Here is a 68774-nt window from a genome sequence, read left to right as displayed (position 1 = left end):
GACCATCACACCTCTCCCTCCTTCTGGTGGTGAACCCAGAGCCCACCCTGTGACCATCACACCTCTCCCATCCTTCAGGTGGTGAACCCAGAGCCCTCCCTCTGAGCACTGCACCTCTCCATCCTTCTGTGGAGCCCTGGGTTCTGGTGGTGAACCCAGAGCCCTCCCACTGACTACCATGGAGCCCCCAGCTCACAACCAGGAGACCTCCACCCTTCCCAGAACGAAGACAGCAGAAGTCCTTAACTCAGAGCTAAATGATGCTGTGTACAGCAAGAACAAAGCAGCTGTGCTGGAGCTGCTGGAGCGAGGGGCAGATGTGAATTCCAAGGTGGGCAGTGGCTGGACACCCCTGCAGACCGCAGTGAGGATCGATGAGGAGGAGCTGGTCCGGCTTCTGCTGGCCAGGGGAGCCTCTGTGCATGCCAGGAAGGACAATGGGGGCACTGCCTTTACTGAGGCAGGGATTGCAGGGAACGTGGAGGTCCTGGAGCTCCTCCTGGAGCATGGCTCAGATATCCACGAGCAGGACATCAACGGCTTCACAGCCTTCATGGAGGCTGCGTGGTACGGGAGGGAGGAAGCCTTGAGGTTCCTCTACAGCAGAGGGGCAAAGGTGAATTTGAGGAGGGAGCCCAGCCAGGAGAAAGCCAAGCTGCACAAAGGAGGGGCCACAGCGCTGATGGACGCTTGCAGGGAGCGCCACTTCTCAGCTGTGAAAATCCTGGTCCAGGAGATGGGGGCTGACGTGAACATCCGTGACAACAGAGACAGGAATGCCCTGATCCATGCCCTAAAGGAGGGTTCAGGCAAAAGAAAGCACGTGTCACCTGTGCCCATAGTTCATTTCCTGCTGGAGCACGGTGTGGATGTGAAGAGCAAAGATGAATGTGGGAAAACTGCCCTCATCCTGGCTGTTGAAATGGAGAGCCCGGAGCTGGTGACAGCTTTGCTGGAGAAGGATGAGATAGATATTGATGATGCAGATGAGGAAGGCAACACAGCCCTGATGGTGGCTGTGGAGAAAGATGATCGCAGAATAGCAAAGTTGTTGTGTGAAAAGGGAGCGAGGACGGATCGTGGGAACCTGATTGCAGTTGCCAGGAGGAATCGTTCTCCCAGCATGGAAAATCTTCTTCGTGAGCACAAGGTCAGGTTTGTTCCAGAAACCCCCAGAGCATGGGAGCCACACAGCAAACGCTGGAGGGATCAGCTGAAAAGCCTCGATCAAATGTATCGCCCCATGATTGGCAAACTGAAGACATTTCCATACATCCAGCAGAAAATTCAGGATGGCATCTACCTCGGGCTCCATGGGGGGACAGAGGTGGCAGTGCAAATAACTCGCAGTGCAGAGGGCGACAGAGAGAAAGAGTTTCTTGAAAAATGTTCTCACAGCGAACGTCTACTGAAGCTCTTCCAGTCTGAGAAGGAAAAAGGCTGCATGTACTTGTGCTTCCCACTCTGGGAGAAAAACCTCCAGGAGCACCTGCAGGACCCTGAGGGCCAGAAGGATTACAAAGCTGCTCTGAAGACCATCTTCCAGGCACTGAGAGAGCTACACTCCCTTGGGTTTGCTCACCAGGATCTACAACCCGGGAACTTCGTAATAGGTTACGTTTTGATTTCCTTATACTTTCATTTTGCTTTCTTTACGTTTTCATTTTGCTCTCCCTGAAGTTTAGAGAAGAAGGTGCCTCACAGCTGTCTGTAAAAGTAGAGATGTCTTTGTGCTGAATGGGATGGCTTTAGATCTCTGTGGTGCTGTTCACAGGGGTCCCAGGACGAGGGAAGAGAGGAGAATCTTGACTCCATGTTTCAGAAGGCTGATTTATTATTTTATGATGTATATTATATTAAAATATACTAAAAGGATAGAAGAAAGGATTTCATCAGAAGGCTTGAAAGGAAAGGAATGGAATGATAATAAAATCTTGTGACTGACCAGAGTCTGAGCCAGCTGGACTGTGATTTGCCATGAATTAAAAACAACCACATGAGACCAATCACAGATCCATCTGTTGTATTCCACAGCAGCAGATAACCATTGTTTACATTTTGTTTCCGAGGCCTCTCAGCTTCTCAGGAGAAAAGATCCTAATGAGAGGATTTTTCATAAAATATGTCTGTGACAGATCTGCTCTTTAAATAAGTACAGATAGGTTCACAGAGAGAACAAGCTTACACATCCCATTAGCTCTGCCCACCGCTCCAGGGCTCTGCAGGCAGACCAACCCATCACAGGTGCCTCCAGAGAACTGTGTTTTAAAGAAGGGGCCATCCAGAAGTCAGCAATGGACCATATGAAGTTTGCCACCTTTATTTGCTAACAATTTCTCTTATTTCCCCAGATTTAGGTGGCAAAATTTACTTGGCGGACTTTGGTAATAGAAGAAGGTCGATTGAAGGCCAAGAAGAACTTGTAAAGTCAGATCTACAGGTAAGTTCTCTGTGGACCAACCTGTGGCTTAAAATGTTGGGTGCTCTGTAGCTGTGGGTCCTAGGGAAAGGCTTTTTGAATTTCCAGCTAGAAAATGTTTTTGATTTGTGGGGAAATTGGTGTAGTGACAGATGTTGCATAAGAGGGATGTTGGTTTGGATGCCCATCTCCTCTGTCCTGGTGCACACAGCTTCGAGGTTTGTGTTGGGTGTGTTGAGTCTTAACTTCTTTTTGCCAGGGTCAGGATTAAATGCATATAGATGGTATTTCTTGTTGGGACTCAGATGTTCAGTAGTTCTTATCTATATTGCAGTCTCACAAACCCTGAGTTCTAGAGCACTTCACTCTAACAAACTAAAAATGGAGCCACGTCTCTCTCGGCCTACAAGGCCTTTTAAGGATAAACTGTACAATTGAGAAATAACACCTAAATTATTTTTACTTTTAACCCAATGACCCAACCCATTTTAATTATTTTTACTTTTACCCCAACCACCTGTAGCCCACAACATGGACTTTTTTATACAATTACACAAAACCACCCAAACCCATGGAGAAGAAGGTGAAGAAGAAGGACCAGCCTCTGCCCTAAAACCTCCACCTTCCTTTATATTTATTACTATAGTCTAAACCCTTAAACTCTAAGTTTTCCACCATGTGATATTACACACTTTTAATCAAACTACACACCCATAATCTCAGTTTTATCATTCAATTTTGGAAGCCTTCTCCATGGCTTCAGGTGAAACGCAGTGTTCTTTTGGGGCTCAGTGCCTTTCAGCACAGAAAGGGTAATGAGATGGGATAAAAGTCTAAAATTCTCAGTGACCAGGGTTCCAACAGGTGTGTATTTTATACTTCTGAGCCCCTGCAGGGTTTGGGGATATGAGTCCTCTTCCATAGGGCTGGAGGCTGGGTGCCAGTGGCACGGGAGCAGTGATGTCTCTTTGCAGGCCCTGGGCAGGCTCGTGCTCTACATTTTAACAGGGGGTAGGAAAACCCTCCAGCAAGTTGGAATTGAGGATTTGGCTCCCAATTCCCCAGATTACACAGAGGCTCTGGACCTGGTACAAAGCCTGTCCTCTCCTGATGAACGAGGCTTGGAAGGGTTGAGCAAACATCCCTATTTCTGGAGCATTCAGAGGTAAGGCCTGGGAGTACAAAGGAGGTGGAATTTTGCTGTGGGAATTGCCTGTAGTGCTGGGAAATCCCACTGGGAGATCCCACTGCAGCTAATGAAGCTTCTCATCCCACAGCAGGTTCAACTTCCTGAAGAGTATATGGAATAAAATCAAAGATGACCAAAACAAAAAAAGTATTTTTCAAGATCCTAATGTCACTAAGAAAGCTTTTCCTTATCCACAGTGGACCAAAACGGTAATTCTCTTGAATTTGGGTTGGTATCAGGCTTGAGCTGGACATTCAGGCAGAAGATTTTCTGAGTGTTTAAAAATGGAACTGGAAAAAGTAGCCCCACACAAAATACAGACAACTGGAAATAACAATTCAGTCGAATTGTTTTGCATGTAGTCAGAGGATGTTGATACTAAAGGGAGCTCTGCTAACTGGGGTGATAAAAGGGGTTGGATCATTCTCAAATTGGCTGGCAAATCTTCGAAGTCTATTGGGTTTTGTGGGGTGTGAAAGGCAGGGAATAATCTGTGTGCTTTCTTTCAGATTGACAAAGATATTTTACATGCCATGGAAAAACCCAGGAATGCAAAACCTACCAAATACAGAAATAATGTCACCCAACTGCTGAGGCTCATGAGAAACATGGATGAACATAAAGATGAAAAGTAAGTGTTCTCATCCTTGCCCCTGCCATAGAGTCAGAGAATATCCTGAGTTGGAGAGGACCCTCAAGGATCACCAAGTCCTGTCTTTGCCCAGGACAAGCCCAAGTATCCCCACCACGTGCTTGAGAGATCTACCCAAGATGAAAGACAGGTGGAGGTGTTGGAGCATTAGCCAAAAAAAAAAAAAAAAAAAAAAAAGAAAAGAGAAAAGGATTGAGGAGTAGAAAAGTTGCAGCTCTGGGATTTCTTTCTAGGAAACCTCTCCAAGTTATCAGAAAGCCTCTCTGGAATGGCTTTTTTTCTGCAAGGGCATCCTCCCCTTGGACAGGCTTTAAAAATCCTGTTTGCTTTTGTTCTCTTTCAGGATCACCAACAAAATAGGAGACTATGCTGAGTATTTCCTGGAGGTTTTCCCAGAACTCACCATGTATGTGTACAACAGCTTACGGCAGAACCCCAGGTACAGCCACCTCGCAGACTTCCAGGAGCCTTCTCTATAGCATGGCTCTGCCTCCTGCCCCATGTCTGATCCACCATCACTCCTTTTATTTCTTATTTATTCACCTCAAAAAGAGCTGAAGAGGTGTGTAAGGAGATGGAATAAAGCACATCCAGGGACAGAGTATGGAGGACTTGAATTAGGAAAAATTCCAAAGAGTCTGGTCTAACAACCACGAGCTTTGGATGCTGTGATTTGCACTGTGATTGTATGTTGCTTATGGAAATATTTTTCAGGTGTTCAAAAGGTTGGTTTTTGTGGGGGTTATTTGTGTTTCTTTTTTTTTTTTTTTTTTAGTGTTTTTTTTGTTGGTTTTTTGTTTTGGTTTTTTTACGGTGTGGTTTTGTTTGTTTGTTTGTGGTTTTTTTGTTTGGTGGTTTGTTCATTTTTGGGCAGGCTTTTTGTTTTTTGTTTTTTTTCTTTGTTGGTTTGGTTTCTTTGTTTTTTGGGGCATGGGCTGGGTTCCTCCAGCCTCCTGTAAAATGCCACATTTCTTCCTTTCTGTGACCTTTGCAACTTCTACCATCACTGTGCTGTTCCAGTGAAGGGCTGGGTCAGGATAAGCATATGAGCCTGCAATGTGGCTGAGGCACTTACCTTAATGGTGAGAAATTAGTGAGTTTTCTATTATGACTTCTTTTTGTCATTCTCATCTACAAAATATGCAGTGTTTAAAAGAGGTCCATACAAATATTTCAATGACATGCTTTAAACATCACTGCTTATTGTCCCATTGTGAAGAAATAATGTCAGGGCTCTGTTTTGATCAGCATTTTCCCTTGTGGGAAAATCTACTTTTTATTTTGGTCCTACGTAGAATCCATCCCAACTGAAACCCTTCAAGAACAGCACCTGAGCTATATTTTAAGGGATATGGTGATTCCATTGCTGTCCCCATGTCATTGAGGGGAGAATTCTGCTGTGGCAGGTGCAAAAGGGCACCCTGGCTGGGGAGGCACTAGGAGCTGGCACAAGATTTTGTTGTTCTGCTGTTACGCAACAGGCAGCCTCAAAACAGAGCAGTGACTAAACCCAGCCAGGCTGTGATTTATCTCTCTGGGGTGATCTGGCTGCTGGGAAGAATTTCCAGGGATTGCTCCTGTGCTCTGTTCTGGTGTCAGAGAAGAGAGCTGATCCATGCACAGCATCTGCAGAGCAGACTGCTCCTGGAGCATCAGTGACACAGCTTTCCTGAAGAAGCTTCTTGAAAAACACACCTCGGTGGCACAGACACATCTGTGCTCACACTGGATCATTTCAGCTCTTCCTGTAGGGTTCCAAAGAGAGCTTTATTGAGCTTTTTCATCATAAGAGTCCAGAAATGAAGAGCCACTCAAAAGATGGAAAGCAGGAGTTTATATTGGGATTTTGAGGGGCGGGGCAGAACACCAGGGCCAATGGGATGAGGGCGCAGGATTGGAAGGGCCAATGGGATACATTAAATCTGCATATCATAGCAAGGCATGCTGGGAGAAGCCTTTTTCCTCACCCTGACAAAGTGGTTGTAGTTTGAAGGATTTTTGGTCCAGGGGTGGCGGTGGACTTTTTTCACACATCAACCCATGGGAGGGATGGACGCAGGACTGGGAGCGAAGCTGTTGGGCTCCTTCTCCAGGCAGCTCTGACAGAACCACAGCACACAGCCTCAAGCTGCACCAAGGGAAATACAGGCTGGATATTGCAGAAAGGGTGATAAAGTTCTGGAATGGCTGCCCAGGGAGGTGGTGGAATCCCCATCCCTGGGTGTGTTTAACAAAGCCTGGATGTGGCACTGGGTGCAGGGTTTAGTTGAGGTGCTGGGGCTGGGTTGGACTCGATGCCCTTGGAGGTTTTTTCCAGCTCATTAATTCTGTGAATTCTGTGAAAAACACCAGGCTGCCTCTCCCAGGAGGATGGGCCAGTGAGACACCAGGAAGGATGGAAACTGCTGGGCAGTGCTGCAACTGGTGGCAATGTCTGGGGCACAGCCCAAGGATGGAGGTGTCCGGAGGAGCTGGGGGCAGAACCAGCTGCCAAAATTAGTGCTGTGGTCTGTCCCACCATCAGTGGCCATCTGAGAGGTGCTGCCTTTGCCTCAGGGGTGTGATTTGACCCCACACACTCCATTGCCCTGCCGTCCTGCCTGCATTTGCTGTGCCTCTGCCTTTCTCCTCTGCTGGGGCTCCCCAGGACAGCTGGCTGAGCCCAGTGAGGGGCTCAGGTGCTGCCTTTCCTGGCTCTGGCATGCTGAGGATGCACATGCTTGTGTGCACAGGGATGCTCCCAGCTCCCCGTGGCTCATCTGCTGCTCTGAGAAGCAAACCCACAAAACAGCCTGCAGAACAGAGGCAGCGCAGTGAAGGCTGCTCTTAGGATTTGGTTTTGCTGTGCTGAGCTTCAGGCACATCTGTGAGGCCTTAGAGAGCCTGGGCTCAGCTGAGCTTGGTGAAAAGCTCACAAAAACACAGCAAGGTTTTGGGGCTGGAAGCTTTCAGGGCAAAATCAACTTCCAGCACAGCAGTTCTTAGAGTTGGTCACATTTTGTGTTGTAGGAATGGTATCAGCTTCCCAGGCCCTTCAGTTAAATAAATGTTCTTGGGTTTGGGTATTTTTGATCCTCCAGAGGCAAAGTGTTGATAATCAGAACTGATAAATATGAAACATGTTGTCCTCTGCCTTCAAATGCACCTGGTGTTATTCCCAGGATGGATTCTTCTAGGATCTGGGATTAAAAAGTGGATAAAAATAGCTCAAAATGACAAAGCTGAGAGCTTGCCTCTGACAAACTGGTAAAGGTTGTGGTCTTTTCTTCCCGAGGTCCAAAGAATATGTGTGGTTTCCGCAGCTTCCTGGTGACTTGGCAAAGTCACTTTGACTCAGTTTCAGCTGGGTAGAATTAAGGCCTTTGCTATGATTTGGGTAGTGCTTTGTAAACACACACTGGCTTAAAAAAACCCCAAAAAACCCCAAAAAACCCCACCCCAAAACCCCAAACCTCACCAAAAAAAGCATGCTGAAGCCCCGGTCAGACAGGAGCTGATTTTTGCTGGAAATTCAGAAAGGCTTTTGCAAAGCAGGCCCCATCTCAGCACCCAGCTAAGTGAACCAAATGGGCTCTCTCAGCCTTGCTACCCACAGGAAGTATTTCACTTGTGTGGGAAGGTGAGGAGCTGAGGTGCATTTCCCAGATCCACGTGAGGAGGGAGATTTGTGTGGTGTTTCAGCTGCAAACATGTGTCATAGCACCTCCCTGCCAGGGCTGTGAGCTGTGAGCTGCTGTGCTGCCACCAGGTTAGCTGGAGGATGCTGTCAGTTGCTTTATTTTTAGGTTTCTTCTTGCTGGGTGCAAACAATTCCCTGTGTCCAGGCTGCTCAGCTTCCTTGGATCACACCTGTGTGGGTGTTGTTTTGGGAGGGCTGAGCTTCCCTTAGGGCCTGCAGGGAAGGGAGAGGTGCTGCATCAGTGGCTGCTGGTGCTGAAGGCAGGTGAGGGTGATCAGGGAGCAGCACAGGGCCCTGTGTGTGTCCAGGAAGAGTTCTGGGGATGGAGAGGGATCAGGAAAGTTCCCAGGATGGAGTTTTGGTCATGGAGAGGCATCAGGGTTGCTCCCAGGGAGGAATTCTGGGCATGGAGAGGGAATAGGGATGTTCCCAGGGAGGAGTTCTGGGCATAGGGAAGCATCAGGGAGGCTCCCAAAGAGGAGTTCTGGCCATGGAGAAGGACCAGGGATGCTCCCAGGGAGGAGTTCTGGGCATGGAAAGGGACCAAGGATGCTCCCAAGGAGGGGTTCTGGGCATGGAGAAAGATCAGGAAGGTTCCCAGGGAAGAATTATGGGCGTGGAGAGGGATCAGGGATGTTCCTAAGGAGGAGTTTTGGCATGGAGAAGGATCATTGGTGCTCCCAGGGAGGAGTTCTGGGCATGGTAAGGGACCAAGGATGCTCCCAGGGAGGAGTTCTGGGCATGGAGAGGGATCAGGGAGGCTCTCAAGGAGAATTCTGGGCATGGAGAAGGATCAGGAAGGTTCCCAGGGTGGAGTTCTGGCCATGGAGAGGGACCAGGGATGTTCCCAGGGAGGAGTTCTGGCCATGGAGAAGGATCAGGGATGTTCCTAAGGAGGAGTTTTGGCATGGAGAAGGATCATGGGTGCTCCCAGGGTGGAGTTCTGGGCATGGAGAGGGATCAGGAAGGTTCCCAGGGAGGAGTTCTGGGCATGGAAAGGGACCAAGGATGCTCCTAAGGAGGAGTTCTGGGCATGGAGAAGGATCAGGGATGTTCCCAGGGAGGAGTTCTGGGCATGGAGAGGGATCAGGGATGTTCCCAGGGAGGAGTTCTGGGCATGGAGAGGGATCAGGGATGCTCCCAGGGAGGAGTTCTGGGCATGGAGAAGGATCGGGGATGTTCCCAGGGAGGAGTTCTGGGCATGGAGAGGGATCAGGGATGCTCCCAGGGAGGAGTTCTGGGCACAGAGACTCTGTGCAGCATCTGGGAGTTTCAGAGGCTGTTTCTCGAGCTGGTGGGGCTGCCCAGCATCCTGCACCATCCCCTGTGATTCAAGGGAACCACAGGCTGTGCTGCTGGGCTCTGGAGGAGGAGAGCACCCCTGGGAGCACCTACCCAGCCTGCAGGGCGGGCTCAGTGAGCGAGGGCCTCTTCTCCCCACTGGCATCTGCAGCTGAGGGAAAGAACAGCACAGAGTTCCCACCAGGGCTGCTGCAGGGAGCCCTCCAGCCCAGCTCCCATCCCCACAGCCCTCAGGAGCAGGAGGGCTCCATTCAGTGCTACATTCAGTGCTCCATTCAGTGCTCCATTCAGTGCTTCCTCACCTTTTTGCTCCTCTGGAGGCTCAGTTTTCTTTGGGGGCCGTGGTAGCAGGAGCCCAAGGCCATCTGACATGTTGTAGGAAAGGAGAGCCTTTTTACCTGGTGAGGGGAGAAACATGCAGTGCTCTGGTGGCAAAAGAGGGGGGACAGCACTGGTGTCCCCCTCAAATTATTTGAGGTTACCCAGAGCACAACGAAGGATGGCTGAGCAAGAACTTGACATCGAAACAATTTGGGGGTGACGTGTCCCACCCTGGCTCTGTGGCAAGGCTGGGTGGCAGAAATGGGAGATTTTAAATTATTTTAAAAATATTATTTAAAAAATAATATTTTTAATTTTTTTTTTAATACAGGCTCATTAGGAGGTTTATCCTCAAATTTTCTTTGGACACTGTTTACTAATTCAGCTTATGCATTTCTCAGCTGCCAAGCTGAAGCATTCTGAACCACATCCGTGGATGACTGAGAAAACAAAGTGGAAAAAGAATTTTTCTACAAATAGAAAGGTGTGCCAGGCTTTGTGCCTGCCTGGGAAGCTTGTCCCAGGAGTGCCCTGAGGACAGTGATGGTGACGGCAGATGGGTCCCTGCCTGTCACCACCCAGCCCTGCTCAAACCACGTCTGCACAACCCTCAAAATAAAAGGAGAGGAGGTTTTTTCTGCATTTACAGGTGTTTTCCCCAGCAATTTCAGTGCTTTTTAAAAGGCAACAAAGGCAATTTTAATTTTTTTTAATGACAGCTCTAAAGCAAGTTTTTACCTAAAGGTAATGTTTCTACCTAAAGGTTAGAAAACCAAGACCCTTAAAGAAAGGTCATTGTTGGAAGCCTAATGTGCAGAAAAGTGGCTGGACATCAGCACAGTCAGACACAGCAGCTATTTTGGGTCACACATCTTGTCCCCCACATGCCAGGCAAGCTGAGGGGTTTTTTCCTGCCTGGCTGCTGTTAAAAATATTCCTGTTTTTTCTGACCCCAAGTCTCACTCATCCCTGTGAGATGCAGCAAGGAGAGGTGGCTTGGGGAGTGTTGTCCCTGTGGGATTAATGTCCATCCTGGAGAGATCAGAGTCTTTTCTGTGTGTCCAGTGCAGTCACTCTGTGGCTGTGGTTAAACATGGGCTGTGCTGCTTGGCACTGCCCCAAGCCTTGCACTGATTTAAACACAGAATTATTTGTGTTGGAAGGGACCTTTCAAGGCCATCTTGTGCAGCCCCCAGCACCTCCCACTAGATCAGGTTGCTCAGAGCCCCATCCAAACTGATCCTGAATATTCCCAGGGATGGGGCTGCCACGGCTTCTCTGGACAACCTAAACCAGTGTTTTACCACCCTCTAGTGTAAAAAACAACTCCCTATCTCTGATCTGAATCGGTTTGAATATCACTCTCTCTGCTCCCTGGAGAACCTGGCAAACACTGGATAACTGCACTGTAACACAAGGTTTCTGCCTTGGAATACATCTGTGATACATGAGGTTTTTCTGGAGGGTTTTTTTTGGTGACTTTTGCATTAAAACAACGACTTTTGAGAAGGTCCTGGAAGACCTCTGTAACAAGGTGGAGACCCAAGCTGAAGAGTGGATGTTTTCCATGGGAATAGCCAGGGGGCGAGGTGGTGGGAGCTATGGACATGGCCTGGCATTCCTGGGGCACAGGGCTGTGTCACCTCAGCCCTGTTGGGGAGCAGGAGCTCAGACACCTGCCTGGAGCCATACAAATCCTCGAACTCTGCTGCTTTTTAGCCAGAACTCGACAGTGATAAATGACAGGGGAGCAGAGCAGCAGCTTGCTGACGCCCACTCATCCGTCAAAGCAAGATTAGTATGTGCCTATTTTGGTTTCCCCTTTAATCAAAAATCAATTAGACAATTTCCAAATGAATATTCAAGCCAAGGAGCGGGCTGTCAGGCAGACTGACAGCGCTCAGCATCACTTTGTGTTTTCCAGTTTAGAGTTATTCAGTGTATCAAAACTAAACAAGGGGATGAGGAAGGAAAAAACATTTCTTTCCCTGGAGATGTCACCTGAAACCCTGATGGAGCTTATTCTCCACTCCAGATATACCAAGCACCCTCCATGGAATGCCTGGTGTTTGGCTGCACAGTTGTTCTCCTTTTCCTGCTCCCTGCATTTGACTTGCAGCCCAAAAAGACTGGGGGTTTTTATTTCTGTTGCAGGGGATGTGCCTGACTATTTTTAACTTGGCTATTGAAATAAATAGGAATTATGCAACAGCTCTTTGCACAGGAAGTCTCTGTGCTCACTTCCCTATTCACCAAAGAAAATTTCTAAAATCCCATTGGACACTTTTGACTAATTTTGACAGGGAAAAAAAAATAAAATATTCCATTCCATTTCCCCAGCAGGCCTGCAGCACATACACCCTCAAAGCTGTGTGAAGGAGGGGGTCAACCTAAAAGATGTCAGGTCTGGGTGTTTCTGCACTGGAAGAACAAACCTGGAGCATGTTGTGTAGTAGAGGCAATGGCCTCCAGCTTCTTGGGACCAGGGCTCTTGGCTGCTTTGGAGGGGCTTTTTGCAGGTGAAGAGGCTGGAACCTTGCCCTCCTTGTGGCCACGGGAGCTCCTGCCTCCCTTGGGCTCCTGAGAGCCCTTCTCCTGTTGGACCTTGGAGCTCCTGCCTCCCTTGGGCTCCTGAGAGCTCCTCTCCTGCTGCCGGGCCTTGGAGCTCCTCTCCTGCTGCTGGGCCTTGGAGCTCCTGCCTCCCTTGGCCTCCTGAGAGCTCCTGTCCCCCTCATCAGGGAGCTCAGAGTTCTCCTCCTCCTCCTCCTCAGCGGTCCCAAACCTGCTGAGCTCCTGGTAGGCCTGAAAGGTCCTCATCACCTTCCAGGTGCAGAACCTGTGTGAGAAACAGCGGGGGCAGTGAAGCTCCAAGGAGACAATTCCAGCTGAGCTCCCGGGGAGGTTCTTGTCTTCATTTTCAGCTCACCCTTGGTCACCCTTTCCATGCCCATAATTCTTCCCTGGGAGCATCCCTGATTCTTCTCCAAGCCCAGAACTTCCCCTTGGGAGCATCCCTGGTCCCTCTCCATGGCCAGAACTCCTCCCTGGGAGCCTCTCTGATCCCTTTCCATGCCCAGAACTCTTCCCTGGGAGCATCCCAAGTCCTTCTCCATGCCCAGAATTACTCCCTGGGAGTATCCCTGATTCTTCTCCATGCCCAGAACGCCTCCCTGGAAACCTCCCTGATCCCTCTCCATGGCCAAAACTCCACCTTGGGAACCTCCCTGATCCCTCTCCGTAGCCAGAACTCCTCCCTGGGAACATCCCTGGTTCTTCTCCATGCCCAGAACTGTTCCTTGGGAGCCTCCCTGATCCCTCTCCGTGCCCAGAACTCCTCCCTCATCCCTTTCCATGCCCAGAACTCCCCCCTGGTCCCTTTCCATACCCAGAATACCTCCCTGGGAGCATCCCATGTCCCTCTCCCTGCCCAGAACTCCTCCCTGATCCCTCTCCATGCCCAAAACTCCTCCCTGGGAACCTCCCTGATGGCAGAGGAAGAAGTGGCTGGAGATACAGGGTGGCATGCCCAGAGCCTCCTCCCCCTGGGCAGAGAGGGGATGGACGGGTACCTTCTCCAGAAGAACATCAGGATGGGGAAGAGGGTGACCTTGGCGTTGTGGTAGATGGCCCGGGTCAGCGGCCCCTTGGAGGATGAACGCCAGATGAAATCCCTCTCTTTCTGAGAGATGTTCACCTGGGCACAGAGGGGAGCAAAGCACTTTGCAGCACTCCTGATGTGATTTATTAAAAAATATGGATATTGATCTAGTACCAATGTCCGATTGTGACAGAAAAAAACTCTCTGACAGTTTAAAGTTGGAAAGTGGATGTTTGTTGTGGGGTAGGTCCCAAATACACACCTCAGTTTACAGGTCATTACAGAGTCCTTTTATCTATACAAGTATTGAATACCCAAAATACAAATACATGTTCATTACTTTGGTACATCCCATTCCCCACTCCGTATGGTAATTAGTTCAAAAGCTATTAAGCATGAGTAGTTTGTTCCTTGAAATGGGTTGGTGGGCCCTTTCATGGGGAGGGGTCCCAAAATGAGGAAGTAAATGAAGTCTTCCTCATTCTGACCTTTCCACCTTTTCAATGCAAATGTGACAAATGGACCCTTGGTAGAACTCCTATTCCCCATCTTCAATTGGTTTCAGAACAGAGGAGGCCACAATTGTCTTATGTTCCTAAAAACAATCGTCTTATGTTCCTAAAAGCTATTTATCAGTTTCTGTATTCTTCATTATAAACCCAGCTAACCAAACATTATGCTGACAAGCAATCAATTATTAGTTAACTACTCGCTCTTAACTTCATCAAGACCTACCCATTGATTTTGATTAACTCCAGTAAAGCTTCTCTCTAATTAAAACCTCAGCTCCTATAAAATCCCTAAATTCTTTGAAGTTTATGTCTCAGTTGGGGCCAGGTTTCTCTGCCTGACCCCACCTCAGCAGTCTCTAAGCACAGACCCAAATTCCATCCTGGAATGCCAGCACAAGGACAGGATCCCACCTGGATTTCTGTGGGAACCATTGTGCCTTCCAAAGGGGAGATGGCAGAGCTACTGGGGTGGGTGCAGCGGGAGGGGATGGTGGTGACAGTGGCCTCTGAGGAGTGAAAGGACTGGACTGGTGGTGTGCAGCACCATCCTGGCACTCCAGGCCTGGCATTTCTCCAGCAGGTAATGCTGGAGAACCATCCCCATCTTCCCCATCCTTATCCACATGCCTGTTTTCAATTTATCAGGGCCTGCTGGGGGACTGCTTCCCACCCCTGCCAGCCCATGTGGAAGCCCCAAGCTCCAGAGCACGCCCCAAATTCCCCCCCCAGCAGATCCAGACCCTCTTCCTCTTTCCCCACCACTATTCCTAGCTGTGCTGCCATGGCCTTGAGCAATGAGCAGCCTTCCTGGGCAGGTCCTGATGTCTCACCCTCAGCTTGGGGGGGATGTCAGAGTTCAGGAAAAGTTTGCTGATGATCTCAAGTTTCTTTTTGAGAAAGGAACTGTAGTTTCCTGACTCCGTGTTCTGGGGTTCTGCATCTTCCATGCCATCAGCCAGCTTGGAAAACCTGCAAAGGCACGTGGGGTCTTGCACTGAGACAAGAGCTGCTTAACTGCTAGGCTAGACACTCCTGTTCTTGCTTAATTTGGTGTGGGAAGTGGATTTGTAGAAAATTCTTAAATTCCTTTGGCTTTGCAAAAAATACTAAGTACTTTAGAGAAATAGAACTATGAAAGATGCATTGTAGTGGGACCCACAAGGGGTAATTTTAGATGATTGGCTTTAAGGCATTTACAGCATGGTGTGGCTAAAGCTGATAGGCCAAGAAATTCTTAAATAATTGGCTTCTGATTGTGATAGCATGAATTATAACATCTGTATGGTCTTCCCTTCACTTGAGACTGAAGATGTAATAACAGTTTTTTAAAATGCCTCTCAGTTGCCCCATCTCTGGGTCAGAAAAGTGCTTAATCTGACAATTTGGTATTTGCTTGGCCAGGAAAAGCAATCCTCAACCCTCAATGCTCAATCCGCAAAGCAATCCCATGGAGCTGTGACACAGGAGGTATGGAAAGCCACCTCCCTCTTCTGCTACCCTCGTGGTCACAGGGTTCACCTGGGGCAGGTGATGTTCTCCCTTTTTGGGAAAAGAGGAGGACTAAAAGATGGGGATTTGCCTGTTGTGGGGGTATTGGCTGCCTAGAGGTTTGCAGGGCCATGGATTGGGCTGAGAGGTTTGTTGGGAATGTGGACAAAGTCAAGGAAGAAATGCCACCACAGCTGGGACATCCAGAATGGTGTAGCCCAATGCTGAATCGCTTGGGACTTCCGAAGCAAAAGGATTTCAAACAGGAACCCTGAGCCAGGGGATGGCTGCAGGCTGAAATGGGGGCTTTGGACGTCTCCATCAGAGAGGGGTTTGGGCCAGAGCCAAGGCAGGCTGGTGCCAAGGCCAAGTTGGATGGAACTCTGAGCAACCTTGTCCAGAGGGACACATCCCTGCCCAAGGCAGGGAGCTGGAACGGGATGACCTTTAAGCTCCCTTCCAACCCAAACCATTCTGGGATTCTGTACCACCAGGTGCCCAAGCACCTAGAAGAAAGTGGAAGCAGAACTTACCTGTCCATCTCCAGGTAAAAGCGGAGGTCATCCACGAGGAAGTTGACGACGATGATCTGTTTGTCCAAAATGCGGCGTTTGATCAGCGTCACCTGCTGCTGCTGGCCCTTGCCCTTGCCCTTGCCCTTGCGGGGGCTCTTGGCAGGACTCTTGGCAGGACTTTTGCTCTTCTTCTCCTTGACAGGCAAGTCTGTGTCAGGGGAAGAGATGCTGTGTGCTGCTGCCCAGCACTGGGTTTGCTCCTTCACCCCATCTGGGCTTCCCTTAGCTACATGCAATTTGTTGGGGGCATTTCTACCCCTGTGAGCTACACCTTCCCTCTGGCCTGGTGATCTCCTTCCCTCCTCCTCTTTGCACCCACAGAGTGTTTATGTTCACTGTTTCCATAGGGAATGGCCTGTTGGTAAAGCCTGCTGGTCTGTCTAGCTGTTAGCCCTGGCAGAGCCCACAAGCAGATAATGAGTGAGGATGAAAGGGAAAAAATCTGTTTCCCCCATATACAAAATTCTCTTGATCTAAATAGGGTTTCTGTGTGTTTAGTAGATTACTTTTCCAGTTGCTTTTCCTGCCTCCTATCAAACCTGTGTGTAAACTTTCTGTTCAGGCCAGCTCCCTATTGCCCAGAAAACAATTTCCTTTTGTTTGTTTTTCTGGCCTGTCTCACCTTAGCTCCATTTACTGTTTCGTGATTCGGTTTGTTTTTAAGGCAGGGATGCAAACTTGCATATACAACATTGCTTGAGAGAGATGCAACAGCATAACAGGGCACTAAATAATGGTGGTGGGAGGTAAGGGACAGGTTTCCTGGTTTTCTCCATTTTCTTCTCTACCTAAACCCAGGGGAGGAAGGAGCAGGGGTGGAGGGACACTGGACATACTTTCCCTCTTGTTTCTTCGCTCCTGACGGAGAAAATCCTGAAATTCTGCACAGCGTGTTTGATTCTTCATGTCCCTCCTGAACTTGCAGAAGCTCCTGACAAGCTCCTGGATGGCATCCCAGGCCCATGCCTGTGGGGACACAGCACAGGTGGCATCAGCCAGTGTCACTGTCATATTTTCTGGAAAAATCCCCTTTGCCCAGGATTTCTTCTCCTGGGAAGCTGAGAAGCCTCAGAGAAAAATGAAAACAATAATTATCTGATTCGCTTCTCCTGTGTTTTGCTGCTTTGGAATGTGGTTTGGACATTGTTTACCAACTGGTCATAGTTTGATTGGTTTCATGTGAATTGTTTTAACTTAATGACAAATCACAGCCAGCTGTGTCAAGGCTCTGCAGAGAGTCACAAGTTTTCCATTAGTATCTTGTTAAGCCTTCTGTCTTATCCTTTCTCTATTCTTCGGTATAGTTTTAGTATAGAGTCTTTAATATAATAAACATAATATAATAAATACAATACAATAATCAATTAGCCTTCTAAGAACATGGAGTCAAATTTAAGGATGGCCAATTGGACAGGAGCCAAAAAGTCCCACCTGAGCAATTTACTAGAAAAAGAAGAGAAAAAAGAAGCCAATGGCTTTTGTGGGGTGTTTTACCAGAAGCAAGAACCTCTGGAATCTGGCTCGCTTTTTCTCTGTAAAAAGTCTTGTTATTTTACCTTTTTAAATTTTTTTTTTGTTTGTTTCCAACACTACCACAGAAGCCATCCTGCTGATTTTATGCCTCAAAAGGTAGCTGAGCTATCTTGGGTGGGAAATGGATTTCCAAGAGCTCATGAGACCTGGCTCGAGGAGAGCCCTATTTCAGGGAGCCTTTCCCTGCTGCCCTTCTGCAGCTCTCCAAGTCTGATCCCCTCACCCCATTTATGTGGCAACCCTTGTCTCCCAGCACCTCCTCTCTGCCTTGCCTGGCAAACACCCTCAGCCTGGAGCACACAGGAATGTCTTTCCTCACCATCCTCGGTGTCTTGAGGTCCCCTGTCCCATCCTGCACAAACCGAGGACGCCTCGACCTGGGCTTTTTGTTCCAGGGCAACAAATCCTGCTGCAGCTCCTGCTGCTGTTCCTTCCTCCTCTTCCTCTGTTTTTTCTCCTTCTCTGTCTTTTTCTCCTTCTCTGTCCTTTTCTCCTTCCCTGTCTTTTCCTGCTTCTCTGTCTTTTTCTGCTTCCCTGACTTTTTCTGCTTCTCCATCTGTTTCTGCTTCTTCTTTTTCTGATAGTAGGGTCCTTCCTTCTCTTCTTCATCCTCATCCTCATCTTCCTCGTCCTCGTCATACTCCTCACCCTCCTCCTCCAGCCTGCCAGATAGGAGAGCAGAGAGAGCGTCAAGGGCAGCCAGAGGCATGAGGAAGGCACTGGATTGATGGAAGGGGGGCTAAGGTGGGGAGCAGCTGATAGGGGATGGCCATGGGGTTGGGGTCCCACTGGATTTCTGGTCCTGGAGGAGGTTGGACAATGGTAGAGGGCACTAGGTACCCTCCCCTGCACTCTCTTCTTGCACATGGGAGTGTCTGTCCTGCTTATCTGCAGTGTTTCCTCCTCCAGTCCAGCAGCCTGCAGGCCCAGGAGTGATTTGGTAGGTTTGGGGTGAGGGTCTGGATGGAATATCAATGCTGATGGGCCATAGAAAAATTAATTTATAGCAGTTGTTGTCTGGCCCCTTGGGGTGGGATGGATTTTGGGTGCATTTGCATAACTGGGCTGAAGAAATCAGCTCAGCCCAGGTGCTCAGCATCATTTTTCCATTTGCTTTATATCCTAGTGCTGGAGTAGTCCCAGGAGGTGAAATGCGAGTACGAGATTTAAGTATGATTTAAGCATGGCCACAGTGTGGTTTTAAGTGATTTTTCTGGGAATCTAAGCACTGCTCAGGTGGCATTCTGGGGGTTGATTGAGGATGAAGTGCACAAGATTTGCACAAGGTGTGAAGAGTAAATCTGAGCTGGGGGTGGGGAGTATTATTTTTTCTCCTTTCCCTGCTAATTCTGCAGTTTAAAACCACAGGCCACCCTACATCTGAGAGATCCAAATGAGCAAACAGAGAGCAGTGGCACTACAGGGGAGCACTGGGAAACACCTGAAAGAGTGGGAGGAGCAAAGCTGTGTGCTGAGAGGTGCCAGACCTGCGTTTTCTAGCTTCCCTCTTCCTTGCAGCAGCAGCAGCATTCTCTCGAGCAATCCTCTCAGATGCAACAGCTGTGGGGACAGAAACAGGGCTGGCCTCTTCCCCAGGGGACAGCCAGAGGTGACACCTGGACCCTGGAGCCTCCACGGGGTGTCTCTCTGGTGACTCTGGCCCAGGAGACACCAAGGGAGCTCTTCACCGCTGGGATACTGGGACACAAGACAGATGAAGGACTTTGGACCTGGCTAGCTTAAAAGATTTGATAACAGGATGCTTTGGCAAGAGCAAACAGAACTTTGAGGATTAAATCAAGATTGCAGGAAGATTTAATCAGACATGTTTACTGGAAAAAGAAATTACATCAGACTTCTGCAGGCAAGAGAGGTTTAAAATGTATAAGTTTGTTTATATGATTTTTAACCCAATCATTGCAGTAAAACATTATAAGCCTTCCTAAAACAGTCTATAAGCATTTGTAGTCCACAATAAAATTGGATTCTTTGATCACTTTACAGTCTCCCCATCTCTCACATCATCACTGATACTTCACCTCTCATGGTCTGGCCTCCTCAGCATCTGCTTCAAAGAAATCCCCCAGTGCCACCCTCCCTGGCTAGGTTAATGCCCCAGAGCACAGCCTGTGGTGGCTGGAGAGGCCTTTCCTTCTGGAGAAGCTCCCCAAAGGTGCTGGATGTGTGGGAGCCCACCTGGGCTCTTGCCTGGACTCACCGAGTGCTGCCTTCGTGAGCTGCAGGAGCTCCTCTTCCCTGCTGGGGCTGCTCACAGCCTGCTCATCTGCTATCATCCTCTGGGATTCTGCAGCAGAGAGGGGAGAGGGGACAGAGCCCATGAACATTACCTCTGGTTACAACAGCCCTTCAGCACTGGCTCTGAGGAATGGGTTTTGTCTCTTTTCCTGTCCCCTTGTGTGTCCTGCTCAATGATCTACCTGTAACACTGCATTTCCTGGGTAAAACTGAGGGCTCACAGGCTACAGGGGTGATACAGGTGACTGCTGCACCCTCAGTGCAGCTCAGAAAATCGGTGTCATTCCCAAAGGATTGCATGACAGAACAAAGCTGAAGGGTTACACCAGTGGCACCAGCATGGGCAGTCCCAGCATCCTCAGAAGGCCAAAATGTGGAGCTGAGGTGACAGGAGCCACTGCTGGCTTTGGGCTTCAGCCACTTTGCTGCAGCTTTCATTTGCTCTGGTGATCCAGAACAATACAGGGATTTGGTGCCCCTGGTACTGGCAGGAGGGAATCTGGCCCTTGTCTAAAATCCCAGTGGACAGTTTTGACTGATTTTGACAGGAAATAAAAAGCTGCCAAAGCTTTTCTTACAAATGAAGGCTCCCAGACCCACTGTACCAACCCACCCCTTGATGTCCATCACCTGTTTAGGGCTACCACCAGAGCATAAACCATGTTTCACCGGCTTTAGCCAACATGAGCCCCACCAGGGATGGAGAGCCCCCTCTTACCATGGCTGCCCAGGAGCAGCTCCATCTCTGCCTGGATGGAGCCCCCTTTCTGCAGGTCCCGAGCAGCAAGCAATTGCCAGTGCTTGGAGGAGACCCCCTCCAAGCTCCTCGTGCCATGCAGGGCCTGGCTCAGCTGCAGGGCCTGGTTCATCCTCTGGGACAGGTGGAAATGTCCCCATCTGCCAGCAGCACGGCCTGGCACCTTGGCCATGGGGACATCCATGCCTGGAGCCTGTGGTGAGAACAGGGCAGGGTGACAGCACAGAGCACCTTCCCCATCTCCATCACTGGGCCCAGAATGCCTCAGGTTTGAACTTTTGTGTTTTTCAGATTCTGGGCTGCTTTAGTGTGTGAGTCTGGGCTTCATATGAGAGGATGGTGAGCTCTGTGCACAGAGCAGGGAGACAAAAAAATTCCTGCTCTAGCTGGGAACCAAGGACAAAGGATCCAAATCTCAGGCCCAAGAGTATAAACAATGTGGAATGAAGAGAGAAAAACAAGCAGGATGGGACTGCATGGGCTAAAGCTGGAATTGGACAATTAACTCCAATATGCAAATGGAACAGAACTTATAAAAGTGAGAGACCCCATGACCCGTTGTCCATTTTTGTGACCATTTTGGTTCATCTGGGGTGTAGCCCTGGCTGGGCTCTTGTGCTGCCCAAAGTGGATCCATTGAGGCCTTCAATAAATCCTTGCTTTATTCATTAGCTCTGTCCAGTGTCTGTTCCAGCTCAGCCTTCACAAGACATCACCCACATGTTTTACTGCACCTCAGACTCCAGACCTGCCTGGTTCAGACCTCTGCTTGAGCTTTAAGCAGTCTGGAAGGAATCTGTGAGAGCACAAAGCTCAGCTCAAGCTGGCTGGGACGTACAGGCAGCCAGAGTTAGGCCAGACACAGCCTTGCAGCTTTCCTGAAGGGCTCAACTTCCCCTCAGGAGTGCTGGAAACAACCCTGAAGGTGTCCCCAGCAGCCTGGCAGCCTCGTGTGCTGTTTTCTTGGCTGTTGTCACCAGCTGCTGCCCTGGGATGCCTCCCTCATTCCCCCAAACCCTCCTGCAGGTTTTGCCTCTCCCCAAAGACAAACAGTTTGCACAGCTCGCCAAGCCTAAGGGGTAGAGTGGCTGATTTCTGGCTGGGAGCTGAGAGCAGGCACCAAAAATAACCCTGCTAAGCTGGCAGCAGCTCCCCTGACAGAGCAGCAGCAGCGCCGGGAGGGGTTTGGCTCAGGGGATGGTGCCCACAGAGAGCAGGGCCCGACCCTGCTGAAGTGCTAATTGCGCTCCCAGAGCAGCTCCGGCCTCACAGGGGAGATTTCCTCCACAAGAGGTGCTTAAAAAAACCTGGGCAGATAATTAACTCCCCACTAAGAGCAGTTGGGAGCTGCCAGCTGACTTTACTGACTTTTCCAAAATGCTCAGCTCTCCCTGGCTGAAGCTCTGGGAGCCAGGTCTTTGATGACACCAAGCCCTGACAGCCTCTCCTTAACCTGCCCAGGGATCAGCTGCTGATTTTATATTTCAGTTTGGGAAAACAGTTGGTCTGAATAACACCATCTGCAGTGAGAAGAATTGCATGCACAGGTACCAGTGCAGGTGGGATGCTCAGGGGGTTCTGCCTGCAAGGAGGTTTCTGGGTGTAATGCTGGAATTTGGAGAGGTTTTATGGGATTTCTGATGCCAGGAGGAATAATAGTCTGGGAAGAGGGCTTGTGTGACTCTGATTTTGTATATAATTCTTTTTGGTGGAAAAAAAAAAAAAAGTGGAAAATTTGAGGGTGGTTGAGTCATAGGCTAAAAGGCTGCATGGCCTCTTCCCCCCTGTGCTGACCAGGCACTGGTGCTGGGGCAGGGTCATCCCATGTGTGTCATGCACATGAGTCACATTAATAGCAGGAATAATTACACATTAATAGTGTGGGCAAGGAAAAAAAAGGGCATATCAATTCCCAGAAGTGCTGGGCTCACCCATGCCTACACTAAAAGCCTGTAATTACATTTCTCCCAGCTTTTAGGCAGGGTCACAGCTTGTCCCAGGGGAGCTCTCACAGGTTGTGACAGCAGTGCTGCCAGCTGAAGGGGATGCTGTGCTGGAAGAGCTGAGGATCATTGCTGTGGCAGCTGGAGCAGGGTAGGATCTGCTGTGTCACCCTGTGGCAGCACTGGCTGGGGAGATTGTGGGATGCCAGACCACTGCAGCTAATGCTGGGCTTCTCCTCCCTCTGTCCCTCACTCCCTCTCCACCTTTTCACATCCCCAATGGAGCCTGCACACCCCCCAAGGATGCCCCTGTGCATCCCCCTTACCATAAAGTGGAGGAATGTTCTGTCGTCAGCAGCCAGAAATTCCTCATAGAGGCCACAGAGCACCTGAGGAGGAGCAAAGGGGGATTGTCCTCAGGCAGGGTGACAGTGCTGGTGCCACGGGTGGCTCACACCTTGCTGACATGCCCAGGACATGCCTGCACATCCAGCTTGGTCCATGGGGATGCCCAGAAGGGCTGGGGTTCTAAATGGGTTTTACTGGGGTTGTGCTGGAACCATGATGGGTGCAGAAGGATGGTCCTGGAATGTGCACCTAGCCAGGGTCACCAGAGATGTTCAGTGATTGCTCAGCCCAACCAGTGAGGAAGCTCCTCTCCACTGGCCTGGTTCATTGCAAGGTGACTGCAACTTATTCCCTTCCTAATCCCTTTTCCTCTTCATTTTCCAACTGCTTCACTTCCTAAACACCCCCAGAGCCCTCAGACCACCACAGGGGTGCCAATGCCAGCCGTACCTCCCAGCCTGACCCTGTGTACCTTGCAAATCTCCTTCTGGGCTCTGAATATCCAGGGGGAGAATTCTCCATATGTCAGACGGTTCCACAAACTCACGAGGGTCCTGGTCTCCAAGGGCAGCTTCTCAATGCTGCTGTCCTCCAGGTAGGTCTTGCAGATCTTCTCCCCAATCAGATGGCGCAGGGAGAAGCTGTTTTCTCTGCTGGAGTCCAGCACCACGGGCAGAAACTCCTCCAGGTCATGCCACAGGTCCAGGAGAAGAATCTCCATGGGCCTGTTCTGGTGCTGCAGGAAATCTCTGAAGGGTCTTCCAGCACAAGCCTCGGCACTCAGGGCCCAGGGAAGGAAATCCAGAGTCTTGATTGGCTTTTTCAGGGATGGCAGCCGGACAAGGGATGCAGAGGGAAGCAGGTCAGGGAGCATTTTCACCTTACAGAGGTTTTGTAGATCCTGCTTTGCACTGGACTGAGGTCTGCCAGGAAATGCTGCTCTTCCTCTGCCTCCAAAGGCAGGATGCTGTGACTGCTGGGGAGTTGATCCCACAGCATTCTTATCCAGCCACAATTCCTCCCTGCTCCCAGCTGGCCCTGGCTGCTTCTCTGCTTTCACCTGAAAAGTGGCCATTTTCAATTCTTGGCTGTCTCTCCCTTCCTTGACCATAGCCCAGACCTCTGCTTTGGCCTTCTGGCTGCAGTAGGGCCCTGGCACAGCCTGGCTCCTTTTGATGTGCATGGTGGGGAGGGGCTCTGCAAGGCCTGGGGGCTGCCAGCCAGCCTGTGATAAACGTTCCTGATATTCCTGGAGCAAAGGCCAGCACAATTCCTCTTCCTCCATCCCCATCTTGCAGTGCACGAGGAATTTAGGGAGCCAGTAACTTTGAATCATGAACAGGACCTGTTCCTGCATCTTGCTTAGGATCTCCCTCCTGGTGCTGATGGACTGGATGTGCTTGGCTTTTGGAAGAGATCCTGAGATGGATGCAGGGAATTACAACAGGGAGATGGCTCCATGCAGGCTGTTCCCCAGGGAGAGGATGGCATCCCATCCCCCTGGGAGCAGCCAGGAAAGATCCACTCTCTGGAAGGGTGGTGCTCATCCCAACTCCCATGTCTCTTACCCACGATGGTGGTGCAGAAGGTGAGGACGCTGGAGCCTTCACGCAGATGAGTGGCTCTCAGCCTGTGCTCCAGGGACAAGAACAGCTCCCTCTGACTCCCATCCGACTCATCCAGACCCAGGAGCCTCTCAGTGATGAGCCAGAAGTCCATCAGTTCTTCCCCTACAGATCAGACAAGAGATGGGAGATGTGACCGTGTTCACAGGGGTCTGAGGATGAGGGAAGAGATGAGGATCTGACTCCATGTTTCAGAAGGCTTGATTTATTATTTTATCATATATATTACATTAAAACTATACTAAAAGAAAAAATTTCATCAGAAAGCTAGCTAAAAATAGAAAACAAAAAGTTGTGGCTCGGACCCTTTGTCCAAGCCAGCTGACTGTGATTGGCCATTAATTAAAAACAACTACATGAAACCAATCACAGATCCACCAGTTGCATTCCACAGCAACAGATAATCATTGTTTACATTTTGTCCCTAAAACCTCTCAGCTTCTCAAGAAGAAAAATCTTAAAGAAAAGATTTTTCATAAAAAATGTCTGTAACAGGGAGGAGCCCCTGGAAAGCCCCGAGGGTGGATGAAGAAGAACCGGGGGGAACAGAGCACAGCAAAGCCACGGTTGTGCATCTCCCTCCCATCTCCGCTGCTGGCCCACCTTCCAAAGCTTTCTCTGGCATCTTACCCATGCCCCCAGCTCTGTGCCAGCCTCCTGGCAGGCAGGTGGACCTGGCTGGAAGGGAGGGGCTGTGGAGCATCCCGTGCCCACCTGCAGTTCCTCGGAGGAAGGCACAGAGGTGCCGCATGCCCTGGCTCCCGCTGATGCACCTCTCCAGCAGCCACTGGTCAGCACTGTGCCAGTTCAGCAGCTCTGCTGTGGGACACACAGCACAGATGGCATCAGGGCCTGCCTGCCAGATCCCAAGGAAACTCTCCAGCTCCCACCCTGGAAGAGGCTGCTGGAGGGAGACCAGCAAATCACCCTGAAGTGGGAGTTTCAGGCAGGTTGCAGGATGCACACGGGGTGTTTGCAAGGATAACTTGCTCCTGTCAGGGACAGCTTGTCCTGCTCTTGTGGCTTTCTTCCTTGCAAACGTCCATCTTTTCTGTCCTGAGTTGGGGGCTCACCCTCAGTTTCCTCCAGCTTTGAGTTTCAACCCGACTGGAGAAGCAGCAGCAATATATTCAGGAAAAGCCTTAGTGAACTGCTTATTTTTCTGAAATGAGAATCAGTACTCCTGCTGCCACAGCTTTCTTTTCAGTAGCAGTTGACATGCAGGCTGAGGAGCTGGACTGAGAAGGCTCATTTTAGGGGCAAAGTGAGCAAAATCCCGAGTTGTGGCCAGTAAGAGAGATCATAGCCTGTCTTCCCAAAACATCCCTGCTCAGCAGCAAACCCAGGATGCTCTCCACCCCTGAACCTCTCAGTAAACCCTGCTAGGCAGGTACTTATAACAGCGTGGCGGGGTAAATCCCTGCAAAATGGGATGTAAATCCTAAAAATGGGATGTGCGATGCCTTCCCAGCCCGGAGCAGAGGCACGACCCAGTGGGCAGGCACTGGCAGCGCCAGCCCCGCAGCGAGAGGAGCAGCGGCTCCGGTTTCCTCCGTGCCGCGATGACTCACCTGCTTCCCCCGAGCGAATGAAAGCCAGCAGCCTCTGGCAGAGGACGAGGTGCAGGCACAGGCTGGATTTGCAGAAGTGAGGCAGACGCTGCTTTTCCAACCAAGCCAGCAAAGCTGCGGGGCTGGCATCCTGCGCTGCCCAAGGAGAGGATTAGCTGCGAGCAAGGAGCCGGATCCTGCCTGGCTTTTAGGGTGAGTAACAGGTCCCTGCTACGGGGAAAGGAGGTGGGGAAGGAGCCCTGTTGCTTTATGGCGATGGTGGTGCTGAGGCACAAGGGGGATACGCGAGTTTCAGCCTGCCCGTGCCCAAAACGAGCTCCTGCAGGGCTCCCTTCCTCCTCCTCACAGAGCCCAGGCATGGCAGCTCCCCGGGGGCTTCCAGAGGAGCGGGGGTTCCTGTTTGCTTTGGGATCTGAGCGCTGCAAGGGCTGTGGGGAACGGGCACGAGTGGGGAGGGAGGGCTGAGCCACCCCGGCTCCTGGTTGAATTCAGGAGGAATCCGAGATTCAGGAGGAATACGGGGTTCAGGAGGAAACCGGGACAAGGGGATGATGTTTGTGTCCTTCTGTGCCGCCACACATGCTCTCGGTGTTTATGGCTAGACCCCATAAACTGCAGCAGGACTTTAAATGGATCGTGCTCCGCCCAGGGCTTTACAGCGAAACGACGGCCGGGGTTGAAATGATCGCTCACAGCTGCGCGAAGAGAGAGCCAGAGAGGGGCCCTGGCAGTGCCAAAGCGGCTCCTTCCCGCCCCTGCCCTGTGCCCTTCTCCCGCTCCTCCCTTCTAACAAGTTCTCACCAGGTGGCTCGGCAGCTCTGGCCACAGGCACCACCGGCCCATGCCGCTGATGTAAAGGGGTGTCTGCCCAAAAATCTGCATTAAAACAGAAAGGGAAAGCTGAAAGAGATGGCAGAGGAGCCCAGCGTTCTAGTTAGTTCCCACTACACACAAGGGCATCAAATTCCCTTTTAGACCCTTTATCTCCAAGCTGAGATCCTCAGGTTTCCCTCATTTTCCAGTTTGAATGTGGTGAACCCCCAGTTTTCCTTCAGCCTCTAAAATGCCACACAAAGTTCACCTGAGGAGAGCTCTGAATGGTTTGATGGTGCAGGGTGGACTTACAGGAAGGCTCAGAAAGATGTTGAAAAAGTCAACAAAAACATCATCTTGCAGCAGCAGCCCCATGTCCATGGAGGCTATGGATGCTACAGGGGGAGAAGAGAGAGTTACCTGGGCTTTGTGTGGCCAGCTGTGAGCCAGAGGTGGAGTTTTGGGGGGAATCAGCTTTGGGAGATGTGTGGTGCAAGCTTGTCCTGTGCTCATGCAGGGGGAGGATTTGGAGCTGGGACAGTGTGTGAAATGTGATTTGGGATAAGTGGCACAGGCTGTTTGCAAAGCACCAGGTTCAGGAGCATGCAGGAGCTGGGGAGTGTGAATGGCAGCCTCCCAACCAGCAGAGGCTGGGCACAAATGTGGTGGCATCCACAGGGCAGGAGAAGGGAGGTGGCTGCAGGGCACAAGCTGTGTTCCTCTGCCTTACCCTAACACTGGGCATAACACAGCTCATCCACCCAGGACTCAGTGCAAGTGTCAGTGGCCAACACCTCCCACCACCCTGTGAAGTTTTATTCATTTCTGGAAGATGTGGATGCAGGAAGGTGTGCTGGCATCATCCTGCTGGTGGGTGGGTGCCCCTGGAAATGCCCTCCTCCATCAAGGCACAGAAGTGTTACAGGGAGGACCTATATTTCAAAACTTAATTGCTTTTTCCCCCCATTTTTCCACTTTTTGGCGTGTGTTTAGAGGGGCTGAAGCCCCCAGCAAAGGGGAACTCACCAGGAGTCATCGTGATGGTGCAGTGTTCCGGTGCTGGGTTCCGAAGTGCCACCCTGATTGTGACACACTCCTTTGGGTGACTCCTGGGGGGCTGCAGCTCCCTCCAGGCCTGCTTATCCTGCAGAGGAGAGCACTGAGAGAGGATCTGAGCAGTGTCTGTATGGGCCTGCAGAGGGGATGTGCAGAGGGTGGAAGCCAGGCTGCTCTCGGTGGTGTTGTGAAAAGGGATGAGCAGAAATTGGAACAGAGGAATTCCCACCTGAACATGAAGAAAAACTTATTCACTGTGATGGTAACTGAGCACTGCAATAGGTTGCTCTGAGAGGTTGTGGAGCCTCCCTTAGTGGAGATATTTGGGAACCATCTGGGCACAATCCTCAGTACTGGGCTCAGGGGACCCTCCTTGAGCTGAGGTGTTGGACCAGGTGGTCCCTTGTGACCTTACCCCTCCTCTGATGCTGTGAAATGTCACTTTTTAAATCTCCAGCCCTGCAGAGACACTCGGGCAGTCCTGAAATGAAACTGCCTTGGATTTGTTGGGAAACTGCTCCAACAAAGGCAGGAATTATGCATTTTATTCTATCTTTTCAGAAGGTTAATTTATTACTTTATGATACTATATTATATTAAAGAATACTATACTAAAACTAAAGAATATAGAAAAGATACTGAAGGCTAAAAAGATAATAATGAAAATTCGTGACTCTTTTTAGAGTTTTGACACAACTTGGCCCTGATTGCCTAATGAATTAAAACAACTCACACTGGAGACAAAAGAAATAATCACTTGTGACTAAACAATTTTCAAACATATGAGCAGAACACAGGAGAAGCAAATGAGATAAGAATTATTTTTTTTTAAAGCTTCTTAGCTTCTCAAGAGAAAAATCTTAAACAAATGATTTTTTTCAGAGAATATAAATGCCACAAAACCTTTTCCTCTCCCTGCTGGGGCAAATTTCTTGCCTTCAGAGGAGGTTCCTGGTGGCACGTCAGTGCTGGGTGTCACTGTCGGTTCATCTGCTCAGTTCGGGATGGGAATTTCACAGGAAACCCCTTTGTGTTTGCCCCAGACAGACCAAGCCCACATTTCTTATCTGCTTTCTTCACCAGATCTGGGGCTCAGACCCACCCGTGGAGACCCTGCAGCTGGAAGAGGAGAAGGAGGAGAAAAAGAGGAAGCCCCGTCCTGCAGCAGGAGGGAGTTGTTCCCCTGGCAGGAGGAGGAATCTGCTCCCCAGGTGGGTGTTTGATGCTGCTCTGGTCTTTGTGCCAGACCTGGGGGCAGGACAGTGTCCCACAGTGTCCCCAGCAGCGGGGCCACCTCACGAGGTGGCGCTGTCAAACCAGGAATGCGGAGCTGCTTCCAGCAGCAGCAGCAGCAGCAGGGCTCTGCATCTCAGACAGAGCACAGCTCCGAGCTGATTGTGGGGCTGGTCACTGTGCCAAAACCCACAGTGATGTGGGGAAGGGGCAGCTGTGGGCCACAGAACACCTGCTCCTCCCAGCGGTGCCAGGCAGAGCTGTGGGAAGGAGTTATGGGGAGGAGCAGCAGCTCCCATCATGGATCCGTAAAGATTTCTGCAGCTGAGCCCTAGAGATGAGAGGGGGGATAGGAATGAACCGGAGTGGTGGCTGTCTCACACCTAAAAAACTCAAAAATCCTCAGAGAAAAGTCAAAACTTAAAAAAAAATAACACATTTTCCAGCTGGACACTGAGCAGATGCCCAGTAGGATTCTCAGAGGATGGGGTGGCTCCTTGGGTGCTCATCCAGCTCTGGGACTGTGATGGCTTCTGCCAGGAAAAAAATAAGGCTGTGAGCAGGAATTGTCCAACATGATCACTTTGGGAGGGCACAGGGCCATTTCCATGGAGTTTCTCCCCAAGAGGTCTGGCAGGATGGAGCTCTCCTCTCCTGGCTTCCCAGGGCACATGGTGTCCTCACAAGAGGAGCACACGTGAGCTGGGTGGCTATCTAGGAGGAAAAAAAAAACAAACCAAAAAAAGTTTGAAAAAAAGAGGTGGACACAGGAGCAGAGCCCAGATTTAGAAGGAAGCTCGCAGTGGCTGGGCTCCATAAAAAGATAAGGGCAGGGTTGCAACATCAAACACATCAGGAGGGCTTTGCTGCCCCTCTGCCCCAGCCCAAATCACCCACCCTGACGTGGGGAGCAGCCCTGGGGTGATGAGGGGCAGAGCCTCACGTTCCCAGAGGGGATGGGCTGGGGTTTTTCTCCTTGCTCAACATCAGCTGGCACTGCTCCCCAGCGTGGCAAAGTCCAAGGCTGCCCAAACACAATGTCAGCCTCACTGCCTGGGGTCACTGGGCACTCACAGCCCCCCCAGCAGCCCAGCCTGGCCCTTTTGGTGCCATCAGGAGGGTAGGGGGTGTTTCCCACACACCCCAAATGTCTCAGCATTGCCCTGGCTCTGGGTGATGGTCTGCAGAGCCAGAAATCTGGGGAGCTCCAGCCTGAGTGCACAGACCTGCTCTCCCCCTTAGCATAAGTATTAAATATAAGTATATAAGTATGTCCCCACCACAAGCTTTTGGGGGAAAATTTGGACTTTCCCCCCCCTGTACAGCCTCATGCTCTTTTCATATAAATAGTTTATAGGACATTAGGCCCGCAGAGCCTTAAAAGTGGAGTTTCTCTAGGCTGAGGAATTCCAGCTCAGCCTTAAATATGAATTCTTTCCTTGAACACACTACAATGATTTTTACAATGAATTCCAGCTCACCCTTAAATATGATTTTCTTTCTTGAACACCCTACAGTGATTTTTCTCATGTGATTTCCCTGCTCAGTCTCCTGAGTGCATGAGATCTGTTTGCTCAGCAAGCACCCCACTGGTGTTTCCTTGGGGAGTATTTTTGAGCCTGTTGCCATTTGTCTGTGGTTTCCTTGCTTGGGACTGTTCCCTTACAGCTGACAGCCCTTGTTGCAGGCTCTGCCTTCACTTGTCTCCCCTCCAGCTGAAGCAGAACCACTGGTGTAACCTTACCCCAGCCTCTGGGGCTGTTGACTTCAGCAGCCTGGGTTAAATATGTGTTGTGGCAGGACAGGGACCTAATTCAGCCATGAGGGAGGGACATGGGCAGTGGCACCTTGCTGTTATAATTAATAATTTTTATAATTAATATTATTTTTATAATGTTTTTTTGTTTTATAATTTACAATGTCAGGCCCAAATTCACCCCTTCATCCACTCAGGCAGCAGTTTGAGGATTTCTGCACGTATGGAGATGTGAGGTGTGTTCGGCTGAGATTAACAGCTAACACAGCCCCCAACCTGGCTGGGAGTGCTTTTTTGAGTGTGAACTCAAAATAGGGGGGAAAAATATCCCAGCAAAAACAACCCTGACCAATTTGCAGCAGCGGGGAAAGGCATGTGCTGAGAGCTCTCCCTGGGCTATTCTCCACCCTTGTACAGAACGAACTGAGCCAAGCAATTCCTGGGTCTCAAATCCCGCCTGTCCCTGACGTTCTCATCTTCCAGCTTCCCCCCTGGCTGCTGCTGGAGGCAAACACGTGCTCGGGGAAGGTGCTGGCCCCCGGGCAAGCTCTGCAAGCACAGCAGGTAGGGGCTGGCAGCCGGCAGTGCCCCTGGATCTGGGCAGGGGGCTGCTGGGGCATGGGGCAGTGCCAGGGGCTCCTGGGAGGGGTGCCAAGCCGAGCGGTGCTGTCAGAAACGCCAATCACTTGCTTTTAAAAGTTTAATACTAATAAAATGGTTATAAAAATAGCAATACAATTAGAGGAATAAAAATTTTGGACAATTTGGATTAGACGTCCTGTGGCTGCTATCTCGCTGTGAGTCCTTTCTTTAAAAAATTATCTTACATAGCATAGCTTCTATTTTAACATTATGTTATAACCTAAAACTATATTTAACACGCTACTTAAGAAAATTAATACATAATTTATATATATAGAAAATAATACATAACTTTCTAACATAACACATATAAAATTCATTTTAATATTTGCAAAAACCCCATCATAAAGTATGCATTTTTGACAGGTGGGCATGGGGACAGGTGGCTCAGAGAGGGGTGGGGAGGGAAGTGGCTGTAGGAATTTGCTTCTTGTTACTATTTTTTGTCTTTTTAAAAAGGAAAAAAAGCTTAGAAGTTTTTTTGTTTGTTTGTTGGTTTTTGGTTTTTTTTTAGTGTTGGAAGCAGAAAAGTCTTAATAAAAGGCAAAATAACAAAACTCCTTACAGAGAAAACCTGAGCCAGGTGCAAGAGGTTCTTGCTCCTGGTAAAACACTCCACAAAAGCAATTAGTTCCTTTGCTCTCTTCTTTTTCTAGTAAATTGCTTAGGCAAGACTTTTTGGCTCCTGTCCAATTGGCTATCCTCAAGTTTGAGGTGAAGTCCCCAAAGTCCTATGAGGTGGCTTTTTGCCTAATTGAAGAGAGAAACTGGTGCCATCACCTGGGCTGTCCTGGGGACCATGCCCCAAGGCTCCTCTTCCCTTTGTGCATAGTCCAGGGAGCTGAAAGAGGAGGGAAGGGTTTTTTTCTCTCACTCTGTGTCTCTGCAAGTTTGCACTGACTAATTTGCTTTCCTAAACTGCCCTTTAGGGCAGCCCAGGTGATCTGCTCTGGAAAGGCTGGAAGCCCAAGGTCCCTCTTCTTTCTGTGCGTGGTCCAGGGAGCTGAATGAAGAGGAAGGGTTCTTTTTATTTTCATTCTGCATGTGCCTCTGCAAGTTTGCACTGATTAATTTGCTTTCCTAAACTGGCCCAGGTGATCTGCTCTGGAAAGGCTGAAAGCCCAAGGTTCCTCTTCCCCCTGTGCACGGTCCAGGGAGCTGAATGAGGAGGGAGGGGTTCTTTTCTTTCACTCTGAGTGTGCCTCTGTAAGTTTGCACTGATTCATTTGCTTTCCTAAACTGGCCCAGGTGATCTGCACTGGAAAGGCTGAAAGCCCTCTGGCCACCAGCCCACGGCCACCCCTGACCCTGGCAGCACCTTCAAAGGGAGCATGGGGCTGCTGCGGAGCGTGCAATGTTTGCTCACGGCCAGGGCCAGCAGCTGCTGCCTGCCAGCCCTGGGGGGTTTCGTCAGCGTCCTGCAGCGCTCCGGGGGACACTGCTCGGCCACTGCTGCTTGCACAAGGTCAGTGTCCCCAGGGCCCTCATCCCCCACACCCCACAGGGGCTAGGTCACTTCTGAGCTAAGCGCTGGCTCGGGTGCTGCGTTGGATTTTCCAGCCCTGGGTGAAACGTGCTGCATGTCCAGGTGTGCCAGGCTGGGAGCACCTCAGGAGCTGCTGGTGTGGGTCCAGGCAGAGGCAGCTGTGCCCAGGGGTGGGCAGGGGTGGAGGTGATGCAATATCAGGACAGGCAGCCCGTGGCTGAGGTCACTTGGGTGCAGTTCAGTTGCTCATGCAGGGCCTCCCAGCACAAAGCACTTCCCTGGATGCATCTGGAAGTGGTATAGCTCACAGAATTCACAGAATAACAGAATTACTGGAAAAGACCTTGGAGATCGTCAAGTCCAACCCAGCCCTAACCCCTCAACTAAACCCTGGCACCCAGTGCCACATCCAGGCTTTGTTAAACACACCCAGGGATGGGGACTGCACCACCTCCCTGGGCAGCCATTCCAGAGCTTTATCACCCTTTCTGTGAAAAACTTTATCCTGATATCCAACCTGTATTTCCCTTGATGCAGCTTGAGGCTGTGTGCTCTGGTTCGTCAGTGCTGCCAGGGGAGAGACCAACCTGAGCACAGCCACTTTATTTAGCTCAGTTTAGGAGCGTGTTGAGTGTGGGGAGAGGAGAGATGCTGAAGATGTTCCTGCTCATTGCAAGGGGTTTGACTTGATGACCTCCAGGTCCCTTCCACACCAAACCAAAGCATTCTGTGATTCCATGATGCTATGCCCATCCCTCCTCCCTCCCAGCTGTGCCACTGCTGGAGGCTGGGGCATTTTGGGTGTGTTCAGCCTCCTCCTGGGACTTGGCATCACAACAAAATGGGCAATTCCTCCTCCCTGTGTGACATCTCTGTTGGAAAAAAAAAAAAACCAAAAAAACAAAAACAAAATAACAACATTTCCTTTCTAATTCAGAATTTTTCTTTAGTGCTGGTGAAAGACCAGTGGGTACCTGGGCTTAGCAGTCTGGGTCTGCAATCTGTTGGGCTTGAGATCCCAGGGTCTGGGGTGAGGATCACAGTGCTGGCAAAGTCCCCAAAAGCCATCAGACACTGCCCCAGGGTCTGAGCCACATGGAAATTTCATATCCTGTCTATTTAACCCTCAAGTTGCCACCCCCCAATGGCGTGACATTTCTGCAGTTTAAGGCATTCCCAGATGGAAGACAGGGATGGAGGGGGACACACAGACAAGGGATGAGTCACAGCAGCCCCAGCAAGGCACAGTGCAGAGGGAAGCCTTGATCCTTTACTGCCTGGCCGCTGGCTGGAGCTGGAAAAGGGGAGGAATTCCTCATGCTAGCTGAGAGAAACTCATCCTGCTCCCCTGGAGGGTGCAGGGACACGGCTGTTCCCTGTCCCTGAGGGCTTGCCTTGGAGGCAGGAGGCTGCAAAGTCCAGCCTGCCCAACCCTCCTAACTCAGCAGCCACTTCCCAACCTTGGCACTTGTCTCAGGATATCAAACTGTGCCGGCGGGAAGCGCCGGGCTGGGCCAATAAAGGCCAATAAAGGCAATAAAGGTGTTCCCACGAATTAACAGCAGGAAGAAGGAAAAACCTGAGCCAGTTGGGACTCACCCTGGCAGGGGACATTGTCTCACTCTCTGGCTGTGCCTGTGGCCCTTTGAAGGTGGATTTCAATCCACTGCTGGGTGGTGTCACCGTGGGCACCGAGCCCTCCCCAGCTGCCTCCCGGGAGGGTTTTGTTGGTGACACCGGGGGTCACTGGAGCACGCAGCTGGGCCAAAGCACAGCCCCAACAGCCTTTCTCCAAAAAATAATTTAAAAAATTAAAAAAAAAGAAACTGAATTAATTTTTTAAAAAGCACAGCCTGAGCAGGCTTTCCCCAAAATATAATTTAAAAAAAAGGAAAAAATTAAAAAGAAAGAAACTAAATTAAATTTTTAAAAAGCACAGCCTGAGCAGGCTTTCCCCCCCAAAAAAATTTAAAAATTATTTAGCAACACCGGGGGTCACTGGAGCACGCAGCTGGGCCAAAGCACAGCCCGAGCAGGCTTTCCCCAAAAAATAATTTTAAAAATTTAAAAAAATAAAAAAACAGAAAAAAAAGAAACTAAATTAAATTTTTTAAAAGCCCGAGAAGGCTTTCCCCCCCCCAAAAAAAAAATTTAAAAAGAAAAAAAAATTAAAAGAAACGAAATTAAATTTTAAAAAATATATAATTTTTAGAAAGAAAATGAATTAAAAAAAAATTTTAAAAAGGCGGTCTGGAAGGGGAGGAGGGGAAGGAAGGCAGGCGGTAAACAAGCCGGGTGAGTCCATTGAGGAGGCCCGGGAACGCTTCCCGGGAGAGGGCGCTGGGTCCGCGGCTGCCGCTTCTCTCCGGCTCCCAAACTCGTGCAGGGCGAGCACAGGGCCTTGGGCATGAGCCTGCCAGCAAACCCTCCGGGGCTGGCAACATCCTGCCACCCCCGCCACCACAGCCCTGCCCACCCTGGGGGGCTCTGCCAGGCTGGGGGTTGCGGCCCGGTGTGGATTTTTGGGATGGGGAGACGATGTTTGCATTGTGCGGCTGCCTTTGCTCCCCCCCTTGCCTTCAGGGTTGGCTGGAGCTGCCCAGCCCCGAGGCTTGCAGGGCACGGGGGTCACCCCCCTGCTCAGGGGCCTCCTCTTGTAAACATCTGGGTGTGTTCGAAGCCAAAGGTGGACAGAGTTACTGGGAAATGTGCATGTAGAACGGTAATTCCAAGAATTTGGAGCTGTCAGAGCACTCAGATTAAAGAAACTCTCCACAAACCTAGGGAAGAGGGCTGGACACTGCTTTACATTGCCTGTGGCTTGACAGCTCCCCTTTATGGGAGCTATTTTGGGCTCCTGCTCCTGCTCTGCTTCCTTTTACTCCAGCTGAGCTGTTAGATTTGGGTGACCACAGCTGAACTTGGGCTGAACGTGAGTTGCTGAGCTCATTTCCCAGGGTAAAACACCACGTTCGTTGGTTTGTTTGTGCGTTGGAGCCATTTCTGTGTGCTCAGGGTGCAGGAGCAGGGGTGGTGCTGGCAGGAAGCACTTTCTGGAGTGCTCAGGGCAGGCTGTTGCAATGCTCGGTGGCTCTGCCTTGCTCAAGCAATTCCAGGAGGAGAGAAGCACCCGAATTTCACCTCGTTCTGGACAGCCCCGGGGGATTGCCACACACCCATGGCTGCTCCAAGGTGCTGCTGAGGGCTGAGCCAAGTTGTCCCCGCAGGGAGGGTGGGGATCTGGCTCTTGAGATGGGTGATAAATCAAAGCCTGGTGTTGGCCAGCACTTCCACCTCCTCTCTCCTGAGGATCCGGCTCTCCCTGGCCACTTTCCCTCTGGATTCTGGCTGTACAGTGGCCGTGTCCGAGGCAGGGTGGCTTGGGATGGCGGGGAGGCTCCAGCTTCTCGAGGATAGGCAGTTCTGGTGCCATTTCCTGAGGCTTGCACAGGGCACAGCAGGATCCTGTGGCTCCGTGGCAGGCGTGTGGGTGGCGTGTGCTCGCCCTGGGACCTGCGTGTGCCCTGGTGTGTGCACACACGGCTGCCAGCTCCGTCTGCTCCTGCTGGCGTAGCTCTCCCGCCCCGTGGATCCGGAGTCTCTTGTCCCATCTCCTGGAGCTGCAGCAGATGGGACAAGCGACCCTGTGGGGTGGAGACCCGGACATGGTGGAAAAACACTGGGCACTGCCTGCGGTTTGCTGGGCACTCCTATGGTGGGGCTTGAGGATTTCTCCCCCCTCGAGTGATCCTTGCAGCGAGGCTCTGCAGGTCCAGCTGCTGGAGGCTGTGACCTGCTCCAAGGAGGGCACCGAGGCTTTTGTCCCCCTCCCAAGAGCGGGCACCAAGCCAAAGGGGCTCGGTGGAGCTCCATGCCTCCCTCTCTCCCTGTTGTCCCGGGGCGGCCGGATTCCATCCCTGCCAGCTCTGCCAAGGCAGCCTAATGTAAACGCTGCCGAAAGCCTTGGATCCGCTCCCGCCCGCTCAGGGACGAGGGGTTGTTTTTCCAGTCGGGAGCGCTGTTAAAAACACCCCAAACCCACCCAACCTCTCCGCTCTCTTCCCTCTGTTCCCTCACTTTCCCGCACCCGCCCGAGTGCCCCTTTGCCGGGGGCGGCCGGGCCGGAGCGGGCGGAGGAGAAGGAGGAGGAGGAGGAGGGAGGCGGGGTGGTGGCGGGCCTGTCCCCCCTGCCGTGTCCCTCCCGTCCCGCCGCGCTGCCCAATCCGTGCGGCGGGGCCGGCGCTGCTCCGCCATAAAGGGGCGGCGGGCGCGGCCCCAGGAGCCGAGCGTGGGATCCCCGCGCCCGCCCGCAGCCGCCGCCGAGCGCAGGTACCGGCCCGGGGGGACACCGGGACACCGCTGCCCGCCACCCGCCACCCGCCGGGCTCGGCAGGGCCGGGGAGGCAGCCCCGGGGAGATCTTCCGAGGGGAAATTCCTCCTTTGGGGGAAGGGGAGGATTCGGGGGGGGGGGGGGGGGGGAGGAGGAGGAAGTGGCAGCTTGAGTTTTCTGTTGAAAACATTCCCTTTGCAGCTTTTGTGGTTTTATTTTTGGCCCCCACGAGGCTGCCTGGAGAGGCACGCGTGGGAGATGCTTCTGGCAGGGCAGCGGGGCGGTGGGAGCCGCGGCGGGGTGGGCTGGGGACGGCTTATCCCGCAGGGATGTTGGAGCGGCTTCCCCAGTCAGTCCGCATTCCCAAAGTGCCGGCATTCCCGGCATTTCCCTGGAAAACAGCCGCTACTGTGGGTCGGACACGAGTGGGCTGGCTGGCGATAGAGCCCGGCCCGCAGGGCTCTGGGGATTCTAGAGCGACCCCGGCCCATCCCGCTCCCCACTGCTGCTGGGGTGCTCAGGGCTCCTGTGTGCTGCCTGTTGCTTTTCCTGCTGCCCTGGCACCGGGCTTGGATAGCCTCAGCCAGGCTGAGAAAGCAGCTGGGGCAGAAAAGCCCTCCTCGATGATGCAGATTTATTGAGAAAGCCCCAGCTAAGCTTTCCTTGCATTAGCCTTGCTCTTGAGCGGAGTGTGGAGGTGAAAAGTTCATGTGGGGCTAAGGAGCCCTTTGGAAGTTTGTTGCTCTGGTTTATTAGCAGGAGTTTGGTGTTTTGAAGGGTTTCTGGAGCAGGGCTAGCTTGAGCTGCTGTGTGTTCTCCCTGAGGAATGACAGGGAACCGCTGGAGATGGCAGCCAGCCCTGCGGCCGAGCTGCCTCCTGCTCCTCCCTGGCCTTGGGTGGGGAAGGGGGGTGCTGAAAAATGTGGGCACGCAGGGGAAGACTCACAGCTGGGGCTGTCTGTGATTCCCCTCTGCAGGAACCCCCTCGTCAGGACTGCAGCCATGGCCACCTCAGCGAGCTCCCACCTGAGCAAAGCCATCAAGCACATGTACATGAAGCTGCCGCAGGGGGAGAAGGTGCAGGCCATGTACATCTGGATCGACGGCACGGGAGAGCACCTCCGCTGCAAAACCCGCACGCTGGACCACGAGCCCAAGAGCCTGGAAGGTGAGAGGGCAGGTGCAGCACTCGTAGCCCCTCACTGGGTGGAGGAAGGATGCCATTTCTCTCTTCCCGTGGCAGAAGGATGGTTTTTAGGGAGGATGTTCCTCCTCGTGCCCTTCCAGCTACCTCTTTCCCCATATACCTTAGGGGGATGTTCCCAGCTCTCCAGATGTGGAGTTTCAGGGAGATGCCTGGGGCTGGGAGCCCGTCCTTGGTGCTGTCCCTGCTGTGGAGGGGCTGCTGGCAGGGGCTGGGGGCTCTTGGCAAGGGCTGGGCTGCCCATTGACTCTTGAGTACTCGTTTTGGCCGGAAGTAGTTTGGCAGAAGAAAGTGCAGGGGAAAGAATGGAGCTATCCGGTGTAATTAAGAGCTTGTGTCCCTCAGAACAAACAGTCCCAGCTTACACAATAATAGCATTAGGATTTTCCCCAGGTTGCCATGGAGCTGGCTGGAGACAGTTATGAAATGAAAATACTGTATGTGACTGAGCAGAATTTTCTTTTTTCTTTTCTTTTCTTTTCTTTCCTTTTTTTTTTTTTTTTTTCTTTTCCCATCTCTCCTTTCCCCTTTTCCCTCTGAGGGAGTGGTTGGCACAGCTCCTGTTGGAGATCTTTGTGCTTCCCATCCTCCCTCTTTCCCTCTGGGATATGGAGGAGATAACATTGCCTGGGTAGAGTTCTGGGCTTTGACCTGGAGGGCAGTGGTCAAGATGGAGGGTGGGCAAGGGGCCACACTCCCCTTCCATGTGAGATTCCACTCTCTGATTTCCCTTCCCACCTTCTTAAGGCCTTGGTGGTGTTACTGAGGGTATTCCATGGCTCCCCTCATTCCCACAGCTGGAAGGTGGCTCGTGGTCTGCCCTTTCCTAGCTGAGGGGACCGGGTGCTTTGCTCATCCCTGTGATTGTTGTGACATGGGAAATGTCCTCAGTGCTACTCTGTTCACTCAGGCTTGGCCAACAGCCCAGCAACTTGTTATTTTCCAGGGTGGCTGGGGACTTGCACTCCTGCGATTTTTTTTGCTTGTTTTGGGTTTGTTGGTTGTTTTTTTATTGGTTCCCCCACTTGGAACAAAATCAGCTGAGCTGGGACTAAACCTATTCTCTATGAGCATCTTCACATCTGTCTTCCTGGAGGGCGGCAGGGATCCCATGGGTCACTGTGGCTGGTTCCTCTCTTTGCTCCAGATCTGCCCGAGTGGAATTTCGATGGCTCCAGCACCTACCAGTCCGAAGGCTCCAACAGTGACATGTACCTGCGACCTGCTGCCATGTTTCGGGACCCTTTCCGCAAGGACCCCAATAAACTCGTTCTCTGTGAGGTCTTCAAGTACAACCGCCAGTCTGCAGGTGAATGAATGGACCTTCTCCCTACTTCCCTTCTCCTGGTGTTCCTGGGAAGGGGAATGGGAACCCTGCCCAATGCTGTCTGTGCCCTTAGCATGACACAGAAATAACGTGAAAGTAGAGAGCAAACAAAGCGCTGGTGATGGACTAAAGGGCTGGGCTTGGGATTCTTCAATGCTGCTTGGGACTCAAAGTGTTAAATAAGTAGAAACGGGGAGTGGAGGTGGCATCGCTCATGAGCCTTGTGTCGCTTTTCCATTCCAGAGTCAAATCTCCGACACACCTGCAGGAGGATTATGGACATGGTGTCCAACCAGCACCCCTGGTTTGGGATGGAGCAGGAGTACACTCTCTTGGGGACAGATGGACATCCATTTGGCTGGCCTTCCAATGGCTTCCCTGGACCCCAAGGTAATCTTCTGGGAGCCTGGAGCAAGTCAGGAGTGTTTGAACTGAAATCTGTGTGGCACAGCTTCAGGCGAGTTGAGGGCTTCAAGGTGCTCCTAGAACTGAAGGTGGACAGTAGAAAGTGGAATATTGGCAAAAACCAAGCAACCAACAAGATTAAATTTGTCACAGAAAGGCTGAGGTGGGGATTGGCCACATCCAAATTTGCTGCTGGGTTTGTTGATCTGCAGGGGACTTAAACTCAGAGGCAGACTTAAAGTCGGGGCGAACTTGCTCTCCGTCAGTGTTCTACCCTGCCAGATCTTCCATGAAAAACACACCTTGGGGCTTTTGAAGAGTTCTCTGTGCATGCTGGGTGTTCACTGGATGTCAGGGTTTTTCCCTGTGGAGGCTGATGTTGCCCTGTGCTGTTGCAGGTCCGTATTACTGCGGTGTGGGGGCAGACAAAGCCTATGGCAGGGACATTGTGGAGGCCCACTACCGAGCGTGCCTTTATGCCGGCGTGAAAATCGGAGGAACCAACGCAGAAGTGATGCCAGCCCAGGTAAATCATTCTAAGATGCTTCGTGGAGTGAGAGAGAGCATGGAAAAACCCCAGGCAGGGGGAGCTGTGTGTGCCTGCTCTGAGCTGCGTGGCTGTCAGCATCAGCGGGTGGGAGGTGCCTGTCTCCACCCCGCTGAGCCCCTGACCCTCCTCCTTGCAGTGGGAGTTCCAGGTGGGACCATGCGAGGGGATTGAGATGGGTGATCACCTCTGGATCGCACGCTTCATCCTGCACCGGGTGTGCGAGGACTTCGGGGTCGTGGTGTCCTTCGATCCCAAACCCATCCCTGGGAACTGGAACGGTGCTGGCTGCCACACCAACTTCAGCACCAAGAGCATGAGGGAAGAAGGAGGTCTCAAGTAAGTGTTTGGGTTGTTTACTGGGCAGGATTTTGGATGACACGGGATTTTGGTGCTTGGTGTGACATCTGAGTCTTCTGGATAGGGTTTTTTTGGTTGTTTTGTTTTTGTGGTTTCTTGTTTTTCTTAGTATGTATTTTTTTTTATAATGACACATTCTTGTCTTGATGCTTGGTGGGCAATTCAGCCAGCAGTACAGCTCCACCAGTACAGGATGCAACTATCTCTAACAGCCTGTCCAGCTCCTGACCTCCCAGTGCTTGGAACAAACAAACAAACCCGCTCAGCACAGGGCTTTTAAAATGATATTTTTATAGCCATGATGAAAGAGAAAGACCATTTGCTTCATCTGGGCAAGGTTGCCATGTTTGCTTAAGAGATGAACATCCTAAAAATGCAAACTGTGAGTTCCTGCACATGACTGCTGTGCAGTCAGGACACTGTGTCAGTGGAGCTGTGTGGAGGGATGCATCCTGGCAGCTCTGTTTTTTTGCCTTAATCTTAGTGCTGCCCTGAGATAACGTGACTCTGTAAGCTTCATGAATAGCAACGCCAGTGTTGAGAGCTCTCCTGTCTGAGAAGTGGGAAGTTTTAACTGGTGGTGTCTCACAGGTGGCACTCCCTGGGAACCTGTGGGGTTTGGCCATGAGGACTTTTCTGGGCCAGGAACAAAAGTGGAGAGAAACCCCGTGTTGGGATGAACAGCCATGTGGGCCGTGGGGCACAAGGCATCATCACAACGTGCCTTGGGGACTCTGATTAATCTCGCTGTCACTTTGACACGACAGTCCAGAGGCGTTCAGCTCCAGAGGTGTTCAGCTCGTCCCACCCCTCACTGTGCCACCCCTGTCCCTCCCTCCCTCCCTCTGCAGGCACATCGAGGAGGCCATCGAGAAGCTGAGCAAGCGCCACCAGTACCACATCCGCGCCTACGACCCCAAGGGGGGGCTGGACAATGCCCGGCGCCTGACGGGCTTCCACGAGACCTCCAACATCAACGAGTTCTCGGCCGGCGTGGCCAACCGCGGCGCCAGCATCCGCATCCCGCGCAACGTGGGCCACGAGAAGAAGGGCTACTTCGAGGACCGCCGGCCCTCGGCCAACTGCGACCCCTATGCCGTGACAGAGGCGCTGGTCCGCACGTGTCTCCTCAACGAAACCGGGGATGAGCCTTTTGAGTACAAGAACTGAGCAGACTGCGCCCCGCGGCTGCCACCGCCGCCTCCCCCCCGCGCTCCCCGCGCCCCTAAAGTTCCCTTCTAGCTGTAATCCCGAGGGTACAAGATAACATGTTTCGTGTCTCAGTAACTCTTGTTGTCTTGAGGTGGGGGAGGAGGGCAGGTTTAGTTTTATCCGTGTCTGTTTGTCGTTGACTCTTTGGAAGACGAGAGGAGGACAGGGTGTTAGAGAACTTTTAACCACTGTTTTATTTTTTTTTTTTGTCTAATTCATGTGTACATCCGATGGGATCCTGTGGCTTCCAGGGACAGACTGCACACACAGAAGTTGTGTAGGAGAGGAGAAAGCTTAAAACAGAGCCAGATTTGGGGGGCCAGCCCCACTGCTGACTGATGGCTGTCTGTGGAGAAGGGAAGATGGGAGCTGTGGTGATGGGAGCTGTGCGTGTGCTCCTGCCTATTTGGGGACGTGACAGGGACATCTTCGCCCTCCGGCCACTCTGAGGTTTCTGGGAATCTTCTGGCATTGAGGAGAACTCTTGGTTCTGTCACTGGAAGTCAACCCATCTCTGGCTCATAACACAGAGTGAAGTAGTATTTTTCTATTTAAATATAAAAAGAGAAAAAAAAATATATATGAAAGTGTTTTTTTCTTGGAAGAGATGACTTTCCAACGCCTCATCCAGCCAGAGCAGGCAGAGCTCTTGCGGATGCAGTCGGATGCAGGTGGGACTGAGGGTGAGCTCAGAGGGAGACTGGGATGAGATTTGTTCCAGCATGGAGTGGAGCTTGCAGGCGGGGGTTCCCAGAGCAGGAAGCCTGCAGAAGCATTTGTTACTGTAATTCAGGTGGCCGTGACACGCTCGGAGTGGGAGGAAGGTGTCCTGAACCAAGAGTTGACTGGTCAACAGTGTTCTGGACAGAGCTGTGGCTGTGTCACCTGTCCAGTAGGGCTAGCATGTCACTAAAGCAGGGCTTTGGATAAAGGTTAAAAAAAAAAAAGAGAAAAAAAAAATAAAGAAGAGAAGTTTTAGATTTTTTTTTTTTTTCATAATTAATGTTCTTAGTTTCTCCGACTGAATGGTTTTACAGAGACCGCTGATGCCACTGTTGTGTCCTGGCTCTCTCGGGCTGCCTGCCATCCAACCAGGATGATGGGGGCTAGGAGAAGGGAAGGGAGAGGCCACCTGGCCCTCCCAGCCAGCCCTGGCACTCCCAGCTGCTGCTGGGGGGTTCTGACGTTCTGGGATTTTTCACTTGGGTATCTTAGATGGTGCCAGTTATATTCTGTTGCATATGGACTTCTTCCCAATAGGTTTCTTTTTTTTTTTTTTTTTTTTTTTGTAATAAAAAAAAGAAAAAAAGAACAAACCCTTCAATCTGACCTCTGCAGCCTCTTTTTTGTACATGTATTGCCTTCACCATTTGAAAGGATTTTGACTCATAGTGGGTAGATGTGGCTTTAATTTGGAGGGGAAGGGGTTTGGGAGGGTCAGGGGTCTTTCAATCCATGTGTGCTCTCCAGAAAATGGGAATTTGTCAGCAGTGGTGGGTTCTGTCATGAGGGATGGTCCAGCTCTGGCTTGCATGGGATTCTTTTGGGATGGGAAAGGGCCTGGGCTTGTGAATGTCCATAGGGAGGGTTATGGGTTTGCTAGGTCTTTGTGCATTTCCCAGCCTCCTCCTCCTCACAAGTTCTACAGGATAGAGAAATCCTACAGAAAAGAAAACCCCAGCAAACTTAATTTAAAAGGGATCTTTGTGGAAGAACCTTTCCCATTCTCCCTGAGAGAGAAATGAGAAAATGCTGCTTGTCCTCCTTTGGCATAAGCCCAGTCATTTGGGAAAATAACCCAGGCAGTAGAAATGTGGCACTTTGCTCGCATGGTCCTTTATTTAGCCCATGGTGCCATTCCCCAGCTCCCCAGGAATTGCTTGCATCAGGAGAGGATGCTTTAACCATTCCCACCTTTAAATCTGGATTAACTGCACCTGAGCCTCCTGCTGGGCTGATGAGGCCATTCCTGCCGTCATGTTTTTTGTGGATCAGCTGTTTTCCTGCAACTCCCTCCTGGAGAACATTGGAGGCAGCACTTTCCTCAGGACAGTCCCGAATTTACTTCTGTCCCTGTGCCTGGTGTGACAGGAACAGAGGCAAAGTGAACACCTTTCCTCCCATCCTGACATGGCCACAAGGACTTGGAAGCTGGGGTGCTGCAGCCAAAACAAACCCAGGGGTAACTCAGGAGCCTGGAAATCTTTGTTTTGTTCTGATTTGGGCTCAGGGCAAGGCAGCTGCTGTTTCTGATGCATTCCAAGAAATGTTACAGAGGAAAGAACTGGATTTCACCTGAAGTAAGAGAACTTTTCTAAAGACATTGGCACAGAAGGAAGGAAAAACATGGTTTGGTTTTCTGTTTGTTTTTCTTAAAGATCCTGTGCTTCCAAACACTGTGAATCATTGAGGCTGAATCTCCCTCCAGACACCCTTTCCTCCTGGGCAATAAAAAAAAAAATGGGAAAAGGGGACATGGCTCAGTTTTGGCCACTAAGCATCAGCAAGGCAGGAGGAGCTGATGGGCAGCAGGTTTTGTGTTTTGCTCTCAAATCATGGAATGGTTTGGGCAGGAGGAGCTGATGGGCAGCAGGTTTTGTGTTTTGCATTGGAATCATGGAATGGGGGCAGCAGGTTTTGTGTTTTGCCATAGAATCATGGAATGTTTGGGCAGGAGGAGCTGACAGGCAGAAGGTTTTGTGTTTTGCACTGGAATCATGGAATGGTTTGGGCAGGAGGAGCTGGTGGGCAGCAGGTTTTGTGTTTTTGTGCATTGGAATCATGGAATGGTTTGGTTTGGAAGGGACCTTGAATATCACCTCATTCCAACCCCCTGGCATGGGCAGGGGTACCTGCCTTGGGTTGCTTTGGGACAAACAGCATCTCCCTGTGCCATTGGGGTGTCCCTGAGGAAGATGCCATCTACAGGGTGTCCCTCAGGCTGATAAGGGGTGCAGGCATCAGTCCTTTGCTCCTCCAGCTGCCTTGAATGTAAATTTAGGTCAGGAGCTTGATGCTTAATGGTTCCTCTTGTTCTCAGCTGAGAAAGCATTTATCCACTCACTGCACAATTACCCGGCTGAAAACAAGGTCAGAACAACATTGTGCAGGAAAATGGCTTTTCAGATCATTATTAAGAGTATTGGGGGGAAAAGAAAATTATTATAATGAATTAGAAGGGGGGAAGAAAACAACTTATTCCCCGTAGACATTGTTTTCTGACTTTTTTTGCCTAAAGCTTGCTTGCTGAATTTACTTTGTAGCTACCTAAACACTATTTCCCAGCTCTGTAGGGTAGGGAGGGCTCCTCTTAAGGCCACGGAGCTCTTACAAATTGAGACTGAAACACTCAGAAGCTGAATTTATGTCTTATGCATTCATCGAAAACATTTTGACTTTTGATCTGAGCCTCTCAGGAGGAAGCGAATCTCTTTTCTCTGTACTCACACATCCTTAAAATGTGAATAATGATATAGCAAGGATCAGTCCCAAAGGGTTTGCTGGGCACATCCAAGCATCAGGAACTGCTCCAAATGAAGCAGCCAAAAATAGCAGCAGCTTTTTGAAGTGCCTGTTGGTTATTCTCCCTCTTAATCAAACACCAGCTTAGGAGACAAGGCTGCCCCTAACCCATTAATATATTTGATCACATGCCAGGCTTTCCCCCACAGCTGGATTTTAAGGCAATCAAAAGAAGATTAGCCACAGCTCCCTTCAAACACAGCCTGGAGCACATGAGCTAATCAAGATCACACTTGAAGCATCTTTTTGTGCCAGGCTGTGCCAGCCCAGTTATTGCCTGGACACAAGGGATTTTCCCTTTCTGCAGAGCCTGCTGCATCAGGTGTGGCTGTTTGGATTTCTCCTGCCCTTTCCCACTCCCACTGATGCTGCTCCAGGATCTCCATCCCTCTTCAATTACCATTTTTGGGGAGTTTTCCAGTGCAATTTGATCTTCCTTGATTACCTTTTGTTGGTAGGTCAGCCTTCACAGGCTGGCACAGCCTCTGGCTGAACACATCTGGAGGAGGAATCAGCCAGTTTTAGCTGGGCCAGGATTTGCTGAGCTGACTTTTGGATGCCCTTACCTGGGGGAGAAGAGAGGTAGGGAGGGAGAAGTTGCTGGGTGAAAGTGTTTTTATTTCTCCAATCTGTGTTTTCCCCTCTTCCTGGGGTGCTGATGCTGGGAGTGTCCTGCATCTCCTTCTGCCCCCAGGCACAGACTGCTGAGAGGGTGATTTGCTCTGCAAGAGCCTCTGTTTGGGCTTGAAGCTGCTGTTATCAGAGCAGCTTTGTTCTCTTGAAAAGCCCTTTGGAGCTCCAGCAGCTCCTCTGGTGTGGGGCCCGGCTGAGATCTACACTTGCAGTTCATCAGCTGATAAAAGTGATGAACTTTCCACCTTAGGAGAAGAGGCTGGAGGTCCTCTGTGCCCTCTAAGGAGGCCAGGGCATGCTCTAGAAGCGTGCTGGAGAAAGGTCAGGTGTGATAATTTCTTGTGTGAGCTGGCAGAGCTGGGAGGGGACTCCTGCCATCACACACATCCCTAACCCAGCTCCAGCTGAGGCAGCATCTCATCCCACTTGTTCAGTTACTGATTAAACTGAGGACAGCTGCTTAGGGAACAAGTGGGAGCTCTTGAAAGGGAAGATCTCCTCAGGCCTGCCTGGCTTCCCCAGCCAGCTGGCTGCAGAGTCAGACCTGGGCTGCCTCCTGAGTGGGTCCTCCACCCACGAGCGCTTCTTCAGGCGCTCCAGCTGGGACTGATGACCTATTTGCAGTTTCAACACGTCTGGTGTGGATGTAAATTGAGCCCCGACTCTTTGCTTGCTGACAAAGGGGCCAGGCCATTAGTAGGATCTGCTTTTCCCAAGGCCATTCAGGTTGTGGGGGATATCAGTCACTGAGGGATGACTAAAGATGTCACTTGTGAATGGCCTGGCTCATGAGTGGTGATCTCAGTCTGAGCCTCGTGACTCCACCCTGAGCTGGGTGTTTGGGGACTGTTCCTCCTTTTTTTTGTGCACTGATCTCTGGTGGGAATGAGTGGAGAAGGGTTCAGGGCAGACACAATCCCACTGCTCTCCACACTGGACCATCATCTCCAGGGCCTCCATTCCCAGTGGGAGATGATGTGGGTCACAGCATCTCTGAGCTGCCTCTGGAGGTGTCAGTGCTCAGAAGGAATGGAATTTGGGGCTGGGTGCTTCTTGCACGTTTAGGCCCCCCAAAACCTGCAGTGGTGGACCTCAACGTGAACTTGCCTGACTGAGAAGAAACCCAGGGTGAGAGAAGCGAAGTGGGGAGGAAAATCCACATCCTGTGACTCCAGACTGAGCACCAGGACTGCGGGTCTTCAGAGCCTTGCAGGAGAACTGAATTGGGCCCTTCTCCTCATTGCAGGAGAACTGAACTGAGCCCTTCTCCCTCATTGCAGGAGAACTGGGCCCTTCTCCTCATTGCAGGAGAACTGAACTGGGCCCTTCTCCCTCATTGCAGGAGAACTGGGCCCTTCTCCCTCATTGCAGGAGAACTGAACTGGGCCCTTCTCCCTCATTGCAGGAGAACTGGGCCCTTCTCCCTCATTGCAGGAGAACTGGGCCCTTCTCCTCATTGCAGGGGAACTGAACTGGGCCCTTCTCCCTCAGTGCAGGAGAGCAGAACTGAGCCCTTCTCCCTCAGTGCAGGAGAACTGAACTGGGCCCTTCTCCCTCATTGCAGGAGAACTGAACTGGGCCCTTCTCCCTCATTGCAGGAGAACTGAACTGGGCCCTTCTCCCTCAGTGCAGGGGAACTGAACTGGGCCCTTCTCCCTCATTGCAGGAGAACTGAACTGGGCCCTTCTCCCTCAGTGCAGGAGACCTGAACTGGGTCCTTTTCCCTCCCTGCTCCCTTCCTCTCCCTCCCCAACAACACCGCACTGTAGAGGGGGCAGCCAGGCTTCACCTCAGCCAAAAAACGCCTTTCTTTCCCTTTCTTTGCTTCCATCCTGGCCTGCCCACAGGCTGGCATGGCCGTGCTATTTTGCTTTCATAAGCTGCATTATGTAAGCCGAGTCTTGAGTGGCGATGCGGTGCCAACTTGGACTCCGCAGCGGGAAGGAGCCACATTCCTGAGCACGGGCTTTAATCCCTGCCTCCAGCCACAGTCGGTTTGCTGGGAGGAATCCGAGGGCTGTGCCGAGCTTTTATAATCGCTTGCCCCAGGTGGAGCCAGCTTGTTTGTTTGGGAGCTCCTTTGTCAGCAGGCTGTGCCCAGGTCTTCTCCCAGCAAGCCCTTTGCAGCAGGCTTGGCACAGCTCACCTCGGCACCCTCCTCTCCTTGCCCTTCTTTGCTGAACTCTCTGCCCTCCTTGGCTTCGCTTTTGCTTCCTCAAAACTGCTGGGAAGGCAGGAAAATGGAAATGGGAGCTCCCACAAGCCTAGCACCGGAAAACTGGCGTGGAAAACACAGCCTGGGGGACACTATGTTGGTGGCAAGAAACTTCTCACCTGTCCCAGCACTGGCTGCCTTCCCAGTGTCCCATCTGTAGGATGTGATTCCTCTCCCACCAAAGATCTTTTTATTGATGCCACGAGAGGAAACAGCAAAGCTGGAAGTCTACCTCCTCCCTGGCAAATAATAGTTAATATTCTAAGTAATTCATTCTCCACATTCACAAATATAAGCCTGCAGTGCTATATGATAACAAGAGATCTGGAGATCCTGCGCCCAGGGGTGCAGGGCAGCAATGGGTGCTTGGCAGGGTATTTGGTGGCTCCCCAGCAGCCTCAGCCCTCTGCCCTAACCCCCTGCACCTGGGGCTGATGATCTTCAGGACCCCATTTGGCCAGGCATGAGGGTTCAGAAGGAAAGGTCCTCACCCTCCAGGCAGGTTTGAAGCTGACAGCGCTCTTGTTTTCAGGTCCTGTGGGTGGGTGAGGCACCAGACTCCACAGTTTTTGCTGGCAGCTTCTCCACAGTGCCAAACATGTTGTTAAAATGAGAAATATTAATCGGAGCCAGGGTTAGGCTGTTATTTCTCATCACAGAGCTGTGTGGCTCCAACCCATCCATGGCTTGTGGAGATACTGAGCAGCTGCTGGATTGCCCAGCTGCCTCTGTCCCGTGCCAGAGCCTGGCCAAAATGCCTAAAAAACGGGGAAAGGAGGAAATAGGAGCTTCCTGCCCTGCTGAGCTGGATTTTGGCAAGCAGGGTGGCCAGCAGGTATTTGGAAAAATTCTGGGACCATTTCTTTCAACCACAAACACCAATCTGCCCAATGCCTCTCCATGTCATTCATTGCACTGTTCAGGGTAGTTTATTTTCTTTTCTTTTCACTTTAATCTTTTATCACCTGTAAATATCTTGTTTATTTACAGGTGTCTTTTCTACTCTGCTTAAATACTGTTTGTAAAATTATAGACTAATCTGTGGTTGGTTTATAAGTACAGTTATATTGAAACTGGTGTAAAACATCACTTAATGTGTTAAAAGGTCAGTGTCTGGACTCTGGATTTTATGCAAGCAGGAAAATATAATTTCAGTTAAGGCACCACTTCAGCCCTCAAATGATCCTTTGGTGTTGTTCTAAAGTCACTACATACTGGCTGATTTAAATGCTAAATTGTAATGCTCTGATGAACTTCAAAGTAAGAAGCTTAAAAGTGAAACAATAAGCTTCAGGTGGTTTTGCTTTTAGGGGATTTTTAGCGAGCAAGCCCCCAGGTTTGAGGTGGGAATAGCTGTGCCCAGGGCTGTTTTGTCCTTTTCCATTTCCATTTTGGAAGCTACCTGGGAGAAGCTGGGCTTAGAGATGGGCTTAATCTGAAAGCTGGAGGCCAAGGCTTCAGGTGGCTGAATCACCATGCACTTGCTCTGAAGTACAGGGTATTTTCAGACCATTTTCCACCCAGACAGATAACACATGCTGGGTGATTAACTGGCTCCCTCTTTTCCACCTCTCCTTGCGGCTGGCTCTCCTGGCATGTTCTCCCTCAGCTTCCTGGTGATCTCCAACCATGGAACTTGTAAGATGGGAGCTTCTGCTGGAAGAGATGGTCTTGGCAAACCAAGAATCTCTAAGCAAAGCTCAGGGTACGGGGATGGCAGTGATACCCCACAGGTTCTGCAGGAGAACGGGATGATTTGGGTGGGAGTTTGTGGCAGCTTTGCCCAAAGAGCCCTTTGAGATCCAGCAGCTCCCCCTGCTAGTCTCCCCTGCCCATGGAGCAGTGGGAACTGCTCCCATAAAATCTAAAGCAAGCACAGCAATGCTTGTCTTTTTGTTGTGAGTAATGTCAGGCTTTTTTTTCAGCAGTGCTATTGAGGCAGCAGCTGTATTTCACCCAGCTGGCAGCGCTCGGGGAGGAGATCAAGTGTTCTCAGCAGAGCTGGGCCAGATCTAGGGCTGGGGGAAGGTGGTGCAATCCTGAGCTGGGCTCCCAGAGTGGGGCTTGGGGGGATTTTGGGGAGGTGAAACAGTCCTGTGTGCTCAGGGGTCTGTGGGAGCAGCAGGATGAGGAGCTCAGCTGCTGCTGGGTGGGATTTTAGTCGTGTGTGTCACTTGTTGTTGGACAGTCCTCTTCTAAGCCAAAAAACCAGGGGCACCTGGAGCTGTGTGTGTGTATTTCTGCACTCTGCCTGAGCATGCTGCAAGAGCTGCAGCCCTGCCAAAACATCCTGCAGTTCTGGGAAGTGTCCTGGGCACAGTGCACCCATCCCGTGGGGCCGCCGTGCCTCCCTCTGCCAGGTACCCCTGGGCAGGTGCCAGCCCTTCCTCTGGGCTTGGGAACAGCTTGTTTTCAACAACCTCAGTGCCCTGGGAAGCAGAGCAAGCAGGAGCAGATGTGCCCCTGGGCACTGCTGGCCCATCTCCCTGGCACGGGCAGGACTCGTTCCTCTGTCCTTGTGCTCAGGGACCCCCCTGCCAGAGCCCGGATCTTTGCACAGAAGGACTTGGGAAGAAAAGTTGTGTTAATTGGAGTTGCAACTCCTCTGGATCCTCAGCTCAAGGCTCCTGTCCATCTGCTGTTTGCCCACTAATGGAAAGCTCAGTGTGGGAGATGGATGGGAAGGATGCTGGGGACAGAAGAAGGCTGGAAGGCAAGGAATATGCTCAGATGAGAGGGTTTTGGTTTGTTTGTTTGTTTGGAATATTTCTTTGGGCCATTCATTATATTCTAGTCATGAGGAAACATGTGATTTCTCTCTTTAAGAAAAACCTGGGATTTTTTTAGTGTGTTTTTTTTTTTTTTGGGGGGGGGGGTTTGTTTGTTGGTTGGTTTTTTAGTTGTTGTTTGTTTGTTTGTTTGTTTGTTTGTTTTTTGTTTTGTTTTGTTTTCTCTCCCCTCCAGAAATCTGGTTCTTAGTCCTGAGGGGACCTTTGCTGTCAGAGCTCCATCCTCCCTCTACCTATCAGCGATTTCCCCTTGCTTTGCACCTCCCTCCACCCTTCACTGAATCAACAAAAGCCTCTGCCCTGTGCTGTTCCCAGTACCTGTGCTGGCTGTTTCCAGCTTGCCAAATCTGCAGGGACTGATGTGGCTCCTCCAGAGATGTGCCCCCAGCACAGGAGCAAACAGGAGCAGTGGGAGCATGGAATAAATTACACCCCTGGGTGGTTTTTGCTGCCTGACTTGGTTGCTCTCACCCAGGGTTTCTTGCCTTGCACATTTCTGCCCCATCCCCAGGTTCATTTGGGTGTGCTGGGCTTGTGGCTCCCTGGCATCCTTTCCAACCATTAAACCCAAGACAGAATGGGAGGAGGGGAAGACACCTCATTAATTTTCACTCCTCCCTGCATCCTTCCCAACTTTCTCCTCTGGAGGAGATTGGGAGGAACATTATTTTGCACACCCCCTGCTTCCCACTGCCATCCTAAAAATCACCGTTGCCACAACAAGGCTGGGCCCCTCAGGTCTGCATTTTTGAGGGGTTGTTTTTTGGCATTTTGGTTTAGTCTGGTGCTGTGCTGCAGGTGGTGAGGCAGAACATTGTGCTGCACAGCAGCTCTGTATTTAGAAGCAGAAGCAAGGCACAGGATGCACGTTTTTAGCATCCCAAATACATCGGGATCCAAAAGAGTTTGCATGGAAAATCCAATTATTCCTATTCCAGAGTGCCAAAGAAGCCTGGCACCCAACAGCCACTGAGTGGATGAGCCTGGTGCATCCTGGCTTGGTCCTGCTGCTCTCTCCTGGGACAGGGATGGGCATGGGCAGGAGCTGGGAGCCTGTTCTGCTGGGACAGGCTTGAGCTTCCATCCCAGCCCAGTTCACTGTGCCCAAACCACCCAACAGTGCTGGGAGCAGCCAGGTGAGACTCAGGCAGCAAATTCCTCATCAAAAAGGCTCCACTTTCCTTTTCTCTGGTCCCAGCTGATGTTTGATAGGAGCTGCAGGTGCTTAATACCCAAGGGCATTTTTGTCTTTTTGGTTTTTTTCCCCCAGGTGTTTTTTTTCCTAAGCAGGGAGTTGAGAGCAGAGGGACAAAGAACAGGATGAGATTCTAAAAGTGGTCAAATTTTACCATCCCTAAATGTAGCTCCTGTGCCAAATGGAGATTCATTTGCACAGGGATTGTAGCAGTGCTGCCTGCTGGGCTGGTTTTGGGTGATGGGCAAGGCAGTGTTTGTCAGGAGAGGTAAAACATTGTTAGACACTGGGAAATAAACAGTTCACCTGCTGGCACAAGGGAAAGAAAACAAGAAATGTGTGAGCAGAGACGTGGCCAGCTTCAAACCAGCAATCAGAGCTGGCTCTGCTCCTGGCCAGGCCCTGATTTGGAGACCTCTTTCCCCCTCTCAGACTTAAGGTGGGTTTGGGCCAGCACCTTTTTGGGGTTTGCCCCAGCTGTTCTGTTAGAGAATAATTCCTTTCCCTGCAGATTTAAGGACTTGACACCTGTAGTTTATCCACCTTCACTTTCTTGGGTAAGCAGGGCTGAAAGATCCTGTGACTCTGAAAGAGAAGATGCGGTGAGGTGCTTTTCACAGCTCTTCATGGGATGGGAGGTCAGTCCTAAGGAGACAGGCAGAGGAATCTGAGAGGGATTAATGCAAAATCCTGGTTGAGCAGAACAATCCCCACCTGGATTATTCCTGGCCTGGAATTTTCCTGGGGAAAGGCGGGAGGGGGACAAGGCCAATCCCACTGTGGTTTCCAGCACCTGGGAAACGCTGCTGGAGATTTTTTGTGGAAAGATGACTCCACCTCGTAGGTGCCACAGCAGGGCTGGGGTGAAGCAGCAGGCAGGCAGGAGGAACAAAGGCACCTTTGTGGCCCTTCCCCTGCCCTGCAGAGCTGGCCCCAAGCCAGGGGGGTGCCTGGCTCGCTCCTGGGAAAAACGCCAATCACTTGTTTTTTAAAATTTTAAAAGTTTAATAGCAATAAAATGGTTAGGAAAATAGCAATATTATTAGAGTAATAAAAATTTGAACAATTAGGATTAGGACAATATGAGACAACAGAAAAAAAGAGTTACAGACAGCCCAGATACCTCTTTCTGGGCAAAATAAGCCCGAAAAAGGACCCACGTTAACAGAGGACTAACCCTTAAAAGCGACAGCTTGTAGCATATTCATACACCTCATACATGATGCATAAATTCAATTCAAACACAAGATTCTGTCTGGTCAGTGTCAGCTTCTTCCTCTGAATCCTCATGGTGTCATCATGGCTGAGCAAGGCAGGAAGAAGTTCATTTCTGATAATGGAGCAATAAATTCTCTGAAAGATTCAGGTGTCCTGTGGCTGCCATCTCAGAGTCCTCTCTTTAAAAAAAGTATCTTACATAACATAGTTTCTATTTTAACCTTATGCTGTAACCTAAAACTGTATTTAACACAGTACTTAAGTGAATTAATACAGCTTCACTTTCTAACATAACACATATAATATTCATTTTAATGTTTGTGAAAAGCAATTGTAAAATATGTATTTTTCACAGTCCCAAGGCCTGGGCATGGCTGGCTGAGCAACCAAGATCTGGGATTTGGGGCAGTTGCTCTCTCACCTGGAAAAGCAGCCTCTCTCCTGGCAGCAGCACAAAAGGGGCAGGGATGGGGTAACTCTGGAAGTGCTCCCAGCCCAGCTCAGGGTACTGGAGATGCTCCTGTACATCTCCAGGCACCTCCACCACCTGGTGGGCAAAAGGGTGAGGGAATGGCCACAAATTCAAAATTAAATTTATGAGTGCTGCCATACAAAGCAGGGCTGGAAGGATATAAGACAATGGAAACATCAAAACAGCCCAGATAAAACTGTGCAGCTAGGGAAGCAAAACAGCAGCTTTACACAAACACTGAAATAAAGCCCTCATCCCCTTCTGTCTCTTGTAATGGTGAGACATCACAATGTCTCCTGTGATCTTTACAAATCAGGAGGATTTTCCTCTTTTATGTTTTGAAATGCTGGAGATGTGTGACACAACAGAAGGAAGGAATTTAACCAAGGTTTAGTAGAACCACGAGGGATAAAAGAATGAGTTTCCCCTGTCCTGAAGGTTTCACAGAGGCATCAATGTTGCTAAGAGTTTTGCTCACACAAAACTGGCACAGAGGGAGGATTCCTGTGGGAATGGCACTGTGGGGGTCCCTGGTGGGTGGGGACAGTGCCTGCTCAGCATCACCTCTCTCTGTGGTAAACCAAGCTGTGCCATGCCAGGGCATCTCTGGAATGGGAGGAGATGGATCTCTCCAGGTCTAGCACCCTTAAAAAATGTCAAATTCTACCAAGGAAGTGAAAAAATCCTCTGGAATGGGATGAGATAGATCTCTTTGGGTCTAGCACCCTTAAAAATGTCAAATTCTGCCCAGGGAATGGGAAAAATCCTCTGGAATGGCAGGAGATGGCTTTCTCTGGATGTAGCACCCTTAAAAACATCAAATTCTATCCAGAAAGTATAAAATCCTCTGGAATGGGAGGAGATGGATCTCTGTGGGTCTAGCACCCATAAAAATGTCAAATTCCACCCAGTGAATGGAAAAACTCCCATCGTTTGTGATCTCCCACTTGTTGCACCAGCATGAAATCCACTTTCCATCCCTGTCCTTGCTGGAGGAGGAGAGGATGAATCCTTCCAGGAATGGGATGGATCCCTTCATGAATACTTTCATGAATCCCTTTGGTGTTCCATCACCCCAGGAGAGGTGGGAATGGCTCTGCTGACACTTCCCCCTCCCCTGGGACACCGTTCCAGTCTCACATCCCTGCTCCTGACTGGAAAACCCCTGGGACTGCGAGAGTTAATCCCTCATCCCAGCTGCTTTCCCCAGCAGGAAGAGGGATTGTGCTAGGCAAGGGGCACCACAGCAGAGGGGGAGGAGGCAAAAAAAAAAAAAAAAAAAAAAAAAAAAAAGTTTTGTGTTTAGACCTTTTACCTAATTTCCAAAGTTGCAGACCTGAGGGCCATAGCAACGAGAGCTGCCAGGGGTGTGACTGGAGGCAGCAGGCAGGGCTGGGCTGCCCTCCCCAGATTCCCCAGCAGCATCCCCTCATGGAACACGGCAGTGCTGAGGCCACTGTTGGCTTTCTGCCTCCCCTTCCCCACGGGAAGAGCTTGAGGCATGTGGCTCTGTGTGCAGCGTGATTTTATTTTTATTTCTTCCCCCCCCCCCCCCCCAGATGATTGCCTTTTGCTCGTTTCAATTCCATTTTCCCTGGTTTCTGGGAGTTGTTTAGAAAGTCCTTGGGCACTTGTGAAACCAGAGGAGGGCTGTTCTGGAAATCAGCAGGGTGGCACAAACGCAGCGAGGTGTTGTTGTATTTGTATAAACACAGATAAGTGACAGGGGCTGGCACTTTGCTTGAGTCCAGCAACACTTTCCTTTTTCTGTCAAGTAAGTCTTTGCAAAAAATACCAGGGGTTCCTGCAAAACAACAGCAAAGACGTGATTTGGGGCAATAAAAACTGCAAATTGTTGTTGTTTATGCTTACAGCTTGCTGATTCTCCTTTTGGGTTTATCACAGGGGTTCAACGATCACATTCCTCTCTGAGCACAGCCCATCCTGGGGAAATACTGTGGTTGTGCCAGTTGTGGGTTTCTCTGGGTCTGGATTGAAGGCACCTGAGACAGTAATTCATGTTCAGATCAAGTGTTTATTATTTCTTATCAGTAAAACAGTCTCACAACCATGAATTCTGCAGCTTTTCATTAGAAGGCACAAAATGGCCACAATCTCTTGTTACAAGGTCTTTTAAGACTAAACTATCCAATTAAGAACTGACACCTACATTATTGTCACTGTCATATTTTCTGGGAAAATCTCCTTGCCCAGGATTTTCTCCTGGGAAGCTGAGAAGCCTCAGGGAAAAAGGAAATCAATAATTATCTCATTAGCTTCTCCTGTGTGTTGCTGCTTTGGAATGTGTTTGGACATTGTTTACCAACAGGTGATTGTTTCATTGGTTTCATGTGACTTGTTTTTACTTAATGACCAATCAGGGTCAGGCTGTGTCAGGGCTCTGGAAAGAGTAATGAGTTTTTCATTATTGTCTTTTGGCCTTCTGTCTGTATATTTTCTGTATTCTTTAGTAATAATATAATATAATATAATATAATATAATATAATATAATATAATATAATATAATATAATATAATATAATATAATATAATATAATATAATATAATATAATATAATATAATATAACATAACATAACATAACATAACATAACATAACATAATATAAATCCTTCCAAGAACATGGAGTCAGATCCATCATTCCTCCCATCCATCCCCCCTCCCAGGGGACCCTGAAAACACCACACTCCCCAACTATTCCAGGGCTGCTTTTTTGGAGAAGAATTCCTTTTCAACCGGCAGATGTGAGCATTTCTGGATCTTGTGTGAATTTCCCCTTTTTTGGAGCTCTTTGAATGTCAGGCTGTCTCTTCAGCCAGTGATTCCTCAGCACCCCTCCCCTTCCACCTGATTTACAGGGTGTAAATATATATATTCTGAATATATATATAAATTCCAGAGGTTTTATATATATATTTGATATACATATATAATATATATAATATTTAATTTCATATTTTATTTATTTATTATATATTTATATATTTTTATTTATTTTAATATATTTTATATACAATATATTTTATTTTTTTATAAATATATTAATAGAGAAATAGATAATATATTATTATACATTATGTTTCCTATATATAATATAAATTATATTCTATTTATAATATAAATATGTAATATAGAATAAATATATATATGTTATTTTTATATTATACTTTTATATATACATATATATAATTTTTGTTTGGTTTGGTTTTTTTGTTTTTTGGGGTTTTTTTTGTGCAGAAAACCCTCAGGAGCTTGGAGCACCTCTCCTTTCCCAGGGCTCTGAGCCAGCAGATATATTTGATGTATTTCCCTGGCAGACAAGAGCAGGATAGCTCACTTGCACTCAACTTTCTGGTCTCCAGGAATCACTGGAATATGAATAGGATCCTTATCAAAGCAGGTTCATCCAGGGGACAAGGCCACATGAATTGTTTGCAGAGCTCCAGCCCATAAACAGCATTATTTCTGATTCCTCATTTGCCCATTCTGATCCAGTGGCCAGCTCAGGCAGGGCTCAGCTGCAGGGACGTGACAGCTTTTGGCACTTTTGGCACCTTCTGGACCATTCCCCGCTTCCCAGGTGGTGTGATGGAGCGTCATGGCAAGAACTTCCATCTGGGCCCTTTCAATTATGGATTTGGGAGGTAAAAATCCACTGCCTCTTCCATATAGGGGTCTAAAAGTCGAGGGGGGAGCTGCTGTGAGCATTTTTCAGCATTTTACCTTGGGGCTGTTTGCTGTGCTCTGCACTGGGGTGGGGGTAATGGGTCCTGGTGATGAAATGGAAGCCAGGGCTTGGCTCCTTCCCAGGCCAGGACTGGCATCCCAAAATGTGAGAGGCCACAAGTCACAGGGACTTTCTGTGCCCTAGGAAAGAGGCAGGTGACACAGGGCATGGCCAGAGCTCCCAACATCTGACCTCTCACTGCTGGGAAGTTCTCTTTGTCATCTACTTAATGAGGAGAGAAAAACTTGCAAGCCTCCTCCTTTGTCTTACTGCACTTTGGATGGCCAAAAGAGCTGTTATTGCATCCAGGCTGCCTTGCCCTGCTCTCCAGAGCACTCTGGGGTGTTTCTCTGCCAGGAATCTGCCCCTGGAGCACATCTGGGGGCTGCAGAATTGGGGCTGAGCTCGAAGCAAAGGAAGGGCACACACGAGGTTGATGTTGATGCTGGCCAGGCTCTCCAGAAGGGCTCATGTCTGCACAACTTCAGTCTAGGGCTAAGTTTAAACACCAAAATGCAGCGTTTAGGAGCCCAGGGAATAGCCCAGCCCTCGTCTCCTGTGGCTGCCTGCAGCCAGAGCTCCCTTTGGCAAGGAAGGAGCTTTTGTTTCCCTTGGACTCCGGGCCAGCTTGGAATAATAACAGCAGCAAAACCCTGCCTGCCCCAGCACAATGAAGCAGGGCTGTCAATTCCCAGATGTGCAGGGGGGAAGTGCCCAGTGTGGCCCTTCCTGCTACTTCCCTTCCAGATGTGGAGTGGCCGGCAGCTGGTTGCCAGCCAAGACAGGAGTGAACAGTGGATTTTTGCCCTGGAGACCCTCTGGATCTCACTGCCCGTGGCTGAGGGAAGGGGTTTGGGTGCCCTGCCTGGTCTGAAACAGCTTGAGAGTGCTGTGTGCTGCAGGGAGGAAACGTGAGGATGCCCTCCCTTTCAGATGGGTCTGCATCCTCGAGAAACCCTCAACCCCCATCTCCTCCCCCTCAAGCACCTCTTGCTCCTCATCATCTCCTCCTGAGCAGCCCCAGCAGGGCTGGACTCTGTTAGAAACCCTGCAGGGACAGAGTCCCATCCCCTGCCCAGGCACAGGGGCAGCAGGGAGCCAGCCCATGCCCAAATCCTCCTGCCAAGGCCATGCTGAGTGAGCCTGTGGGGTGAATCTGGAGACTGGAGCCTGTCACCCTCAGAATGAAGTGGGAATATTTCAGATTCAGCCTCTTTTGGGCAATGCCCTGGGATTTGGGCAGCTCAGGAGGGGCACAGCTGCCTCTCAGGGTGCTGGGGGTGATGCAAGCCAGGGCACTGCATCTTGTGACCCAGGGCTGGCTGTACCCAGCCAGTGGAAAATTCCTCCTGCCCATGGACAACATCCTCCTGCCTTTGGTTTGAAGCAGCTCCTGAGGACAGGCAGGAGATAAGGGGTGCTGACAGGCCCTGGCTGCTAATTGGGGTTTTGCCAGGGCTTCTATGGTGTTTGCAGTTAAAAGAAGGTGGGAGGAAGGAGGAGGAGGACAACACACATGTGACAGAGAGACAGAGCCCATGGAGGAGCTGGGGGTGTCTGAGGAGGTCACAGGGAGGGGTCCTCACCCCAAAGGCAGGGCTGGGATTGCTCACAGCCATGACATCAGCCTGGGGCCCTCCCAAGCTGTTCCTGTGCTGGGAAGGCTGGGACAGGGCTTTCCCCTGTGTGGGATGGGGATCCAGACCCTGCATGGGGTCAAGGCTGATCCATCCCCACGTGGCAGCAGTGCTGAGCACTGGGAGAGGTCACCTGAAATTTGGGGGTTCTCATGGCATGCCCTGCAGTCCCTCTCACATCCTTCTCTTCCCTTTCTCCTCTCATTTTCATGCAGCACTACTGGCCATCCATATTCCAGAGCCCACACCATGCTGCCCTGACCCTTTGCAAACCCAACAATTTATTTAAAAAGCTTTTTTTTTCCCATTGCCCAGATTGAATTTTCCACTGGGTAGCAAAGGTGCTTTGTTTGGCTCTTTGTTTACAGGGGGAAAATGCACAGCAGAAAAAAAGCCCAGGAGGTGTGAGTGAGCTTGGAGCTGTTTCATTTGCCATGGAGGAATCATGCAGGTGTCTCAACCAAACACTTCAGGGCAGCACAGGAAAAAAACTTCAGGGTTTTTTGCAAAATTCAATCTTATAGTTTGTCTTCCTGAATGTATAAAATTATCCCAGGGAGTCCTTTGCCCTAATGGCAGCTCAGGATAGCTTCCAGTCTATCTAAAAAAGAAATCTGGAATAAAAATAGAAAGCTTTGGACACACAAGACCCTCTGAAAGGTGTAAACAATCTGTCTTGGGATGTATTTAAAGTGAATTAGGGAGAAAATAGCTCAGGAGTCCTGAGGAGGTGCTGGGTATGATGCTGGAGGTAATGGGGGAATTCAGATGGGCATCAGGTAAAGTTCCCAAAAGAGAGGGACAACAAATGATTTCCACCAGGCTGTGAAGACAGGGCTGGGCTGGGTCTGGCTGTGGAGTGATTCAGTTATGGCATCCCAGTTCAGAAAAATCTCTTTTACCCATCCCCTTAAACTGAGAGATGGGAAAAACCTCTTTTACTCATCCCCCTGAAATGAGAGATATTTAGGTATTTTTAGGTATATTAGGTATTTTTAGGTATATTATACCTAATATATAATATATTTATATAAAAATATATTCATATTTATTTTTCTTTTTTTCTCCTTCCTTTTTATTTTTCTCTATTTTTCTATTTTTTTCAATATTTATAAATTTATATTATATTATATTATATTATATTATATTATATTATATTATATTATATTATATTATATTATATTATATTATATTATAGGTATATAATTCTTTAGTATAGTTTTAATATATAATTTTCTTTTAATATAATATCATAACATAATAAATCAGCCTTCTGAGAACTTGAAGTCAAATTCTCATCTCTCACCTCATCCTGGGGACCCTCACAACACCACAACAGGGGCTTGTCTGAAGTGGCTGAGGACAAGGACCCCATGATCTTGGTGGGTGGGATGTGATCCCCATGGCTGTGTCCCTGTTGTGTCCCCTGGCTGAGTGTCTTGGTTTGGAAAGACAGGTGCCTGCTAAGGAAGGCAGGAGCCTCCCCTGAAATGGAGAATGTAAACACCCCCTCTCTGAATTGCTATAAAGAATTGCTATAAATTTTAAATTAATGCGCTCTCAGGCAAAAATATGGGAGTAAGAAATAACAGTTCTTTAATAGGGAAGAAAATAAAAGGATAAAATAAACAATGCAGTGCACTAGAACAACACTGACAGAGTCAGAACTCAGCCTGACACCCTGTGGGTCAGGGTGTTGGTGGCAGTCCCATTGGAAATGTGGCTGCAGCCCTCCTGCAGTGGCAGGGGTGGTTCTGCTGGAGCAGGGATCCTGTAGAAAGGTATCATTTTCCTCTGAAGATCCAGTGGAAGAAGAGGCAGCTGCTGTTCCTCTGGGAAATCCAGTGGAGAAACCTGTGCTGGTGTTCCAGAATCTCCAGATTGTATCCAGGTAGCAATGCTTGGCTCCTCCCTCTGGGCTCACATCTCCCAGTGGGATGCTGTAGTTCGTATCAGTCATGCAGTGACATTCATTAGCTCTTATCAGCAGATGTTTCCCCCAGGAGGGAGGAGTGGGTGTGGAAGAGATAAGGCAAACTGCCCACTTGACAGAAGACAGCTGCCATACAGATGGCAAATAGAATACATCTTGCTTTGTAATCTGGAACACTGAGGCAGGATGAGAGGGGCAGCAGGGTGATCAGAGGGGTAGGGAGATAGGACAAGTTTGGCTGCTCTGGCTCAGCAAAGCAGGGAGTGTAAGGGGCACACAGAACCTTCCTGCTCCTCACCCTACATCCAGATCTCCTAAAATTTGCCCTGATTTTCAGCCTTCAGCAGAATTCCTCTCAGCCAGGGAGGCAGGGCCTGGCTGAGCAGCCCTGTGTGGGACAGGGGATGGGGTTGTATTTTTAGAGCCCTGGGTCACTGCAGTGAGTGAAATTCCACCCTGGAGCCTGCAGCAAGTCCTCATCCCCATCCCTCTCCTCAGGGATGGTCTGGAGTCAACAGCTGAGATGAGGCTCAAGTGTCTCAGCCACCACAGTGCCACAGAGGGGTGGGTGGCAGAGCAAGGCAGCTCTGGGTGGCAGAGCAGCACAGGGGACAGGGGACAGCCCTGCCACTGCTGTCACTCCTGGAGACTCCCAGGGGAGGGAGGGTCTGCTGGGGCTGAGCTGGAGACCCCACTGGGGGCACAGGGGGGCTCTTGGTGTGACTGGAATTTGTTTGGTGGGACAACAGGCAATAGTTTGCAAATAGAAATTGGCAAACTTTGCTGGATTTCTCCACAACTAAAGCTGCCAGCTACTAGGACCCTGTAAGTCCTTAGAACCCCAAATGCCACCTCTGAGCTGATACCCAGACCCTGGGGAAATGACTTAACCATGAAAAATGGCCTCCATTTGCAGCCTCTTGCACTGGCAATAATGGGGTGGCAACCAAAAAATTGGCAAACTTTGCTGGATTTCTCCTTGTGCTGAGGGAGCTGAGGGCACTGGGATGCTGAGGTGAGATTGGGACAAACTGGAGAAGGGTGGGGAGGAGGCCACGCCTGCCCTCCTTGCTCACTGGAGAGATGAGCTGGCAACATGATGAGTCCAAAGCTGAAAAAGGGGGAAAAAACCTTGAAAATGAGAATGTGTGGGGGCTTAGAACAGCACAGCACATCTTGAAAGCACAGCTTGGGTCCCTTTATCATCTCCAGAGTGACTGATGCAAGGGAAGCTGCTCACCAGGGCTGGGGCTCACAGGGAGTGAGTCAGGAGGGCTGGAGTCCCACCTCTTGAGTCACTGCTGGCAGCCCTGGAAGTTTCCCCTGCCCCTTTCACTTGTGAGTAGTGATGGAATCACTGTCCCCTTGGGGGAAAATCATCCATTTCTCATTGAAGCCTGAAATAAAGAGAGAAATTCTCCCCAGGGATGCTGACCCAGCCAGCACTGGTGGCAAGAGATGCTTCCTGGAAGGACAGTGAGTATCAGATCCCTGCTTCAAGGCAGGAGGTTTTCCTGGAAATGAGGCCAAGCAAAATGTGCTGGGAGTCATCTTCTGAGAGCTCTGCCTCAGGAGGTGTGAAACATCTGCCTTTTCTCCTCATCTTCTAGGAGATGATTTTCTCTGCTTGAGCCACCCAAATTCTTGGCTTCACCTGCTCCAGGTAGCCCGAGCAGCCAGCAGTGATCAATCCTACACTGCTTTCATCCAGGGATGAAATCCCACTGATGGGATTTAGCAGGACCAACACTCCAACCTCTCTTGAACATGAAAGGCTGAGACAAACCTCAGGAGCAGAGGATGCCAAGCACTGTTTTTATTGCTGCAAACAGCCAGACATGAGGAATGAGGGGTTTTTTCCTGAGCCATCACACAATTTTGGGATGATTTTTCCCTTCTATACACAACCCAGAGCATGCCTGCACTTCCCTGTATCCTACTGCCAGCTCTCAGTTCTGCTCTGCCCCATCCCCTCTGGTGTTTTTTTTTTTTTTCAGAGATCCACCCCTTTTTTTTTTCCCCAAAACAGGCACTTTTCCCTAACAGCCAGCACCCAGTGGCCGGCAGCTGATGGCTCAGTTGCTTTGCCTTATGCACAAAACTTTCCACTTGTGCTTTTCATCTGCCCAGCTCAGGAAGTGCCTGCCCTCTCCTGCAGCAGGGAAACGTCTGCCCTCCTGTGTCCAAAGTCCCCTGCAGAGAGCAGCCGAGGGTGCACTGACCTCACAGGGTAAATATTTTCCATGACAGCTCCTCCTGACATCTCCTGCTGGGCTCTGTACCTATAGCTGGCCCAGCTCTGCCTTTACAGCCAGCTCCTTTGCTTCCCTGTGTGTCCCCATGCAATGTCACCCCCTGAAGGTCTCTGTGACCTCTCTGGACACTCTGCTGGCCAAGGAGGTGGCCTCTGGGCCAGTGCTGCTCCCCAGGGACACCAAATCCTCCTGGCTGGCTGTGATGGCATCTCCAATCTGTCCCCCAGCCTGCTCAGAGCTCACCCATGGCCATGGGCTGATGCCAAGGGAAAGTGGAGCCAGCAGGCAGAAAGCAGCCTGAGGTGGGATGCAGGGAGGTTGTTTGGAAGTGGGAACAACATGGGATTCAGGGAGGTTGTTTGGAAGTGGGAACAGCTTGTCAGCAGGCCTGGAAGGGGATGGGAGACACCCACTGACCCCATCCCTGCTGCTCACACAGCTGGATGGGAAGGGGGATGATCCAAGAGGTATTTTCCACCTCCAGCCCCTGGCTGTGTGAACACAGCCCTTCCCCAGACTGTCCTTCTCAAGGGGGACAGTCACTCTGATGCCTGGATTTCCTGCACAGTGCTGCAGAGCCCAGAGCTCTTCATGGCCTGGGTGTTTCATGTGCAGCCATGAGAAGTGCTCTACCATCAGCTTGCTGAGACAAGGTGCTGTGCTCACAGTGTTGGAAAGGTTTTTATTCTTTTTCACAAACAGGACAGGACTGCTGGGGTATGTTCCTTCAGTTTTATTTGCAGCATCAGCCTCATTACATGGTTGAGACAATAGAAAGATGGCAAAAGCTCATGTACAACCAGCAGCAGCTGAAGATTTCTTTGTTACAGAGCATTTTAAAAATTTTCTAACCAATAGCACATTGCTAAAGCTTACAGACAATTGTTTTAGCCATTTACTAAAGGCACAAATACACCTGCTTCACACAATGCTTGCTTGTCTGCTCTCTATTAAGACACAGCACACCATTATGAAGTTTAAAACCTTTTACTATCTTGCTAAGCATATTTTCCTGCAGTCCTTAAATCTATCCTCACCAAACCTAAAACTCAAACTATTGCTTCATCTTGTTTATATTGTTTTATTATTTTTTATCTTTGATTACTATACTATTGTAACTTTTCCTACCTTTGAACTTTACAATTACATCTAATTCTAAGTTTCTCTGCTCTTTTTGTTTCTAAAACTTACTTTCTAAAAAACTTCTTACCTTTCCTATTTCCCACAGTCATTCTGCTGCTGGGGCTTTTCAAACCATGTGCGAGGCCCCAGCTGCAATGCAGTGTCCTGAGGGGGAACAGGGTATTCCATGAGCTGGATTCCTGAGGATTAGATCTCTTCTGGTAGCTCCTCCATAATTTGTAGAAGCGTGTTTCCCAGTTTTTCTGTATGGGAGAAGTTTTGTTCTTCTCTAGAGGGCTGTTAGTGCTAGAGGGAAAATCAACGTGAAACATCGGTTAACCTGGGGGTAGGATTAAGTCTCCTTTTTTTGGCTGCTCAGTAAGATTTTTCATTTTAAACATCTCTCTTTTTGGCAGACAGGGAAGGTTCTCCCACCTGCTCCTGTTGGTAGTTTCACAGGAATGCTTCAGGATGCAGAGTAGAGCTCAGCCTGGGATTCCAGGTATTGTCCTGCACCTGCTGCAGAACAAGTCATGGACCTCCTCCCTCCGTCCCATGCTCCTGAAGCAATGTGGGTGTCCCTGGGAGATCCCAGCAGGGCTGTGAGTGCAGCACTCCCACCCTGGAGCACCCAAGGTGCTGTCCAGTAGCTCTTCCACAAGAGGCTGAGCTCTGAAAATCCACATTTTTGCTCCTGTTTTTGGCTTCTCCTCTGTGGCATTCACATTCTCTGGAAAAATACCTTTCTCCAGGGTTTTTCTCCTGGGAGGCTAAAAGGCAGCAAGAGAGGCCTCAGAGAAAAGGAAAACAATTCTTATCTCATTTGCTTCTCTTGTGCTGTGCTCATGTGGAATGTGTTTGGGGATTGTTTACCCACAGCTGATTGTTCCATTGGGTTCTGCTGTGAGTTGTTTTCACTCTTTGGCCAATCAGGGCCAAGCTGTGTCACAAAGAGTCCCAAGTTTTTGTTATTATTTTTTTTAGCATTCAGTAAGTATCCTTTCTGTATTCTTTAGTATAGTATAGTATTATTTAATATGATGTAGTATAAAAAGTAATAAATTAGCCTTCTGATAAGATGGAGTCAGATGCATCATTCTCTCCCCTCGTAGGTGGCCCTGCATTTCCAATACTTCCCTGTGGGAACCCAGGGCACCACAGGGAATATTTCTCTGTCTGCTGTGGGGTGCCCTGACCCCCAGGGCAGCACTGACTCTGCCCCTCATTCATGGAGAAAGTTTCCTAAATTCCAGAATAGACTAGAATCCACTAAGGTGTAAAGTAGATTATAGAGAGCAGTGTAGGTGTATCACTGGGTAAGAAATTTAGGGTTTGGGATTTTTAGTATGTTGTGGATGGAAGCAAGATGGAGGGCACAGGGTGTGGTCCTGGGTTTCTTCTTCATGCTTCTTCTTTCTCCTTCTTCTTGGGTTTGGGTGGCATTTTGTAATTGGGCAGAAAAGTCCCCATTGCAGCTCTTTGGGATCAGTTATTGGGTTAAAAGGAAAAATAATCTAGGTGTCAGCTCTTCATTGCATAGTTTAGCTTTAAAAGTCCTTGTAACAAGAGATTGTGGCCATTTTTTTTGGTGCTTTTCCACTGTGCTGAGCCTGGTGTGGACAGCATGCAAAACTCTAGCTAAGATAACAATAAACAAGAACCTGAAGACTGAAAAAAATCCAATGAGTCTCTCTTTCCTGACACAAAACCACTCCAGGAGGGTCTTCCTGGGCAGGGGAGCCCCCTGGGAGGGCCCAGCCAGAGCCCCAGAAGTCGGGGAATCAGTAACAGAGATCCCAGCAGATCCCTGCTCCTGGGAGGATGCAAGGGCCGTGCTGAAGGTGACAGCTCAGCCTTGAGGAAATCATTCTCTGCTGGAAGCACCTGCCTGTTGGACAGGGCAGAATTTTGGAGGTGGGGTCATGGGTTTCTTTGGTTGAGATGATCTCCAAGGTATTAGAAAGTCTCTTTTTTCCCAGCACCGTGACTGAAGAAGAAGTCGAGATTCGTGGGTTCTGCTGCTCAAGGTTGTTTATTTTCTTTTATCTGTTCCATTCTTTCTCTGACCTGCTGAGATCTGTCCAGCAGGTCGGGTTGTGGCACAGTCCTTGCCCTTGGGGTGGTGCTAGCTTTTTATACTAAGAACTGTGTGTACTTTTTTATAATTTTCCAATACCTATCACCTATGTTAGACAGTCTGTCTCTACTCTAAACCAATCCAGAAGTGTCACCATCACAGCAGAAGATGGAGAAGAAGGACAGGACATGCCCAGATTCCTCCATCTTGCCTCTTGAACCCCCATTCTAAATCCCCCAAAATTCTACTTTTTCACCCTGTGACAAATTCACTATCATTCTACTCAAACTCTTGTGGCTTGTAAATCTTCACACAAAGTTGGTAATTGTTTCCATGGGCTAAAATCAAAGGCACAGGTGTTTGTGACTCCATGCCAAGGTCTCTGAGCCCCCTGCCAGGGTCTGGAATCACCCAAGGCAGCCAGAGGAATGTCCTGGGTTCTGACAGTGGGGATGTAGAATTAAATATTGGATGTAAAAACCTTGGCTTTTCCAGAGGCCTGGTCTCCCCTGTAACTGCTGCTCTGCCTCCTTGTGCTTGTAGGGAGAGGAAACCACTGTCACCACCATATTTTCTGAAAAACTCTATTTGCTCAGGATTCTTCTCCTGGGAAGCTGAGAAGCCTCAGAGAAAAAGGAAAACAATAATTATCTCATTTGCTTCTCCTGTGTTTTGCTGCTTTGGAATGTGTTTGGAGATTGTTTATCCAACATGTGAATTGCTTTAACTTAATGACCAATCACAGTCAGGCTGTGCTGGGACTCTGGAAGGGGTCACAAGTTTTTCATTATTATCTTTTTAACCTTCTATAAGTATCCTTTCTCTATTCTTTAGTATAGTTTAGTATAGCATTCTTCAATATAATATAGATAATAAAATAATAAATTAGCCTTCTAAGAACATGGAGTCACATTCATTCCTTCCTCCCAATGACAGGGACCCCTGCAAACACCACAAACCACAGCCAACCTCACCACAAACACAAATCAGTCCGGTTTTGTTGCTTTTTTTTTTTTTTTTGTTTAATTATTTTTTGGGTTCCGTGTGTTCAGCTGGAACAATAAAACATCTGTTCCCGAGCCCAGCAGCTGGACTGGAATGAAATGACGTTAGCATCAATTATCCTCCGGGATGGGGAGGCAGATTTCCTCACCGCTGAATAACAAATGAGGACAACAGCTTGGCTCCTGCCTTGTGTGCTCCCAGAGAGCTTCCAAACCCCCCCTGCTCCAGCCCTGGGGTTTGGGGTGCCCCTGCTGTGTGCCCCTGCTCTGGGCACCACTCTGAGGCACAGCAAGGGAGGTGCCTTTGCAAGAACTGGGGGAAAACCACCCATTTTTGGTGTCTTGGTTTATGGCTGCTGGGGTGGGGGAGACTTTCTTCAATGCACCAAGTGATTTTTTTGGGGCGTGGGGTGGGGCTCAAATGATTTTTGGGGGGCATGGAGTGGGGCTCAAGTGATATTTTGGGGGGATAGGGTGGGGCTCAAGTGATTCTTTAGGGGCTCAAATGATTTTTTGGGGGATGGGGTTGGACTCAAATGATTTTTTTGGGGGCATGGGGTGGGGCTCAAGTAATTTTTGGGGGGCATGGAGTGGGGCTCAAATGATTTTTTGGATCATGGAGTGGGGCTGAAGTGATTTTTTTGGGTGAGATGGGGTTGGACCCAAATGATTTTTTGGGGGGCATGGAATGGGGCTTAAGTGATTTTTTGGGGGATAGAGTGGGGCTCTATCACTTCTTGCAGAGCCAGCATGGAGAGCCCCAGCAGGGACGTGGCCAGTGATGGGTGCAGTTAGCCAGCCCGGAGAAGAGCTGGG

General features: G+C 50.0%; 3 protein-coding genes across 5 annotated transcripts; 2 read left to right on the top strand and 1 right to left on the bottom strand.

Annotated features, from left to right (window-relative positions):
• Window positions 1-74: 74 nt before the first annotated feature.
• On the top strand, window positions 75-4739 carry RNASEL (ribonuclease L). The gene is made up of 6 exons (XM_063165136.1): window positions 75-1613; window positions 2352-2440; window positions 3394-3584; window positions 3697-3817; window positions 4118-4239; window positions 4604-4739. Exons 1-6 carry the CDS (start codon window positions 179-181, stop codon window positions 4737-4739), a joined length of 2094 nt encoding a protein of 697 aa, XP_063021206.1. The 5' UTR covers window positions 75-178.
• A 7104-nt stretch (window positions 4740-11843) lies between these two features.
• RGSL1 (regulator of G protein signaling like 1) lies at window positions 11844-27617 on the bottom strand. Its single transcript, XM_063165195.1, has 18 exons — window positions 27608-27617; window positions 26894-27006; window positions 26570-26644; window positions 25769-25898; window positions 24912-25016; window positions 24141-24302; window positions 23045-23991; window positions 22551-22613; window positions 20243-20474; window positions 19487-19573; window positions 18756-18828; window positions 17588-17987; window positions 16463-16701; window positions 16358-16412; window positions 15694-16040; window positions 14503-14641; window positions 13132-13256; window positions 11844-12398 (listed from the first exon to the last, which is right to left on the bottom strand). Exons 1-18 carry the CDS (start codon window positions 27615-27617, stop codon window positions 11963-11965), a joined length of 3738 nt encoding a protein of 1245 aa, XP_063021265.1. The 3' UTR covers window positions 11844-11962.
• On the top strand, window positions 25799-43464 carry GLUL (glutamate-ammonia ligase). Of its 3 annotated transcripts, XM_063165204.1 has the most exons (10): window positions 25799-25960; window positions 28721-28848; window positions 31110-31190; window positions 32517-32733; window positions 38063-38253; window positions 39437-39598; window positions 39860-40006; window positions 40420-40547; window positions 40708-40907; window positions 41780-43464. In XM_063165204.1, the coding sequence occupies exons 4-10, from the start codon at window positions 32600-32602 to the stop codon at window positions 42096-42098; spliced, it is 1281 nt and encodes a 426-aa protein (XP_063021274.1). In that variant the 5' UTR covers window positions 25799-25960; window positions 28721-28848; window positions 31110-31190; window positions 32517-32599; the 3' UTR covers window positions 42099-43464. The 3 variants fall into 3 exon arrangements, with proteins under 3 accessions (XP_063021274.1, XP_063021275.1, XP_063021276.1); XM_063165205.1 differs by lacking the exon at window positions 31110-31190; XM_063165206.1 differs by lacking the exons at window positions 25799-25960; window positions 28721-28848; window positions 31110-31190; window positions 32517-32733 and adding an exon at window positions 37022-37083.
• The last annotated feature ends 25310 nt before the right edge of the window (window positions 43465-68774 follow it).

This window comes from Melospiza melodia, chromosome 11, assembly GCF_035770615.1.
Source record: "Melospiza melodia melodia isolate bMelMel2 chromosome 11, bMelMel2.pri, whole genome shotgun sequence".
NCBI lineage: Eukaryota > Metazoa > Chordata > Aves > Passeriformes > Passerellidae > Melospiza > Melospiza melodia.
The sequence above is the reverse complement of the archived record's forward strand: the minus strand, read 5'-3'. Positions and strand labels throughout refer to the sequence as shown.

What these genes read in the sequence shown, in the direction of transcription:
- RNASEL (XM_063165136.1), top strand. Translation starts at nt 179, where the DNA reads ATGGAGCCCCCAGCTCACAACCAGGAGACCTCCACCCTTCCCAGAACG. An exon ending in ACCCGGGAACTTCGTAATAG is followed by an intron (nt 1,614 to 2,351) that starts GTTACGTTTTGA and finishes TTATTTCCCCAG; the next exon opens with ATTTAGGTGGCAAAATTTAC. An exon ending in TATTTCTGGAGCATTCAGAG is followed by an intron (nt 3,585 to 3,696) that starts GTAAGGCCTGGG and finishes CTCATCCCACAG; the next exon opens with CAGGTTCAACTTCCTGAAGA.
- RGSL1 (XM_063165195.1), bottom strand. An exon ending in GAACATTCCTCCACTTTATG is followed by an intron (nt 20,475 to 22,550) that starts GTAAGGGGGATG and finishes TTCTCACCACAG; the next exon opens with GCTCCAGGCATGGATGTCCC. An exon ending in CTGATGTTCTTCTGGAGAAG is followed by an intron (nt 12,399 to 13,131) that starts GTACCCGTCCAT and finishes TTTCTCACACAG; the next exon opens with GTTCTGCACCTGGAAGGTGA.
- GLUL (XM_063165205.1), top strand. Translation starts at nt 32,600, where the DNA reads ATGGGGCTGCTGCGGAGCGTGCAATGTTTGCTCACGGCCAGGGCCAGC. An exon ending in CGAGCCCAAGAGCCTGGAAG is followed by an intron (nt 38,254 to 39,436) that starts GTGAGAGGGCAG and finishes TCTTTGCTCCAG; the next exon opens with ATCTGCCCGAGTGGAATTTC. An exon ending in CAGAAGTGATGCCAGCCCAG is followed by an intron (nt 40,548 to 40,707) that starts GTAAATCATTCT and finishes TCCTCCTTGCAG; the next exon opens with TGGGAGTTCCAGGTGGGACC.